Genomic DNA, 72,089 nt, shown 5'->3' with positions numbered 1-72,089 from the left:
TATTTGACATTTCTCTATTTCAGATTTACTCAATTCGAACCATGGAGAGATACACAATCCAACAACGTGTTAAATGGTTCCAAGAAATGGCAACAGTGGATGATCAATTTTCGAAGAAAATCATCTTCAGTGATGAGGCACATATTCACCTCAGTGGATGAGAATCCAAGAATGATTGTCGAAAAACCAATGCACCCACAAAGAGTGACTGTTTGGTGCGGTTTATGGGCTGGCGGCATCATCGGGCCGTATTTTTTCCAAAATGAGGCCGGTCAGGCAGTTACTGTGATTGGTGTTCGCTATCGTGAGATGATAACGATCTTTTTATGGCCCGAATTGGAAGATATGGATGTAGACGATATGTGGTTTCAGCAGGACGGTGCCAAATTCAATGGCCGTGTTATCTCACGTAATGGCGATGCCAATTGGCCGCCAAGATCATGTGATTTGACACCGTTGGACTTTTTTCTTTGGGGTTATTCGAAAGAAAAGGTGTACGTCGATAAGCCAGCAACAATTCAAGAGCTAAAGGATGAAATAATTCGGCACATTAACGGCATAGAACCTCCATTATGCCTCACCGTCATCGAAAATTTGGACCATAGGATGAAGGTGTGCCACCGAGGTCGGGGCGCCCATTTGGCCGATATTTTGTTCCATACATAATTGAGTAATACCAATATATCATAGTACAATATAATTACAATAATTTCCTAAATAGTTTGTGTTTTATTCAAAATCAACATCGGCCCTTGAAATTTTAACCACCCTTTATATGGGAGCTATATCTAAATCTGAATTAATTTCGACGAAATTTGGCACACTTAAACGGTAGTCAATTGGTTGACTTTGTGACAAATTTCACGCCGTTCGGTTAGTAAATGAGCGCAATCTTACCCCATTTATCGAAATCGGGAGCTATATCTAAATTTGATTCGATTTTTTCCAAATTCAATAGCGTTTATCCTTGTGCCAAACAAGCCCCACATACCAAATTTCATCAAAATCGGTTAATAATTGCGACCGGAATCCTGCGGACAACAAATACAGGGACGGACAGATCGACTCAGGAGGTGACTCTGATTCGTTCGGTATATATTTTATTGAGTCTAAAACCAATATTTCTGGGATGCACATTTTTAGGCAGATCAAAGTTATTATAGCCTGACCACTATGTGGTTTAGGGTATAAATAGACTTTTTGAAAAGGTTGAATTTTAAAGCCAATTTTAGTTGGCATCAAAAGTCAAAAATCTATTTTACAAAAAATTGACTTAAAAACAGGTATATACGGCCGTACGTTCGGCCAGGCCGAAGCTTATGTACCCTCCACCATGGATTGCGTAGAAACTTCTCCTAAACACTGGCATCCACAATCGAATTACTTAAGTTACGGTAACGCTTACCGATGGCAAGGTATCTTAAAACCTCCTAACACCGTCTTCTAAATTGTATGTTAGTCCATACGTGGTATGTATTAAATCAAAAAAGATCGATCAAATACATATATAATTCAGTTTGACAAAATTTTCTATGGGAATAAAATTTTAACAAAATTTTCTTTAGAAATAAAATTTTGACAAAATTTTCTATAGAAATAAAATTTTGACAAAATTTTCTATAGAAATAAAATTTTAACAAAATTTTCTATAGAAATAAAATTTTAACAAAATTTTCTATAGAAATAAAATTTTGACAAAATTTTCTATAGAAATAAAATTTTGGCAAAATTTTCTTTAGAAATAAAATTTTGACAAAATTTTCTGTAGAAATAACATTTTTTTCTATAGAAATAAAATTTTGACAAAATTTTCTATAGAAATAAAATTTTGACAAAATTTTCTATAGAAATAAAATTTTGGTAAATTATTTTTGGCTCGAGCGTCAACCATGATTATGAACCAAATAAAATTTTAACAAAATTTTCTATAGAAATAAAATTTTGACAAAATTTTCTATAGAAATAAAATTTTGACAAAATTTTCTATAGAAATAAAATTTTGACAAAATTTTCTATAGAAATAAAATTTTGACAAAATTTTCTATAGAAATAAAACTTTAACAAAATTTCTATAAAAATAAAATTTTGACAAAATTTTCTATAGAAATAAAATTTTGACAAAATTTTCTATAGAAATAAAATTTTAACAAAATTTTCTATAGAAAAAAATTTTGACAAATTTTTCTTTAGAAATAACATTTTGACAAAATTTTCTACAGAAATAAAATTTTGACAAAATTTTCTATAGAAATAAAATTTTGACAAAATTTTCTATAGAAATAAAATTTTGACAAAATTTTCTATAGAAATAAAATTTTGACAAAATTTTCTATAGAAATAAAATTTTAACAAAATTTTCTATAGAAATAAAATTTTGGTAGATTATTTTTGGATCGAGTGTCAACCATGATTATGAACCAAATAAAATTTTAACAAAATTTTCTATAGAAATAAAATTTTGAAAAATTTTCTATAGAAATGAAATTTTGGTAGATTATTTTTGGCTCGAGTGGCAACCATAATTATGAACCGATATGGACCAATTTTTGTGTGATTGGAGATCGGCTATATAGAACTATATACCTATATGGACCTATTTTGGTATGGTTGTTAGCGGCCATATACTAACACGACGTTCCAAATTTGAACCGGATCGGATGAATTTTGCTCCTCCAAGAGGCTCCGGAGGTCAAATCTGGAGAACGGTTTATATGGGGGCTATATATAATTATGGACCGATGTGGACCAATTTTTGCATGCTTTTTAGAGACCATATACCAACATCATGTACCAAATTTCTGCAAGATCTACTCAGAATTTCACCACGCCCCAGAATATATACACACACACACACACACATATATATATATATATATATATATATATATATATATATATATATATATATATATATATATATATATATATATATATATATATATATATATATATATATTATGGACCGATGTGGACCAATTTTTGCATGGTTGTTAGAGACCATATACCAACACCATGTACCAAATTCCAGCAAGATCGGATGAAATTTGCTTCTCTTTGAGGCTTCGCAAGCCAAATCTGGGGATCGGTTTATATGGGGGCTATATATAATTATGGACCGATGTGGACCAATTTTTGCATGGTTGTTAGAGACCATATACCAACACCATGTACCAAATTTCAGCAAGATCTACTCAGAATTTCACCACGACCCAGAATATATATACTTTATGGGGCCTTAGAGCAATATTTCGATGTGTTACAAACGGAATGACAAAGTATACCCCCCATCCTATGGTGGAGGGTGTAAAAAATTATGAAATCGGACCAAATGTGCTGAGTTCCCTTTGGTCGGACCATCGGACCTAATTTAAAAATTAGAAATCTTTTGGAGCAATTGTGGTCCGATCGGACCAATAGAAACGCTGCTCAACAGACGGACGGACATTGCCATTTAAATTGTCATTAAGGAAATATCAAAACATTTAAATTATCATTAAGGAAATATCAAAAAAATGGAATAAATTTTAGTTAAAGTTTCGCACAAGTTTATGAATTATATTTTGCCGTGTATGCTTTATTCGATTCAACCATGGGCTCTCTCCGACTTAGAACATTGTGAACTGGTTTTATTGGGCGAAATATTTAGTAGCTAAATAAGATTTTTGTGACAACTTGATATTTATTTGGCACTCTGAATATGATAATATCAAACAATTTTCTTTTCTACACGTAGGCTATATTTAAAATATTTGCCATTCTAAACAATTGGGCAAGATTTTATTCGATAATAAATTCATAAATCGATTGTAACGTCTAATTAAAAATATCTGTCATAATTTGTCTACTAGTTCAAACCATTTGATTATAATAGTACAAGAAATATACTACCAGTGGAAAACTTGTACTTGTAACCATATGCATGCGAATTGTGTCATAATCAAAGAGATTGACTTATTTACCTGCCCTCATTTAGCGACAAGAGTGTCTATAATGGACCAGGTGCTCTAAGACTTTTGTAATGATCTAATTTAACTATAAATATATGAAGTCTATCGAGGGAGAAAACAGATCAGAACTTGAGTTCGTTAGTTCCACATCACAATCTTAGAAACATGAAAGTGAGTTTGTGACGGTTTTTATATCATATACAAGATATTTAACATTCTTTTTCTTTTCGCTCTTGTTACAGTTCTTATTCGCTGTTTTGTGCACTTTGGCTTTGGCCTTTGGAGTCCAATCTTCGGTCTTGCCTTGGGGATACCCTCAAGTAGTAGTTGGTGATGGTCATGCTTCATACACTGCTGTTTCATCTCCATACGGCGCATGGGGACCTTGGGCTGGAGCTTGGGGACCATGGGCTCATGGAGCCGCTGTAGATGTTGCTCCTTTTGCTGGTGTTCAAGGTACCTATGTGGCAAAAACTCGTGGTGCTGTTCACACTGCTCCCTTGGAAGGTCATGTCAACTCAGTAGCTAATGTTAATGTTGCTCCTGCTCCAGGAACTTGGTAAACTTTGTTCTTGTAGAGAAATTTAGTTATTTCCTATATCCAAAGAATTAGTCTTGATGCTGATGGGCGTTGAAATGAATTGTGTTTTGTTATTTAGACAATAAATAATTGTTTGCAATAATTTAAAATGTTTTAGTGTTTTTATTGTCTGCTTATGGAAAACATTACAAATGAGGAATTGTTTTTTTTTTTTTTTTTGCAAAATTCGACCTTAAAGATGTCCTATTCTATTTCAAAGAATTTGTAAAAAATTTTGTAATAATCTTGTGGAGGATAGACGTTTAGTACGAAGGCCCAAAGGATAGCCTTAATAAATAAAATACAAAAACTTTCGTCAATCATGGTGGGAACAATATTAGGGTCTGGGGGTGATTTGTCCGGAACAAGTTATTGGATCGATTCGTAGAGTCGAGGGTATTATGCTGTCGGATTTCTATAAAAACAGTTTGCCCCATGTGATATTGCCATAAGCATCCCAGGAAATGCTGTCTGCATGGATTATTCAGGTGCGATTATGACCTCCAGCACATGTCTAAGCTGGTAAAACAATGGATTTCTGATAAAAAAAAGTGCGTCTGCTTGACTGGCCTTCTCAATCCCTTGTTGATGTTTGATTGTAAATCGAAAAATTGATATTAAATTTTTGCAAAAGACTTATGATCTCTATTTAAATCCAAACCATAGGATATCATTGTCCATTTAATGCTCACCAATGGCTATCATGGCTATAGTGTCCACTATTAACATTCATCGTTAAAATTTACAAAAACTTAATTTATTTTTTATACCCTCCACCATAGGATGGGGGTATATTAACTTTGTCATTCCGTTTGTAACACATCGAAATATTGTTCTAAGACCCCATAAAGTATATATATTCTGGGTCGTGGTGAAATTCTGAGTCGATCTAAGCATGTCCGTCCGTCTGTTGAAATCATGCTAACTTCCTAACGAAAAAAGCTATCGACTTGAAACTTGGAACAAGTAGTTGTTATTGATGTAGGTCGGATGGTATTGCAAATGGGCCATATCGGTCCACTTTTATGTATAGCCCCCATATAAACCGATTCCCCGATTTGAAATTTGCTTCTCTTAGAGGCTCTGCAACCTCTAAGAGAAGCAAATTTCATCCGATCCGGCTGAAATTTGGTACATGGTGTAAGTATGTGGTCTCTAACAACTATGCAAAAATTGGTCCACATTGATCAATAATTATATATACCCCCATTAGAGGTGTGCACGTGACACGAAATTGTCGTGACTCATGGCAATGGCGTGAGTGTGCGTGATTAACAAACCAAAATGTGGTGCGTGAGCGTGAGTCACGAAAATATTGTCTTCGTGAGTGTGCGTGAGTAAAGATTTACGCTCACGAAAATAATCCCGCTCATCGACATAAAACGCTTAAGAGTTAAATTCATTCACAATTTTAGTGACACCTGGGATGTTAAGAGTGTAATAACGCTCTCGATTTTAATAATACTCATATTTTCAGACACGTCGCTAAAGTAAATTACTCAAAAAATTGTTCGTGAGTCACGACATTTTTCGTGAGTCACGATATTTTTCGTGAGCCACGGTATTTTTCGTGAGTCACGACATGTTCGTCCGTTAGTGTGCGTGAGCGTGAGTCCTACCAAACAATATCGTGCGTGAGTGTGCGTGAGTAAGATTTTTCCGTCGTGAGTGTGCGTGAGCAAAATATTACTAAGGTGCACACCTCTAACCCCCATATAAACCGATCCCCCGATTTGGCTTGCGGAGCCTCTGAGAGAAGCAAATTTCATACGATCCGGCTGAAATTTGGTACATGGTGTTAGTATATGGTCTCTAACAACCATGCAAAAATTGGTCCACATAGGTCCATAATTATATATAGCCCCCATATAAACCGATCACCAGATTTGACCTCCGGAGCTTCTTGGAAGACCAAAATTAATCTGATTCAGTTGAAATTTGGTACATGGTGTTAATATATGGCCTTAGACACCCATGCAAAAATTGGTCCACATCGGTCTATAATTATATATAGCCCCCATATAAACCGATCCCCATATTTGACCTCCGGAGCCCCTTGGAAGAGCAAAATTTATCCGATTCTGTTGAAATTGTGATGTTAGTATATGGTATCCAACAACCATGCAAGAATTGGTTCATATCAGTCCATAATTATATATAGCCCCCATATAAACCAATCCCCAGATTTGACCTCCGGTGCCTTTTGGAGAAGCAAAATTCATCCGATCTGGTTGAAATTTGGTACGTGATGTTAGTATATGGTATCCAACAACCATGCAGGAATTGGTTCATATCAGTCCATAATTATATATAGCCCCCATATAACCCGATCCCCAGATTTGACCTCCGGTGCCTTTTGCAGAAGCAAAATTCATCCGATCTGGTTGAAATTTGGTAGTGATGGTAGTATATGATATTTAACAACCATGCCAAAAGTGGTCCATATCAGTCCATAATCATATGTAGCCCCCATATAAACCGATACCGAGATTTGGAGCCTCTTGGAGGAGCAAATTTCACCCGAGTCAGTTCAAATTTGGTACATTGTGCTAGTATATGGCCGCTAACAACCATGCCTAACTAGATCCATATTGGTCTATAGTTATATATAGCCCTCAGATAAATCGATTCCCAATCACACATAAATTGGTCCATATCAAGTTAATAATTGTATATAGCCCCCATATAAGCGACCCCCATATTTCAATTCTGGCTCTCGACCACGTATGGACTAACTCACAATTTAGAAAACGATGTTAAGAAGTTTTAAGATACCACAACCCAAGTAATTCGATTGTAGATGACAGTCTTTCGTGGAAATTTCAACGCATTCCATGGTGGAGAGTAAATAAGATTCGGCCTGGCCGAACTTACGGTCGTATATACCTAATTTTGGGACACTTAGTATTAGTTGCAAATGTTTTAAACAGGTGAAAACACTTAACAGGTTGACTGATAGGTCCCCGATCTGACACATAGATAGCGTCGCTAGTTTTTATATAGTACCAATCCTCAAATGATTCGTGTCAAAATTTGACGTCTGTACACACAAAAAAATTTCACGAAAAATGTTCCAATTAAAATTTTAATTGAGTTTTAAAAAATATTCAATTAAAAATTTAATTGATTCAACAAATTTTTTAATTGAAACAAAAATCAATCACAAAAATAATAGAATCAATTAATTTTTTAATTGGATCAATTAACTTTTTAATTGACCTTCAATAAATTTTTTAATTGATACTATCACTTCTGTGATTGAAAACATTTCAATTAAAAATTAATTTGATCAATTAATTTCGTGATTGAATCAGAAAAAAAAAGTTTTGTGTAAGTCAATTATTTTGTGAGATAGAGCGTCTTTTGTGAAACAAATTTTGTTATTGTGAAAAAAAATGGAAAAAAGGGAATTTCGTATTTTGATAAAATACTGTTTTCTGAAGGGAAAAAATTCGGCGGAAGCAAAAACTTGGCTTGATAATGAGTTTCCGGACTCTGCTCCAGGGAAATCAACAATAGTTGATTGGTATGCAAAATTTAAGCGTGGAGAAATGAGCACGGAGGACGGTGAACGCAGTGGACGCCCGAAAGAGGTGGTTACCGACGAAAACATCAAAAAAATCCACAAAATGATTTTGAATGACCGTAAAATGAAGTTGATCGAAATAGCAGAGGCCTTAAAGATATCAAAAGAACGTGTTGATCATATCATTCATTAATATTTGGATATGCGGAAGCTCTGTGCAAAATGGGTGCCGCGCGAGCTCACATTTGATCAAGCGGGTGTTTGCAGCTGTTAACTCGTGATACAACCGAATTTTTCCGTCGATATGTGACAATGGATGAAACATGGTTCCATCACTAGACTCCTGAGTCCAATCGACAGTCGGTTGAGTGGACAGTGACCGGTGAACCGTCTCCGAAGCGTGGAAAGACTCAAAAGTTCGCTGGCAAAGTAATGGCCTCTGTTTTTTAGGATGCGCAAGGAATAATTTTTATCGATTATCTTGAGAAGGGAAAAACCATCAACAGTGACTATTATATGGCGTTATTGGAGCGTTTGAAGGTCGAAATCGCGGCAAAACGGCCCCATTGAAGAAGAAAAAAGTGTTGTTCCACCAAGACAACGCACCGTGCAACAAGTCATTGAGAACGATGGCAAAAATTAATGAATTCGGCTTCGAATTGCTTCCCCACCCACCGTATTCTCCAGATCTGGCCCCCAGCGACTTTTTCTTGTTCTCAGACCTCAAAAGGATGCTCGCAGGGACAAAATTTGGCTGCAATGAAGCGGTGATCGCCGAAACTGAGGCCTATTTTGAGGCTAAACCGAAGGAGTATTACCAAAATGGTATCAAAAAATTGGAAGGTCGTTATAATCATTGTATCGCTCTTGAAGGGAACTATGTTGAATAATAAAAACGAATTTTGACAAAAGTGTGTTTTTCTTTGTTAAACCGGGGATTTATCCGCCAACCTGTTATATATATGGAAGCTATATATAAATCTTAACCGAATTCTTCCAAAATCAATATGGTTCTATTCTGAGCCAAAACACATACTTGTGCCAAACTTGAAGTCGATTGGACTAAAACTGCGACCTAGACTTTGATTACAAAAATGTGTTCATGTACAGACGGACATGGCTATATCGACTCAGGAGCCCACCCTGAGTTTTTGTGCCAAAGACACCATGTGTCTATCTTGTCTCCTTCTGGGTGTTGCAAACATATGCACTAACTTATAATATCCTGTTCCACAGTGTGGCGAAGGGTATAATGAAAACTCGTTTAACAATTAACTTTAGCTCTTAAAGCTGAGACCAAGTTCGTAATATCGATCGAAAATAATAATTTTTTCATGGTTTCTTTTCCTTAATAATTAATTTAAAGAAACCAAACTTTTTGAATTAGGACTTTGAATCAATCCCTTTCCATTTTATAATAAAATGAGCCGAAAATGTATAATTTCATTCTGCAAAAATGTCTCATGTTTCCCATCCAACACTTTGCTAACATTTTTCTCTTGAAACATATTTGAGGTGATCATATTTCTTCTTCTTGGCGTGTAGGAGTCGACTTTCTTTGAAATCAACTCAGACTGATGTGAGACTATATTAGTATGTATTACATTGTGACTAAGTGGATTATTTGCGGTCATAATTTAGGGGTTTTACATGGGCTATTGAGCAGCGTAGTTTATATTCAAATTATTCACATTCTCTCCATCTCGGAGGGTATAAGTAAATTGTAAAGAATGCCTCTTAAGCTATACCTACTACAACATTTAATTAGATAATAAATTCATAAATCGATTATAATGTCTAATTAAAAGTATTTGTCATAATATGTCTGCTATTTCAATCGAATGGATTATAATATTACAAGAAATTTTAAGAACTATATCACCGTAGAACATGTAAGTGTAACCATATGCATTGTGAAATATGTCATAATTAAATAGTTTGACTTATTTACCTGCCCCCATTCTAAGACAGCAGTGACTACAACAGAGGTCCATTACTCTACATTCACTTTAAGTCTTTTGCAGTGCTCTAATTTCTCTATAAAACTATGGGGAGAGCTGAGAAAGAAATCAGATCAGAACTCAAGTTCGTTGGTTCCACATCACAATCTTAAAAAAATGAAAGTAAGTTGGAAACTAAGTCCATGCTAAAGTTACATATATATTTTTTAATTTCCTCTTTAATCTTGCTTGTTGTAGTTCTTGTTCGCTGTCTTGTGCACTTTGGCTTTGGCCTTTGGAGTCCAATCTTCAGTCTTACCTTGGGGATACCCTCAAGTGGTAGTTGGTGATGGTCATACTTCTTACACAGCCGTTTCTTCACCCTACGTTGCCGGAGCTTGGGGACCCTGGGGAGGTGCTTGGGGTGGAGCTTGGAGTGGAGCTTGGGGACCATGGGCTCATGGAGCCGCTGTGGATGTTGCTCCTTTTGCTGGTGTTCAAGGCACCTATGTGGCTAAAACGCGTGGTGCTGTTCACACTGCTCCCTTGGATGGTCATGTCAAATCTGTAGCAAATGTCAATGTTGCTCCTGCCCCTGGAACTTTGTAAATTCGTTTTTATGGTGAAGTTTAGTCATTTTTTTGTGTTTCCAAAGATGATAAAAACAAATGTTCATTATTTCATAAATAAATAATAATTTGCAATTTTTTAAATGGCTGTACACAATTTTTTGACTCAGAGAAAACTATATGGAATAAGGCAAGGAAGGATTTTTTTTGCAATTTTTTACAACAAAAAAAAAAAAATAACTGAATACTTTCGTAAATTATGTATAAACATACGGAATGTTAACAGAGCCTCGAAATATGAGATACTCAACGATATCCAGATTTATATTTAAAATTGGTCCCAAATTACATCTCATACAGCAAAATTCTTAATTCGTCAGTTTTGCTAGTGCAGACCATTGCAAACGAGCTATGTGAAGGCTATATCAGAATATGGATCGACATAAACCACTCTTGGCACATACATTTTTCGGTTCAAAGCAGGGATCCGGAGCGGAGCGTGGAGCGGAGCAAGCCCTTTTTTTGCCGGAGCGGGAGCGGCATTTCTAAAATCCGGAGCGGAGCGGGAGCGGAGCGCTTTCCAAATGAAAAACCGCTCCGCTCCGAATAAAATATTACTTGAATGAAATGTGTAACTTTGAAATTACACTGTGTAGGTAATTTCAAATATGGCTAGTACTTAGCGTAGTGTGAGTAAACGTTTAAAATGTACGATATGTATTTTTGTACGTACGTACATTGGGGAAAACACAACGTGTTGTTTAGTAATTGTTTTCAAAAATGGCAAATGTCAAAATATATCTCTAGTATGTGTTGTAAAAGTAACAACAGTACTTTCGATCAATTTCATCCCGTATTACTACAAAGATGTTTGGAATGAAGGTCAAATAAATGCAATTAAACGATCTTATTTATATTTAATTTTTTAGTTTTCTACACTGAAAAAAATATTGTCGTGAAGTCAAAGATTTCATGTCTTTAGAATAAGAATGCAAATTTTGCTTTACATGGAAGACGCATTTCTCTAAAATAAAGTTTTTTCCTTGTCCAAAAGTCAATAAACTTTTGAATGAAGTTGTAATGTCCTTATAATTAAGTGATTTTACTTAAAAATGTGTATCATAACATGAAAGATAAAATTTTTGAGGTAAGGTCAACTTGACTTTAATAATTAAGAAAAATTGTTTAAAATTAATAAAATTGTCTTTAAATTTGTTTCCTTTTTGCATCTTGCCTACAAAGCAAAAAATTGTTAAAAAATAAGACATGGTTTTCAACACTTTTATTTAAAGACGCTTTTTACTTGAAATATAGCATAATTTCTACTGGAAGTCGAGTCTTAATATGGAAAATAAAATTGTCGTTAACTCGTTTTTAAAGGATTTTGATAACAACTGACAAAAAAATCTAAAAAAAATGAAAAATTAACATTTGCTTCCTAGAAGCAAGTACATAACCCCCAAATTTAAGAGATAATTGCGTCTTTAAAGTATCCTTACTTGTATTCTCCGCTTCTTTGGCTCGGAATCAATACCCAAACTGTTAAAGTAAAGACAAAATCTTTGGAACCGGGCATACTTTTTTTCAGAGTAAGGACATTCATATTTGCTTTACTATTGTACTGTATCCTAGCATTCTCTTATTTCTGATATTAGTTCCCGAAAATTTAATTAAAATTATGGATAGTTTCAATTTTGGTTGAAAAATGTGCGCATATACATTTATTTTAATTTTTTCTAACATTGAAAACTAATGACTTCATTTGTATTATTGCATGTTATTTACTTTTTTTGAGAACGAACATTTCTTAAAAACGCTGTTCGAAAATGTATTTTTAAAATAAAGGGGAAAAAAGCGAAATTAGGTAACACTAGATCAGAGTAAGAATATTCGTAGGTATACCATGGACTGATTTCGATGGAGGTTGTTGCAAACATAAATATACACACACATTACATATATAACAAAACCTTTTCTCTACGTCTGTTGCAAAACAAAAAAAAAAAACTTTCGGAGAGTAGTTACTTCTACTCTGTGTATAGACTTTCAATTCCAATCAGCGTCCCGCAAAGAATATTGTCGGGAGACCAAATATTTCACATGCTTAAAATACGAATACGAATTTTGCTTAGAATAGAAGACGTATTTCTCTGAAATAAAGTTTTTTCCTTGTCTAAAAGTCTCTAAACTTTTCTAATAAGGCTGTTTGTCCTTATAGCTAAATGATTCGACATAAAAATGTGTATCCTAACATGAATGAAAATTTCGTTTTAATGAAGTCAAAATGGATTTAATATTTCTGAAAAAATCTTCAAAATTAATAAAATGTATCAACACATTGTTTTAAAGTCATTATACCCTAAACCACATAGTGGTTAGGGTATAATAAGTTTGATCTGCCAAAAAATGTGCCTACCAGAACCGATCGACTCTGAATCACCTCCTGAGTCGATCTAGCGCTTGGTGTCCGTCCGTCCATCCGTCTGTCCATGTATTTGTTGTTCACAGGATTCCGGTCGCAATTATTAACCGATTTTGATGAAATTTGGTACAGGGAGTTTTTTGGGCACAAGGACGAACGATATTGAATTTGGAAGAAATCGGATCAAATTTAGATATAGCTCCCATATATATGTATCGCCCGATTTCGACAAATGGGGTCACGCTGTGCCCCCATAACATAAAACTCAATCGAACAAATAATACAATGTTTGTACTATAATTTTCTCGGAGAGGAGCGGAGCGACTTTTTTTCTCGGAGCGGAGCGGTTTATTTTTCTCCGGAGCGGGAGCGGAGCGAAAAAATTGACCGCTCCGGATCCCTGGTTCAAAGTAATCGAACAGCGTAAAGGGTGATACGGTCAAAATTTGGTCAAGGGAAAACGCGTGTAAATCGGTGAAATCGTTTATTTAAAAAATCAAATTAAATTTCTTTTTCAAGTTCAATTAGTATAAAATTCCAAATCCGAATTGCCGGGCCTCACGCTTGACACCTGCCATCAGATTTTGTACATCCACCTTGTCCACCTTCTTCGCCGCAGAAAGCCAGTTTGCCTTGAACTGCTGCTCGTCCTTAGCAGTTTTTTTGGTCTTCTTTAGGTTCCGCTTGACAATAGCCCAGTATTTCTCAATTGGGCGGAGCTCTGGCGTGTTGGGAGGGTTCTTGTCCTTGGGAACCACCTGCACGTTGTTGGCGGCGTACCACTCCATGGCCTTTTTACCGTAATGCCAAGATGCCAAATCCGGCCAAAACAGTACGGAACAACCGTGTTTCTTCAGGAAAGGCAGCAGACGTTTATTCAAACACTCTTTCACGTAAATTTCTTGGTTGACAGTCCCGGAAGCTATGAAAATGCTGCTTTTCAAGCCACAGGTACAGATGGCTTGCCAAACCAGATATTTCTTTGCGAACTTTGACAGTTTTATGTGCTTGAAAATATCTGCTAACTTTCCCCTTCCTTTTGCCGTATAAAACTGCTGTCCCGGAAGCTGCTTGTAGTCGGCTTTGACGTAGGTTTCGTCGTCCATTACCACGCAGTCAAACTTCGTCAGCATCGTCGTGTACAGCCTCCGGGATCGCGCTTTGGCCGTCGTATTTTGTTTATCATCACGATTTGGAGTCACTACCTTCTTGTGAGTCGATAGTCCAGCTCGTTTTTTGGCTCGATGCACGGTTGTAGACGATACACCCAGCTTATTTGCGGCATCTCGGAGAGAGAGGTTAGGATTTCGCTTGAAACTACCGGCAACTCTCTTTGTCGTCTCAGCGGCTTCCGCTTTTCGATTTCCCCCGATCCAGACTTCCTGGCTGTCGACAAACGTTCACCAAACACTTTAATTACATTTGTAACGGTTTATTTGGCAACTTTTAGCGATTTTGCCAGCTTTGCGTGCGAATAGCTCGGATTTTCGTGATGCGCGAGCAAAATTTTGATAGGCTGCTCTTTTTGCTTGGACGGCAAGAAGAGTGAATTCCAAAATCAAAAAAAGAGCAACATTCTACATACACACACCTTCAAAATGAGGGATCTTCAGGTTTTTTATATGCAAAATTGAAAGAAATACGTCAAGTTTATATTGACCAAATTTTGACCGTATCACCCTTTATAGAATAAAATTGGCGATTGTAATCCCTAAAGAAGGAAAACCGAGAATCGGTGATCGCAGGGGTATATGACCAAAACATTGATAAATATGAACCAATCCCAGCAAAAAATACTTCAGCAGTAAGAGTTTAGTTGCCCTCTTTGGTATACAATAAAGTAGGCAGTGCATCCACACTGTATGAATCGATGGCAATAACGTAAAAGAGTAATCAAACTAGTTTATGATCGTTTGTTTACATTATTGCAACCAATTCATGCAGTATAGATGCATGAAAGGTAGTGCTGTTTTCCTTCACGCCAACAATGCTATACTCAAGATTATACATCACTTCTGAGCAACATTTCTATTAAAATGAGCAATTATATACGCGCTATGTAGAAGCTGCTCTAAATCGGGACATCGCCCACAAAAATCAGCGCTGATTCGGTTGTTTTGTAAGCAGTTGGTACTGCCTCTCTTCCTTACAATCCTGTTGAAATAGAGCTCCTTTTTTTGCTGGGACGTTACAAATTCACCGTCCAAAAATACTCGTACTGATATAATTGCTCATTTTAATAGAAATATTGCTCAGAAGTGATATATAATCATGAGTATAGCATTGTTGGCGTGAAGGAAAACAGCACTAACTTTCATGCATTTATACTGCATGAATTGGTTGCAATAACGTAAACGAATGATCATAAACTAGTTTGATTACTCGTTTATGTTATTGCCACCGATTCATTCAGTGTGGATGCACTGCCTACTTTTTTGTATACCAAAAAGCGCAACTAAACTCTTACTGCTGAAGAATTTTTTTCTGGGGTGTTCATCGCAACCATGTTGTTTTCTCGGTCATTATGTATCTTATTTCAAAAAAAAAAAAAATATGTTTGGTGTGAAAATAACATTCTTGCTGCACTAATGTTCCATGTTCGCAGCTTAACCCGATCAACTGCTCAATTTCGAATGTCTTTACATCGGAAAAAAGCAAATTCGGTAATTGGCCACAGTAGTGGAAGTGAAGTACCTCCCTGGCTTTAACCTTTTTTAGTGCATTGTTGAGTTTATGCACGATTTGGAATTTCAATTGGTTTAGCAAGAATTTGCTTCGCGTGCATGAAAGTGGCCATTTACCGAATTTGGATTTCTCCGATCAGAAACCATTCACTTGTAATTTGATCAATTTTTATGTTATGAGTTTTGGTATTTCAGTTTGTATTCAAATTAATGAAATTTGCAACTAAAATGGGATGTATCCAGTGTGATCTGGTGGTGAGTCGGGAAGGTTTAGCTGAACAAGCGAAAATATGGCGCATGTCAGTGACCCCTGGTTGCAAATGAGACACACGTCACCTACGCTGCTATCAATCATTGATAGACAGGAATTGAGGCAGCTGAAATTTACCTGATCTTAGTTGGGCGAAAAATATAATAAATAGTCTGCCGTGAGAGATCTCTTTCTTCCGCTACTATGGGCGGTGGTCGGACTCAGATAACAGGTTTAGCTTTGTAGCTTCTCACCGCTTTGGATACAGTATTCTCATGAATCCTGTTCAGACATGCCTGGTATGCCGTCTGATCTAGAGGCTCTCCTTTGTAGCGCTGGATCTCGTGCTCTAGATGATGTATATCAACCTTCATTTAATGCTTTCATTCCTGATTGGTAGTTGTTTATCCATAAGATGATGGTTTGGATGAATACTGTGAGAACAATCCAGGAGATGCTGCTGTGACAACATGTAATTATGTCTACGCCCTGGGATGATCTTTGTCTCCACATAAATGTGCGATGCAATTCTATGTGTAGCTTTCTGGCAAGTATATATGTTATTCCTCTTCGTCTGGCACTGCATAATTTTCCACAGATCGGCCAATTGTCTTATAAGAAGTTGACAAGATTTTTTGTCCGCACCCCAAGTTCTGCCGGCAAGTACCTTGTGACCCCGAAAATAGTGGGGTCAATTATGGTCGGAATTGTTTCGCTATCGTCATTAATATTCAACTGCCTGTGTACCCTGCTTGCCATGATTGTACAGTCGTCTGCGTACGATACAATCTCGACACTGCCTGGAGGGGTGGAATAGAACTAGAGTTAAACTCCCTGTTTCAATCTACGGGTCTTGACTTTCAATCCCCATATTCTACATACAACAGGCGCCCACACACATAATTAGTAACCCAACACTTGGTTCCTGTCGGTAGGATCGTATTCTCGATGTCCTCTAATAATCGGGCATGGTTGACTTTATCGAATGTCTTCGACATGTCAAGCGCCACGAGGACCGTCTTTTGACACGGATTGGGCCGACTGAGTCCCCCTATTTATGTATGCTGAAATGGCAGTGGTTGTACTATGAACTTTGTGGAATCCATGTTGATGATTGGCAGCTGGAAAATTCTCCACAATGGTGGGGAGGAGTAGTGCCACAAGTCTTGGCTACTGGCAAGAGAAAGGAAATCGGTATGTACGATACACCCTTACCCGAGACTTTGTCTGGCTTCAGTAATGGAATTAGCCTACACATTTCCAGACATCGGGTATAATGAGCGACTCCAAGAACAAAGTAAGGAACAAAGTAAGTACTCAACTCCCAGTATTATCAGATGCTTCAGCATTATCATAGAAATTTCTTAGCTGATGGCCTTAGCAGCCAATGCTACTTTTCACTTTTCTTTTTTATCATACATTTACTGTATGATTAAAATAAACAATAAATAAATAAATAAATAATAGAAATTCCGTCGTGACCCAGCGCCTTGGGTGGTTCCACATTGTTGATGACATCGGTATCTTCGGCTGTGGTAAATTGTGGTGTATTGTCGGCTCGGAGGACATTCTCTAACACTCTAGGGATACTCGACAAACTTTCGGTTGAAAAATCTAGAGCACCTCTTCGGATCAGTCACTATCACGTCGCCATAGGTGACTGAATTCCCATCATCCCCAGTAGCTCTCACTGTTGACGTGTGCTATGTGTTCAACTTGTGCTCGTCGACTATCTTATTAGCCTCTAGATTCTTATTAGCCTCCTGATTCTAGGGTAGTGTTAGCACAGCGGTGTTCATCGCGCTCGTCTGCTGGATAGATGGGCCTCACTTGGGCAATTCAACCAGCGGGTGTTTCGCGGGTGTGTGCTGCCGTAACGACCGTTGATCACTCTTCGCTCGTACGTATCGGCCATGGGATCAAAATAAGTCCCGCATATTATCGGGAAGTCTTGGCAGACATTTCAGCCGTAGACCACGGATATTTCAACAGGACTGAGCACCATCGCCCTCTCCATCCGTCAATAATGAACGGCTTTAAAAGGAGGTTTCTAGCTTCATTTCTAGCGCACAAAAGCTACCAAAGTCTCCGAATCTCAATCCGTTGAACCTTTGCATTGTGGAGAGTAAGATTGGCACTAAAAAATACCAAAGTGTCGATCATCTCAAGACGACACTTCTCCGGTAATAGACCGAAATATCGCTGAGTCACTTTCATGGACCATGTGATGGCTTTGTCGGCCGTTTGAAAGCCATAATTCATGCCAAAGGTACCCAACTCGAATAAATCTAAGTTGATTCTAAAATTTTATTATATTTCTGTCATTTTTGCGTTTGAAAAATTAAACATATTAAATGCGCTTTACTTTATTGCATTACATATTATTACCCCTGTACAATAACTCCCCCATATCCGATAAATTGTTTCTTCTTCAAAATTTAGTGAAATTCTTTTTTGTTTCAACTCGATTGTATATTAATATTTAGAATGCCCCGCCCCACAATAGTTGTTACATTATGAATTTTATACCAAGTTCAGACATTTCATAATGTTTTGATTGTAGCAATCAACTTTCGTTAGAGCTAAGTCATCAAATTTTGTCGTATTTGATATTGCCATTTTTATGATCTCTTTGAACCAATTGTAATTTAATATTTACATATAAATTTATAACAGGCGGCCAATTATCGCAGTAAAAGAATGTCCATTCTAATACGGGGTGATCGTATTTAGAACCATTTCTTGTCTGGTAGCTTGACGTACCAATTACATTAATTTGACATGATTCCTCTGTAGATCAATTGACCAGTTTAGGTTTTTTCTCTTTATTGACCATATGGGCTATTAGAGTAATGGTAAATTTAGTTGCTACCACACCTTAGCTCAATGGTAATTTGTCATTAAACTTTATATGATAATTTGAGTAATAATTACACGAGAATATAATTGCGGATTAGATATGAAATATGCAGTAAGAGTAAATTCTAAGGTGTGGGATGGCTTCAATTATGATAAGAGCGATGATAGAAGTATGTGAGTTACAGAAGCTCATTCAATTGCTTTCATCTGGGAGTCTTTTTGAGGTAAAAGTCAGAGAAATCACACCAACTAATAGTTTTGAAGTATGATTGACGATTTTAGATTATTAAAACAGATCATCTAATATTGATGTTGAATGTGAAGGCACCTCGCCAATTTTTTTTTTACCAAAATAAACTTTACTCTGTGACATATTCGTATCTTTGACATCGCGCCTATTACAAAGCAAAAGTAGACTTACATTTTAGACTGAATTATATGTCCTTATCACACCTTACATTTACCATTAGTCCGGTAGTTTTACTACACTCAAAGAAATGTTTCAGTAGACACAGAAAAAATATATGGTGATGAATGACATGGATAATTAGTTTGAAGGATTTTGGTATTGACTCCGAGACAATGGTGACGCTTCCTTAAAATAAAGACATTGTTTAGCGAACTATATGGCTTTAAATCTACAAGAGAGAGGTTCACCACTGTAGTATCATAATGAACTAAATAGTCTAAGTGTGCCTGAAATATGTGGCTGCCACCTAACCTAACCTAAATCGACGGTACATATCTCATTTATTGATTTTTATATTAACTTTGTCATTCAATTTGTAACACATCAAAATATTACTATAACAGGTTGGCTGATAAGTCCCCGGTCTGACACATAGATGGCGTCGCTAGTATTAAATGCATATTATTTTTATATAGTACCAACCTTCAAATGATTCGTGTCAAAATTTGACGTCTGTAAGTCAATTAGTTTGTGAGATAAAGCGTCTTTTGTGAAGCAACTTTTGTTATTGTGAAAAAATGGAAAAAAAAGGAATTTCGTGTTTTGGTAAAATACTGTTTTCTGAAGGGAAAAAATACGGTGGAAGCAAAACCTTGGCTTGATAATGAGTTTCCGGACTCTGCCCCAGGGAAATCAACAATAATTGATTGGTATGCAAAATTCAAGCGTGTGAAATGAGCACGGAGGACGGTGAATGCAGTGGACGCCCGAAAGAGGTGGTTACCGACGAAAACATCCAAAAAATCCACAAAATGATTTGGAATGACCGTAAAAGGAAGTTGATCGAGATAGCAGAGGCCTTAAAGATATCAAAGGAATGTGTTGGTCATATCATTCATCAATATTTGGATATGCGGAATCTCTGTGCAAAATGGGTGACGCGCGAGCTCACATTTGACCAAAAACAACAACGTGTGGATGATTCTGAGCGGTGTTTGCAGCTGTTAACTCGTAATACACCCGAGTTTTTCCATCGATATGTGACAATGGATGAAACATGGCTCCATCACTACACTCCTGAGTCCAATCGACAGTCGGCTGAGTGGACAGCGACCGGTGAACCGTCTCCGAAGCGTGGAAAGACTCAAAAGTCCGCTGGCAAAGTAATGGTCTCTGTTTTTTGGGATTCGCAAGGAATAATTCTTATCGATTATTTTGAGAAGGGAAAAACCATCAACAGTGACTACTATTTGGCGTTATTGGAGCGTTTGAAGGTCGAAATCGCGGCAAAACGGCCCCATATGAAGAAGAAAAATGTGTTGTTCTACCATCGTTCACAAGTCATTGAGAACGATGGAAAAAATTCATGAATTGGGCTTCGAATTGCTTCCCCTTGTCCTCAGACCTCAAAAGGATGCTCGCAGGGAAAAATTTGGCTGCAATGAAGAGGTGATCGCCGAAATTGAGGCCTATTTTGAGGCAAAACAGAAGGAGTACTACCAAAATGGTATCAAAAAAATGGAAGGTCGTTATAATCGTTGTATCGCTCTTGAAGGGAAATATGTTGAATAATAAAAACGAATTTTGACAAAAAAATGTGTTTTTCTTTGTTAGACCGGGGACTTATCAGCCAACATGTTAAGATACCGAACGAAATAAGTTATCGACTTAGGCACAAGTAGTTGCTATTTATGTAGATCGGATGGTATTTCAAATGGGCCATATCGGACCACTTTTACGTATAGCCCCCATATAAACCGACCCCCGATTTGGTTTATGGATCCTCTTTGAGAAGCAAATTTCATCCGATCCGCTTGAAATTTGGTACGTGGCGTGAGTATATGGTGTCTAACAACCATGCAAAAATTGACCAATATCGGTCCATAATTATATATAGCCCCCATATAAACCGATCCCCAGATTTGACCTCCGGAGCCTCTTAGAGGAGCAAAATTCATCCGATCCGTTTGAAATTTGGTACGTGGTGTTAGTATATGGTATCTAACAACCATGCACAAATTGGTCCATAACGGTCTATAATTATATATAGCCCCCATATAATCCGATCCCCATATTTGACATCCAAAGCCTATGGGAAGAACAGATTTATTCCGATACGATTGAAATATGGTACATGCTGTTAGGTTAGGTGGCAGCCCGATGTATCAGGCTCACTTAGACTATTCAGTCCATTGTGCTACCACAGTGGTGAACCAAGGGCAAGTACCACAGTGGCTAAAAACAATCTTTCTGGTAGGCACTTTTTTGGTAGATCAAAGTTATTTGACTCTGACCACTATGTGGTTTAGAGTATAAAAACAGACTCCTGAAAATACTTTGGGCGACATTTTATAACCTAAATAGTTTACGAATTATTGTTCGGTAGACCATGATGTACAACAGCAGTTACTGACTATGGTTTTTAGCAGACTTATTTTTTGAGTGTATGTGTTAACTGTGCAGGTGTTACCAACTACGTTAATCAATGACCTTAGTATAAGAACACATAGCGGCAAATACTCTATGTTTATCTCTACTATTTACATTTAAATATGAATTAATTGTATGCAAAAGATTTGGTTAATTGATTACACCCTACAATCAGAGAAAAAATTATTTGTAGTGCACATAAGTGATGGAAGCGTGAGTGATAAATATTTAGATTTAATTTCCTCGGGAAAAGCATTGACATTTGGAAGATTTGTTAGGTTAAGTTTTCTACATATAGTGACAGTCCTATATATAGAGCTCACTTAGACTAACCGGTTATCGATATCCTTAGAAAATTGTATCTTTCATAGTTTTCCTAGTTCAAATATAAACGCCATATATTCAAACACTTTAATTTGATTTCTTTTGTCTTTACGGTATCATAAATGTCCATATGACCATTAGAATTCAATTAAAAAACGCCTTAGGTTATACCATTTTTCAACGAAAATGTGTTGAACAAGTCTGCGACAACATTGTCGCAAATTTATTAATTACTCTATAAACAAAACAATTTGCATTCACAATTCTTACTCTGACCATTTCATGTTCAAACATCAAATGTGAAAGGGACTTGATGTTGGTGTGATACAACTTTCAATGATTATTGGTTTGAATTTAAATGCAATTTTCTATGACCGTTATTGGTAAGAGTGATTGATAGGTGTTAATGCCCAAATACTTAGTCACTATGAAATATTTTTATGTGATTTTACTCTCGTTATTATTCAATAATAACTTAATTATCATTAGTCAATAATTGACCGTTATTATTTAGAACGTTCGTTTTACTGAGGGAGGTTCGAACGTCAGTTTATTTGCTTACTGTAAATGAAGACATAAAAGCAGATATTTTACAATGGGATGCTGTTATATGTAGGCGATTGATTAAAATAGGGTACGAGGCATGCTGTCAAACAAACATCAAATTCTAGCTTTCAAGAGAATCAAAATAAAAATTACGACGTTTAGATGATCAAGAAGTAAATATGTTTCTCCAAGAGGCTCCAGAAGTCATATGTGGGGATTGGTTAATTTGGGTGCAATATGTACACCGAAAAAAGTAAAATGTTGTATAGGAAGAATGAACTACCTCGCACGAAAATTGAACTAAATTTTACTCCACATTTTGAGATTTCCACAAACCGTTGATAAAAACGAGGAAATTGTAGTGCCCTGTTGTACTTTTTAACTGCAGTTCACGAAATTACAACCTCTTATAGAATTAAAACTTAACTAAATCAATCATTTGCGCCAAAGCATGACCATTTTGACTAAAGGGTGATACGGTCAAAATTTGGTCAATATAAACTTGACGTATTTCTTTCAATTTTGCATTTAAAAAACCTGAACACCCCTCATTTTGAAGGTGTGTGTGTGTGTAGAATGTTGCTCCTATTTTGATTTTGGAATTCACTCTTCAGTTGTCAAAATGCCGTCCAAGCAAGAAGAGCAGCGTATCAAAATTTTGCTCGCGCATCGCGAAAATCCGAGCTACTCGCACGCAAAGCTGGCAAAATCGCTAAAAGTTGCCAAATCAACCGTTACAAATGTAATTAAAGTGTTTGGGGAACGTTTGTCGACAGCCAGGAAGTCTGGATCGGGGGGAAATCGAAAACCGGAAGCCGCTGAGACGGCAAAGAGAGTTGCCGGTAGTTTCAAGCGAAACCTAACCTCTCTCTCCGAGATGCCCCAAATAAGCTGGGTTATCGTCTACAACCGTGCATCGAGCCAAAAAACGAGCCGAACTATCGACTTACAAGAAGGTAGTGACTCCAAATCGCGATGATAAACAAAATACGACGGCCAAAGCGCGATCCCGAGGGCTGTACACGACGATGCTGACGAAGTTTGACTGCGTGGTAATGGACGATGAAACCTACGTCAAAGCCGACTACAAGCAGCTTCCGGGACAGGAGTTTTATACGGCAAAAGGAAGGGGAAAGGTAGCAGATATTTTCAAGCACATAAAACTGTCAAAGTTCGCAAAGAAACATCTGGTTTGGCAAGCCATCTGTACCTGTGGCTTGAAAAGCAGCATTGTCAAAGCTTCCGGGACTGTCAACCAAGAAATTTACGTGAAAGAGTGTTTGAATAAACGTCTGCTGCCTTTCCTGAAGAAATACGGTTGTTCCGTACTGTTTTGGCCGAATTTGGCATCTACGCCGCCAACAACGTGCAGGTGGTTCCCAAGGACAGGTTAGGTTAGGTTAGGTTATGTGGCACCCCGATGTATCAGGCTCACTTAGACTATTCAGTCCATTGTTATACCACAGTGGTGAACTTCTCTCTCTCCCAAGGACAAGAACCCTCCCAACACGCCAAAGCTCCACCCAATTGAGAAATACTGGGCTATTGTCAAGCGGAACCTAAAGAAGACCAAAAAAAAAAACTGCTAAGGACGAGCAGCAGTTCAAGGCAAACTGGCTTTCTGCGGCGAAGAAGGTGGCTGTACAAAATCTGATGGCAGGTGTCAAGCGTGAGGCCCGGCAAATCGGATTTGGAAAAGCAAAAGCCTAACTGAATATTTTTTTCTGAATTTTATACTAATTGAACTTGAAAAAGAAATTTAATTTGATTTTTTAAATAAACGATTTCACCGATTTACACGCGTTTTCCCTTGACCAAATTTTGACCGTATCACCCTTTATACATTCTTACTATTCATTCTTACTATTTTTGGGAATCGTATGAAAATCTTCTTTTTCTTTAGTTCATATTGACCTTAAGTGTACGGCTATACGAGAGTTGCCTTTTATATTTCGGGGTAAGAGAACAAAACAAACATTAATCATCGAAAATCGCTTTACTATTTTTCAAAATATTCCTCATTAAGATCTATACGGTTTTACATGCGCTGAAACCAATTGCCGCTCCGATTCAGATATCTCCAAAACATGCATTCTGAATGCATCAACCATTTCATCATGTGTCGAAAAATGTTCACTTCTTCATTTAGTTTTAAGTACGGGAATGTAAAGAAGTCATTCGGAGCCAATCCGGGCTATACGGCGGCTGACCTATGTTATATGTTTTGAGTACTCAACAAATAAATTCAGCCGAATGGCCAAATCGAATCTTATATACCCTCCATCATGGAATGATCACAAAGTTCCCCTAAAGACTTTCTTCCACAATCGAATTACTTGGTTTGTGCACAGAGAATACAGATTGGTTGTGATAATCGAATTTATTGCCAACCTCATTTTGGACGTTGCAGCAACTATTTGTTGGCAGTTGTGTCACCTAACTAATTCGGTCGACACAATCGAATGATGGGAGATGCAACTAATACCACTTCTTGTGCTGGTTGTGTCAACCGATGAAATAGGTTATGGGTGACTTCTTTATTCGATTGTACCACCCAACCATATTAATACCCCCAATCGAATTGAAAAGTAGATACATATATTTTATTAAATTACAAATTATAGGTTTATTATAATTTAAATATTATTTAGAGCATAATACAGAAGCACAAAAAATGATTATATACGGCATACCCGGCCCAAGGGAAGTACATATGCCACAAGAGATTGAAATTTGCGAAAATCTTAGACTATTCATCATTACCCATGACACAAACACATCCTCAATGAAAAATTTGATGAACAGTTCAACGAATGAATCAACTGACAATGTTATCGCCCACAACCAATCGTAGTATGCTTTACGGTCCAAAAACTAAACTTGATTTCCTCAGGCCGCATTTGATGATTCCATTGATCCCTGAAATTCGAAATTTTATTTTGTGTCCTTAAGTATAAACAGTTCAGCTACAAACCATTGTGTTTTATTCGGTTTCAGTCCATTGCGAGTTTTTGAAGATAATACCTTGCATGCGGCCCATGAAGGTTTTACATCTTGGTAGTATTTTCCACCATATGTACTCGTTTTGAATTGAAATCCATGTTCACATGTTATGGATTTAATAATACAAAATATAATGAATTTAACAATGATGACATTGACATTTGAAAAATTATTCAAATCGAATTCGGCTGTGGTTACCAAATGTGAGTGATGATTACTAAATAACAGTTGATAAATTTCTTTACGGTAGGTCGTATGTACCGATGTCAGGAAATATTTTTCATAGAAGAAACATTTGGTTGCCACAACTATTTATCTTGCAACACACAAGAAAACTAATTGGAATTTTCACCAAATGGTTGTAGGGGACAAAAAATATTCAACAATACTGGAAAACTATTGAGACAACTTATATTATGTTCTGAGTGTCGAATATTTATTACTGCAAACGTTTTCCAACCAATCTGTTTTCTGTGTGTGGTTAGATTTGCCGATGACAAGGTATCTTAAGCCTTGACTATTAAAATGCAACAGTTATATCGCCTTTATACCTCTCAGAAGTGGACATCCACGTTCGCCTAAATTCGATCAACGTTAAGTAGGTGTTCAGAAGTTCATTTTAATGTGTAAATATAGCGAGGTCTGAGCCCAATACTTTGATACGTTGGAAACGGAATATCAAAGTTAGAATACCCCCAGTCTATGGTAATTGGTAAAAAAAAGTGATGGCTACCGAAAAGTTTCGGAGACGTCCCTGATATGTTTTAAGGATAAATTCCTAAATTGCGGTTTCGAAGAATCTCCGTTTATTCATAATTCTCACAGAAGACACTCACATTGCAAGTGTCTACCATAAATGTCCTCAATTTTTATCAGATTAGCAAAAATTCTTTAGTGGCACTGCTTCGGTGTTGAGTTAACTAAATGGTAACAAGTATTGCAAATATTTAACTTGAACACAAATGAATAAATTTATACGTTAATTCTGTAATAACCCAAGCCACAAATCTACAAAAATCTGACTTTTTATATCCTATAAAATCTCAACCAAACTTATTGTTGGACATATATTCTGGTTATATCCTATTATTAGAGAAAAAACCTTTGTCAACTTAGTCCATTATTGCGCTCAACAATGCAATTCTGTATGGCATAGGAAACCCATGACAATTCCATTGATAAGCTTAACCACTTTTTGTGTAAGTTTTCTTAGATTGATTTTAATTTTTTTTTGCAGGAAAATTCCCAAGACTTGGCGTAGGAAGTATGAAAACATTTGTTACATTTGTTTGTTTGGTGGGCAAGTTTTTTTTTTTTTTTGCTTTAATAGAGGCTAGTTCTTGTGACGCATTTTGGAATGGTCTTACGGAGACGGATTTGCAATTCGTCATTGGAATTTTGAAGTACTCAATTGTCAGTTCCATAACTCGGAGCTAATGCGATTATGTAAAAGATAAGAAGCGATTAACCAGTGCAGTAACTATGGACATTAATTAATCAGGATTAAAGAATATTAGAAAGATTATTATCTCAATGCCATTCTATACAAATGAATTTGGTACCGATATCGAAAATTTATTTGCAAAGGTTCAAGGCTAGTGAAGGTCTCAAAAACCATTCACTTCATGTTTTCTAAGAAATTAGAAGAACATTGGATATCGTTTAGTTGGAATACCTTAAAGAAACATTTAAACATATATTTTCCTTGAAATTTTCTTTAAATTTGAGAAGTGAGCTTTTCGATTTAACTTCACTGTGCAAAATGTAAAATTAATTGCATATATTGTTTATTTTAGGAACACCCTCTTGGACTGCAAAGAGGATAGATGGACGAGCGTTTTATTTTTAGTTGTTGTTGTTGCAACACGTTTTAATGTAGTCTCCTCCATTTTGTTCTATGCTTGTGTAGTTCAACTAGTAGCCAGGTCAAGGAACTCTGCGACAAGGATGGGGTGTGTTCAGAGTGGAGGTAGGCTTACTACCCGTCTCACCACCAGATCACTGGGCAAGCGAAAAGGTGACGAGTGTCATGTGGCCCTTGATTACAGATGGGACACCCGTCAACTACTCTGTTATCAATAACTGATAATAGGAATTGAGGCGGCTGCACTTGCCTGATCTTAGTTGGGCCAAAACTACCCTGGTCTGCCGTGGGAGGTCTCGCTCCTCCGGTGTTATGGGCGGCGGTCGGACTACGACAACAGGATTAACCTTGTAGCTTCTCACCGCTTCAACTACAGTATTCCCATGAATCCTGTTCAGACGTGTCTGGTATGCTGCCTTATCTAGAGGCTCTCTTTTATAACGATGGATTTCGGGCTCTAGAAGGTGAAGATCCACCCTTACATTCCTGGGTGGAGGTTGTCTATCCGCAATATGGATGACAACTACGATAGCGACCCAAGAGGTACTGCTTTGACAACATGTAATTGTGTCGACGCACTGGGATGATCTTGGTCTCCGCATAAAGGTGATCCAGGGGTGTACTGCGGAGACATCCTGTTGCAGTTCTAAGGGCAGAGTTCTGACAAGTCTGTATGTTATTCCACTGCGTGTCGCTCGTTTGAGGTGTCCACACTGGCGCTGCATAGTTTACCACTGACCGGCCAATTGCCTTATATGTAGTCAACAAGGTTTCTTTGTCCACACCCTAAGTGCTGCCGGCAAGCGACTTGAGGACCTTGTTTCTACCGCGGAGCTAATCACAAATTGCAGTGGCATGGCCGGACGACTTAAAAAGGCTGTCGAATGTGACCCCGAGAATCTTGGGGTAATTTGTGGCCAGAATTGTTTCGCCGTCGACTCTGACATTCAACTGCCTGCTTACTTCCGCCGTCCATGTAGTGAATAGTGTGGCTGAGGATTTGGTGGGAGATATCCTCAACTTTCTTGCAGTGAAATAACTGGTAAGATCAGCGATGTAGACGTTCAATCGATCGCATATGTCATCAACAATGGGCCAGGATTTTACAATCGTCCGCATATGATACAATCTCGACGCCGTCAGGAGGGGGTGGAATCGAGGACAGGTAGAGATAAAACAGTGCCGGAGATATCACCCCACCCTGGGGAACTCTCTGTTTAACCCTACGGGGTTTTGACTTCCTGTCCCTGAATTCCACATACGATGATTCTCGATGTCCTAGAATAGTGTGGCATGGTTGACCGTATCGAATGCCTTCGATAGGTCAAGCGCCACGAGGACCGTCCTGTGACACGGCTTGGGCTGATTGAGTCCCATATTGATGTGTGCTGAAATGGCATGCTGGGCTGTCGTCGTGCTATGTACCTTACGGAATCCATGTTGATGGTGGGCAGCTGGAAAATTCTCCACAAGGCTGGGGAGGAGTAGTGCCTCAAGTGTCTTGGCTACTGGCGAGAGAAGGGATATCGGTCTGTACGATTCGCCTTTACTCGAGTATTTGCCTGGCTTCAGGGAATCACCCTACCCATCTTCCAAACATCGGGTATAATGAATGATTCTAAGGACAAATTGAGGAGTCTGGTCAGGTACTCAACTCCCAGTATTCCTATTAGCATTGAAAATCCGTCGGGGCCCAGCGCCTTGGATGGTTTCGCACTGTTGATGACATTAGTAACTTCGGGTGTGGTAAATTGTGGTGTGTCATCGGCTCGGATACCACGTATGCGACGAGTGGCTCTCCTTTTCTCTATCACTCTCGGGATGCTCGACAAACCGTTGGTTGAAAAATCTGGCGCATCTCTTCGAATCCGTCACCGTCACGTCGCCAAAGGTGACTGCGATCCCATCATCCCTTGTGGTGGGGTTCGAGAGGTATCTCACTACTAACCACAATTTACCAGATCCTGTTCCTAAGTTACATTGCTTCAGGTGCTCTAACCAAGTGTTCCGCTTGTGCTCGTCAACTATCTTACTAATCTATAGATTCAGTTCCCTGATTCTAGGATCAGCAGGGTTAGCACGACGGCGTTCATCACGCTCGTCTGCGAGTCCTCCCTCCCTTGGGCAAGTCGACCATCGGGTATGAAGCGAGCGGCTGCTGCGTTGATGATGTCCCGGAACACCCTCTGGGCAACATGAACATGAGAGGGGGACGGGAGCTCCCTGAAGCGGCTATCTGTGTATTCTCTGAAGTCTTCCCAGTTGGTTTTCTTTTGATTTATAAACGTCCGGTGTTCAGAAGTTATGAAATCGGAGGGTCGGTTAATGGTGAGAATTATGGGGAGGTGGTCTGAACCAAATGAAATGACGAATTGCACGAAACGTCATTTATCAGACCAGGCGATGCTAAGGATACATTTTTCACAAACGGACGTGCGGACGGACAGACATCGCTAGATTGACTCAGAATTCTATCACGAATCAGAATACACTTCAAGGAATCCAAAAATCCTTCTCTAGAGATTTTAGGTGATATATCAAAATTCGCTGTTTTATATTTAAATTTTCTACACTTTATGTTACTGTGTATAAAATACAGTAAGGAATAGTAATATAATGGATATTTGCAAAAAATATGTGAACAGTGTGACGATAAATTTCTTGGAAGACGTGGAAGAAATATTTTATATTTCTCTATGTATAGATAGAAATCGAAAAAAATTTAAAGAAATACTTTTTCCAATTTTTCTAAAAAATTTTTAACGAAATATTTTTCCAGTTTTTCCGAAATGCTGATATAGAATCCCATCTGAAGAATTAATGCGAAAGCAATGCAGCCGATGCTTAAAACGATGACTTTTACCCTATGACAAGCTCAAGTAAAATTCATTGCTTCTGAGCCAAATTTGCACTACTTTCGCATCCAGAAAGAAAATTTTAATTGCATTTGTGGCTACCCTTTTTTTGCTGGGATATTCTAAGACGATATAACGATGTCTGTCTGTTTGTATGTCTGTTGTAATCATGCTACAGTCTCCAGGCCAGGCCAAGTTCGAAGATGTGTCATATCGATCCAGATTTTAATATAGCCCCCATACAAACCGACTGTACGATTTGGGATCTTGAGCATTTAGACACTACAATTTTAATCCTATTTGCCTTCAAAATGTTGAGGTATTTAAAGTCCTTAAATATGTGTGCAGAATATGGTGTGATTTGGTTTATGTCTTGGTATAGACCGATTTTGTTTTATCTGCAAAATTGATCCCAGTTTTTATCCGGTTTGCCTGAAATTAAAAGTGAAGACGTATTTTGGGTGCATAAATAAGTGTGTCGTATATGGTGTGATTTGGTCCATTTTTTGGTATAGCCTCCATAATGCCTGATTAGACTTCTTGGGTTTCTGGAGCACAGTTGCCACAGTTGGTAGACATTTTTAATTTTTTTTTTATACTGTTGGTAGATTGGTAGAATTCTACATATTTTGGTAGATTTCCATCTAAAGGGTACTTCAATTTTCTACAGAAAAAAAATTAAAATTTTGACAAGATTTCCTGTAGAAATAAAATTTTGACAAGATTTCCTATAGAAATAAAATTTTGATAAAAATTCCTATAGAAATAAAATTTTGAGAAAATTTTCTATAGAAATAAAATGTTGACCAAATTTTCTTCAGAAATAAAATTTTGACAATTTTTTTCTAAAGAAATAAAATTTTGACAAAATTTTCAATAGAAATAAAATGTTGACAAACTTTTCCATAGAAATAAAATTTTGACAGAATTTTCTATACAAATAAAACTTTAACAAAATTTCTATAAAAATACAATTTTTACAAAATATTCTATAGAAATAAAATTTTTATAAAATTTTCGATAGCAATAAAATTTTGACAAAATTTTCTAAAGAAATAACATTTTTTACAAAATTTTCTTTAGAAATAAAATTTTGACAAAATTTCCTACAGAAATGCATTTTTAACAAGATATTCCAATGAAATAAAATTTGGTCAATTATACCCTACGCCACACTGTGGAACAGGGTGTAATAAGTTAGTGCATATGTTTGCAACACCCAGAAGGAGACGAGATGGACACATGGTGTCTTTTTGGCAAAAATGCACAGGGTGGGCTCTTGAGTCGATATAGCGATGTCCGTCTGTCCGTCTGTCCATGAGCACATTTTTGTAACCAAAGTCTAGGTCGCAGTTTTAGTCCCATTGACTTCAAATTTGGTACAAGTATGTGTTTTGGCTCAGAATAGAACCCTATTGATTTTGGGAGAAATCGGTTCAGATTTAGATATAGCTCCCATATATATATATATATATATATATATATATATATATATATATATATATATATATATATATATATATATATATATATATATATATATATATATATATATATATATATATATATATATATATATATATATATATATATATATATATATATATATATATGTTTTGGCTCAGAATAGAACCCTATTGATTTTGGGAGAAATCGGTTCAGATTTAGATATAGCTCCCATATATATATATATATATATATATATATATATATATATATATATATATATATATATATATATATATATATATATATATATATATATATATATATATATATATATATATATATATATATATATATATATATATATATATATATATATATATATATATATATATATATATATATATATATATATATATATATATATATATATATATATATATATATATATATATATATATCTAATTAGTACTAGAGTCAAATGCGCCAAATTTTATTGAAATCGGTTCAGATTTAGATATAGCTCCCATATATATCTTTCGCCCGATATGGACTAATACGGTCCCAGAAGCTAGAGTTTTATCCCAATTTGTATGAAATTTTGCACTAGAAGTACAATTAGTAGTGTAGGCAAGTATGCCAAATTTTATTGAAATCGGTTCAGATTTAGATATAGCTCCTATATGTAGCTTTCGCCCGATTTACACTCATACGACCATAGAGGCCAATTTTTTGAACCGATTTAGTTGAAATTTTGCAAAGAGAGTAGAATTAGCATTGTTGCTATGCGTGCCAAATTTGGTTGAAATCGGTTCAGATTTAGATATAGCTCCTATATGTAGCTTTCGCCCGATTTACACTCATACGACCACAGAGGCCAATTTTTTGAACCGATTTAGTTGAAATTTTGCAAAGAGAGTAGAATTAGCATTGTTGCTATGCGTGCCAAATTTGGTTGAAATCGGTTCAGATTTAGATATAGCTCCCATATATAGCTTTCGCCCGATTTACACTCATACGACCACAGAGGCCAATTTTTTGAACCGATTTAGTTGAAATTTTGCAAAGGGAGTAGAATTACCATTGTAGCTATGCGTGCCAAATTTGAACTCGGTTCAAATTTAGATATAGCTCCCATAAATATGTTTTCCTGATTTTGATAAAAATGGTCAAAAAACCAACATTTTCCTTGTAAATTCGCCACTGCTTAGTCGAAAAATGACTATAATTTTCCTAACCTTCTAATACAAATATATCGAGCGATAAATCATAAATAAACTTTTGCGAAGTTTCCTTAAAATTGCTTTGACAAAATTTCTATGGAAAAAAAATTTGAAAAAATTTTCTATAGAAGTAAAGTTTTGAGAAAATTTTCTATGTAGATTTGACTGTTTGCGCCTGTAATGTCATAAATACATTAAAATAACTCTAATATTTAAAAAAATGTGTGTTCAGTTTATTTAAAACTTTATTTTATTTTTTTTAACATAAAATAAAGTGACTTATAACAGAGCAAAGACAGATTCATGAAATTGTGGAAATATCCTTTTTCGTTTTTTTTTTCATTTTTTTTCTTTTTGCAATTACTCTCTAAATTCTTTAACTTATTTCTAAATAGATAGAGAAGAAAGAAAGACTGAAAGATGCAGGGGTAGGAGAAGAGTGTCGGAGTATGTTGCGATTGTTGTTGCAGAAATCCCTATTTACAGGGGTCATCAGATATGGAGGTGATATAGAATTTTACAACTAGCTTATGTCCTGTGTCAGTGAGAAATGTTTGTTTGTTGTTTATTAATGGGTACCGGGGGCTGGAGCCACATTCACAGAAGTGGCGGAATTCAAATGACCAGCTAAAGGAGCAGTATGGACAGCACCACGAGTCTTAGCAACATAAACACCGGGTCCGTGAGCACCATGAGCATGGCCTGGTCCTTGACTCAAGGAAATGCCAGGATAACCTCCCCATGCACCATGACCGGGTAGTCCCCAAGGAGCATGAGCACTTAGATCAACAGCAGCATGACCTCCCCATGGTCCAGCCCATGGACCAGCCCAAGCACCATGAGCTCCCCAGGCACCAGCCCATGGGCCTCCCCAGGGACCACCCCAACCGGAGGATTGGACACCAACAGCAAGGGCCAACAAGACTACGGCAAAAGCGAACTGTAAGAAGGAAATGAAGAGAGAAAATGAAAATTTTTGGAATAAAAAAAATATTGGAAAATAAAATATTATATTTATTTATTTTAAATTAGAAAATTTGTTAATTATATTTAATAGTTTTTTACAATGGCGGAGATATAAAACTAATAAAGTTTTATTTTTTTATTTAATAACTGAAATAATTAAATAAAAATCTATTAATGTTGACGACAAACTATAATAAATAAATTATGCTGAATTTATTTATTTTTATTTTTATTATAACAAAATTATTTTGTTTTATATTTAGTATTAATTATTTTTATTTTATTTTATTTATTTTTTATTTTATTTTATTTTTTGTCAAATTTATTTATAATATTAATTTAATTATTTCAGTTATTAATTTGTTATTTAATATAATTAACAAATATAATTAACAAATTTTTAATTTTTTTTTCATTTTTATTTGAATTAATTATTTAATCAATTTAAACAAAATCTTTCTAGTTGATTTTGGCTAAATCTTGTCTCCAAAAATACGGTATGCCTTCGAAACCATAGCTAGGAGTCTCAAAAACTCAATATTCAATATTTTTCATTAAAAAAATAAAGTTTGAATTTTTAATTTTGAAATATTGCCAGGATTATGTATATACCTTCATGTTGTCAGAGAGGATGTGATAGAGAATAGATGGAAATTGTGTTTAATGAACGACTTTAGATTCGATTCTGATTTTCTTAAGAAAATGATAGTAACTTTTATACCAAATTATGTTACAATTGGGGCGTGTTTTTCATATTGGCAATTAAATGTATATTTAGAATGCCATACCAAAACAAACAAACAAAAAATCGATATACTGCATAAACGGCACACTTCCACAAACAACAATAGAATTTCTAAGCCATGAAAGTGAGCGGTTTGATTTGATTTTTTTTTCTTCTTAATTCGAGCATAAGAGCACCTGATAATTGTAGTACCACCTCCACTTGTATCGCTGCTGCTATGTACCGCCAACGGCCTTATGAATGGCCTCAGCCGCAGTGGACTACCTTCAGCAACATATACCAATGTTGCTGAAAAAAAACGACTGCAACATTACTTGCAATTAACTGCATTGTGGTTACCTTTGAGTGGTATAGGTCAATTTGAGCACTGGAATTTGCTCTGAATTTCAAGATGTTTTTTCAAAGATTATTTGTAATAGCCTTCATTATAGGATATGGATTTATTTTTCTGATTGTATGATTGCCTTTCAAAATTATATTCAATAAAATGTATCTACCTTGCACGATGGATATGATATCTAAGGATCTGTTGAAATCTAAAATCTTTTATTTTAACATAAGCTTTTGTGGGCTATCATTGAAATAGGTTTGGGATATAAACCGTATTTCCTTATTAAAAAAAATATGGCATACATGTCTAAGGAAACTTTATCTCAATCTGAATGTCTGATGTTAAAAGAAATACTTGAGCTTGCATCTACAGAGGTAGTGTGCCAGTAATATTGAGTCCATTATTAAACATGTAAGGAAAGTCCAAAAGATCTACATTTTCGATACCATCTCAAATCTTTCAAATTTGTTAGGTGCAATATGTAAAGGTTTATGTGCACATATACATATATTTAAATCTGACCCGATCTGGATACAATTTGCAAAAGTTCTACAAAATCTATAGACTTAAATTTATGTTGGTTAACTCCCCAAGGTGGAACACAATGCTAGTAAAAAAACAAGTATATACAGCAGTAAGTTCGGCCGGGCCGAATCTTAAATACCCACCACCATGAACCAAATGTTAGGGGTTCCTTTGAAATTTCAGAAGGACTTGAGGACTTGAGGACACTTCCCGAAGATAAATTTAATGATTGCACCTATGAGGACTATATCATATTCTGGATTTATAAGAACCATTTTTGTTTGAGTTTTAGAGGAATCATTAACATCTCTTGTAAGTGTGCAAGAAAATTATAAAATAACGTTTTGATTTGAAATTTTAAATCTGTAGAAGTAAAATCTGGAAATTTTACATTGAGTTTCAAGCAATTTTCATGATAAGTGCGCTTTCTACACCCTCAAGAAGTGAAGTCGGTCTATATGGAGGCATTACCAAATGGACCGATAAAAACTTAATCCGATACACGTTTTTGTGAGCCTAAAATACCAGAATATTTACAATTTAAAGCAAATCAGATAAAAACTACGGTTTCTAGAAACCCAAGGAGTTAAATCGGGAGATCGTTCTTATGGGGGCTATACTAAAATATGGACCGATACTCACCGTTTTCGGCATACCTCTTTATGACCTGAAAATACCTCTATATTTCCATTTTCAGGTAAATTGGATAAAAACTGCGGTTTCTATAAGCCCAAGAAGTAAAATCGGGAGATCGGTCTATATGGAGGCTATACGAAAATATGGACCGATACTCACCATTTTTGGCACACCTCTTTATGGTCCTAAAATACCTCTAGATTTCCAATTTCAGGTAAATTGGATAAAATCTACGGTTTCTATAAGCCCAAACCCCAAATCGGGAGGCTGTTTAATATGGGGACCATACCAAAACATGGACCGATACTCACAATTTTTGGCACATGTATTTGTGGTCCTACAATACCTCTAGATTTCCAATTTCAGGTAAATTGAATAAAAACTGCGGTTCTATAAGCCCAAGAGTAAAATCGGGAGATCGGTCTATATGGGGGCTATACCAAAATATGGACCGATACTCACAATTTTTGGCACACATAATTGTGGTCCTACAATACCTCTAGATTTCCAATTTCAGGCAAATAAGATAAAAACTTCGGATTCTAGAAGCCTAAGAAGTAAAATCGGGAAATCGGTCTATATGGGGGCTGTACCAAAATATGGACCGATACTCACCATTTTCGGCGCACCTCTTTATGGTCCTAAAATACCTCTAGATTTCCAATTTCAGACAAATTGGATAAAAACTACGGTTTCTATAAGCCCAAACCCCAAATCGGGAGGTCGTTTTATACGGGGACCATACCAAAACATGGACCGATACTCACAATTTTTGGCACACGTATTTATGGTCCTACAATACCTCTAGATTTCCAATTTCAGGTAGATTGAATAAAAACTGCGGTTTCTATAAGCCCAAGAAGTAAAATCGGGAGATATGCCTATATGGGGGCTATACCAAAATATGGATCGATACTCACAATTTTTGGCACACGTATTTGTGGTCCTACAATACCTCTAGATTTCCAATTTCAAGTAAATTGAATAAAAACTGCGGTTTCTATAAGCCCAAGAAGTAAAATCGGGAGATCGGTCTATATGGGGGCTATACCAAAACATGGACCGATACTCACCATTTTTGGCACACCTCTTTATGGTCATAAAATACCTCTAGATTTCAAATTTCAGGCAAATTGGATAAAAACTACGATTTCTATAAGCCCAAGACCCCAAATCAGGAGGTCGGTTTATATGGGGACTATATCAAAACCTGGACCGATATAGCCCATCTTCGAACTTGACCTGCCTGCAGACAAAAGACGAGTTTGTGCAAAATTTCAGCACGATTGCTTCATTATTGAAGACTGTAGCGTGATTACAACAGACAGACAGACAGACAGACAGACGGACAGACGGACATCGTTATATCGTCTTAGAATTTCTCCCTGATCAAGAATATATATACTTTATATAGTCGGAAATCGATATTTCGATGCATTACAAACGGAATGACAAACTTATTATACCCCCGTCACCATTCTATGGTGGTGGGTATAACAAGTATATACGGCCGTTAGTTCGGCCAGTCCGAAGCTTATGTACCCTCCATCATGGATTGCGTAGAAACTTCTTCTAAACACTGCCATCCAGAATCGAATTACATAAGTTGCGGTAACGCTTGCCGATAGCAAGGTATATTAAAACCTCCTAACACCATCTTCTAAATTGTATGTAAGTCCATACGTGGTATATATTAAATAAAAAAGATCGATCCAATACGTATATAATTCAGTATGACAAAGTAGACATAAAATTTTGACAAAATTTTCTACAGAAATAAAATTTTAACAAAATTTTTTATAGAAATAACATTTTCACAAAATTTTGTATAGAAATAAAAATGTTGACAAAATTTCCTATAGAAAGAAAAATTTGACAAAAATTTCTACAGAAATAAAATTTTAACAAAATTTTCTATAGAAATAAACTTTTGACAAAATTTTCTATAGAAATAAAATCTTGGTAGATTATTTTTGGCTCGAGTGGCAACCATGATTATGAACCGAATAAAATTTGAACAAAACTTTCTATAGAAATAAAATTTTGACAAAATTTTCTATAGAAATAAAATTTTGACAATGATGAAAATTTTATTATGAACCGAATAAAATTTTAAAAAAATTTTCTCTAGAAATAAAATTTTGACAAAATTTTCTATAGAAATAAAATTTTGGTAGATTATTTTGGGCTCTAGTGGCAACCATGATTATGAACCGATATGGACCAATTTTTGTGTGATAGGACCAATATTGGTATGGTTGTTAGCGAACATATACTAACACCACGTTCCTAATTTGAACCGGATCGGATGAATTTTGCTCCTCCAAGAGGCTCCGGAGGTCAAATCTGGAGAACGTTTTATATGGGGGCTATATATACTTATAGACCGATATGGACCAATTCTGGCACGGTTGTTAAAGATCATATACTAACACCATGTTCCAAATTACAACCGGATTGGATGAAATTTGCTTTATAATTATGAACCGATGTGGACCAATTTTTGCATGGTTGTTAGAGACCATATACCAATATCATGTACCAAATTTCAGGCGGATCGGATGAAATTTGCTTCTCTTTGAGGCTCCGCAACCCAAATCTGGGGATGGGTTTATATGGACGCTATATATAATTATGGACCGATGTGGACCAATTTTTGAACGGTTGTTAGAGACCATATACCAATACCATGTACCAAATTTCAGCCGGATCGGATGCAATTTGCTTCTCTTTGAGGCTTCGCAAGCCAAATCTGGAGATCGGTTTATATGGGGTCTATATATAATTATGGACCGATGAGGACCAATTTTTGCAGGGTTGTTAGAGACCATATACCAACATCATGTACCAAATTTCAGCCGGATCGGATAAAATTTTCTTCTCTGTGAGGCTCCGCAAGCCTAATCTGGGGATCGGTTTATATGGGGGCTGTATATAATTAAAGACCGATATGGACCAATTTTTGCATGGTTGTTAGAGACCATATACCAACATCATGTACCAAATTTCAGCCGGATCGGATGAAATTTTCTTCTCTTTGAGGCTCCGCAAGCCAAATCTGGAGATCGGTTTATATGGGGTCTATATATAAGTATTCACCGATGTGGACCAATTTTTGCAGGGTTGTTAGAGACCATATACCAACATCATGTACCAAATTTCAGCCGGATCGGATAAAATTTTCTTCTCTTTGAGGCTCCGCAAGCCAAATCTGGGGATCGGTTTATATGGGGGTTATATATAATTAAGGACCGATATGGACCAAGATAGCGTGATTTCAACAGACGGACGGACATGCTTAGATCGGCTCAGAATTTCACCACGACCCAGAATATACATATATACTTTATGGGGTCTTAGAGTAATATTTCGATGTGTTACAAACGGAATGACAAAGTTAATATACCCCCATCCTATGATGGAGGGTATAACAAGTATATACGGCCGTAAGTTCGCCCAGGCCGTATCTTATGTATTTACCCTCCACCATGGATTGCGCAGAAACTTATACTAAACACTGTCATCAACAATCGAATTACTTGGGTTGCGGTAACACTTGCCGATGGCAAGGTATCTTAAAAAATTCTTAACACCATTTTCTAAATTGTAAGTTAGTCCATACGGGGGATATAACATATTAAACAAAACAAGTAAGTAAAGTAGAAAGTCGAGCGGGGCCGACTATATCATACCCTAAACCACCATTACAGAATTAGTAATCATAAGCATTTGTGTGGTAACATATAGGACTGGGAGATAAACCGCCGTTGCATATTTAAGAAAATTAAGGGTACATGTCTATGGGTACTTTGTGTCAATCTGGCTATAGCTCATAGTCAATGTTGCCACGGACAATGTTCGGTTTACCCTACAAGGACAAAAAAAGTTCCCTACTTTCCCATACATTCCCAAACAATTTTCCCTACTATATTTTTCGTTAAATAAAATTCGTTAAAATTTTGAGAAAATTTTTTATGGAAATAATACTTTGGAAAATTTTTTATGGAAATAATATTTTGGAAAAATTTTCTATAGAAATACAATTTTGACAAAATGTTCTATAGAAATAAAAAATGTTGACAAAATTTTCTACTGAAATAAAGTTTACCACACATTGTTAAAAATCAAGCCTTGCCGGCTTCTAATTTCCTCCTCTAGAGCCACCAAAATGTAAAAATTATTACAAATTGTGTTGAGTGAAAATGTCCTACATTGTGGTCCTATGTCTCTACAAGACGCTAAATATTAGAAAACCCCTACATATGGGGAATTTCCCCTACTTCTAGCAACACTGGATGTGTTGATATTGCACCTACGGAGTTAGTATGCCACTAATATTGAGCCCATTATTAAAAAAAGAGAAAATCGTTAAATTAGTGTGGGTAATAAATACAAATTTGTAAAAATCGAGCAATATTCTTATGTAAGAGCTACAAGTACGTATAAGTACGATCGGCTAGTACATCAAAATTAGAAATTTGAGTAACATTGGTTAATAAATAAGAGTACTATGGCCAAATTTGGGAAAATCGAGCGATGCATATATATGGAAGCTATATCTAAATCTGAACCAATTTGCATAATATTTTGCGGGTTTAATTAATACCACAAAAGGTTACCTTGTGCAAGATTTGAGTAAGATCAGTTAAGAAATGAGGCCTGTATGGTCAAACATAAGGTTATTAGGGGCAAATTTTTCAAAATCGGGTGATACATATATGGGAGCTATATCTACATCTGAACCGATTTCGATGAAATTTTGCAGATATAGTTAGTACTATAGAGGACTGGATCTAGCCAACTTTTAGTAAGATCGGTTGATAAATAAGGGTTCTATGGCCAAATTTGGGAAAATCGGGCTATACATATATATGGGAGCTATATCTAAATCTGAACCGATTTCGATGATTTTTTGCACATATAATTAGTGCTATAGAAGATTATACTTAGCCAACTTTGAGTAAGATCGGTTGATAAATAAAGGTTTTGTGGCCAAATTTGGGAAAATCGGGCGATACATATAAAGGGTGGTTAAATTGTAAGGGCCGATGTTGAATGTGAACCACACCTAGGTTAGGTTAGGTTAGGTGGCAGCCCGATGTATCAGGCTCACTTAGACTATTCAGTCCATTGTGATACCACATTGGTGAACTTCTCTCTTATCACTGAGTGCTGCCCGATTCCATGTAAAGCTCAATGACAAGGGACCTCCTTTTTATAGCCGAGTCCGAACGGCGTTCCACATTGCAGTGAAACCACTTAGAGAAGCTTCGAAACCCTCAGAAATGTCACCAGCATTACTGAGGTGGGATAATCCACCGCTGAAAAACTTTTTGGTGTTCGGTCGTAGCAGGAATCGAACCCACGACCTTGTGTATGCAAGGCGGGCATGCTAACCATTGCACCACGGTGGCTCCCAAACGCCAAGTTTTTTTCCGAATTTTATTTGACATTTCTCTATTTCAGACTTACTCAATTTGAACCATGGAGAGATGCACAATCCAACAACGTGTTAAACGATTCCAAGAAATGGCAACAGTGGATGATCAATTTTCGAAGAAAATCATTTTCAATGATGAGGCACATTTTCACCTCAGTGGATTCGTCAATAAACAGAATTGACGCATTTGGGCGAATGAGAATCCAAGAGTGATTGTCGAAAAACCAATGCACCCACAAAGAGTGACTGTTTGGTGCGGTTTATGGGCTGGCGGCATTATCTGGCTGTATTTTTTCCAAAATGAGGTCGGTCAGGCAGTTACTGTAAATGGTTTTCGCTGTCGTGAGATGATAACGAACTTTTTATGGCCCGAGTTGGAAGATATGGATGTGGACGACATGTGGTTTCAGCAGGCACTTGCCACACAGCTAACGAAACAATGGCTCTTTTGCGCAACAAATTCAATGGCCGTGTTATCTAACGTAATGGCGATGTCAATTGGCCGCCAAGATCATGTGATTTGACACCGTTGGACTTTTTTCTTTGGGGTTATTTGAAAGAAAAGGTGTACGTGGATAAGCCAGCAACAATTCAAGAGCTAAAGGATGAGATAATTCGGCACATTAATGGCATAGAACCTCCATTATGCCTCAGCGTCATCGAAAGTTTGGACCATCGGATGGAGGTGTGCCACCGAGGTCGCGGCGCCCATTTGGCCGATATTTTGTTCCATACATAATTGGGTAACTCCAATATATCATAATAAAATAAAATTACAATAATTTCCTAAATAGTTTGTTTTTTATTCAAAATCAACATCGGCCCTTGAAATTTTAACCACCCTTTATATGAGAGCTATATCTAAATCTGAACCGATTTGGATGAAATTTTGCAGACTTGAAGGGCGATAAAAATGATTACCTTTTGCCAAATTTGGTGACGATCCGTTTGAAAAAACGCGCAACGTGACCCCATTTGTCGAAATCGGGCGATACTTATATATGGGAGCTATATCTAAATTTGATCCGATTTCTTCCAAATTCAATAGCGTTCGTCCTTGTGTCCAAAATACTCCCTGTACCAAATTTCATCAAAATCGGTTAATAATTGCGACCGGAATCCTGTGAACAACAAATACATGGACAGACGGACGGACGGACACCAAGCGCTAGATCGACTCAGGAGGTGATTCTGAGTCGATCGGTATATATTTTATGGGGTCTAAAATCAATATTTCTGGTAGGCACATTTTTTGGCCGATCAAACTTATTATACCCTGACCACTATGTGTGGGTAATAAATCCAAATTTGTAAAAATCGAGCAATATTCTTATGTAAGAGCTACAAGTACGTATAAATACGATCGGCTGATACATCAAAATTTAAAATTTAAGTAACCTTGGTTAATAAATAAAGTACTATGGCCAAATTTGGGAAAATAGAGCGATGCATATATATGAGAGCTATATCTAAATCTGAACCGAATTGGATGAAATTTTGCAGACTTGAAGGGCGGCGAGAAATATTATCTTTTGCCAAATTTGGTGACGATCCATTCGAAAAAAAAGCTCAACGTGACCCCATTTGTCGAAATCGGGCGATACATATATATGGGAGCTATATCTAAATTTGATCCAATTTCTTCCAAATTCAAAAGCTTTCGTCCTTGTGCTCAAAAAACTTCCTGTCCCAAATTTCATCAAAATCGGTTTATAATTGCGACCGGAAACCTGTGAAGAACAAATACATGGACAGACGGACGGACACCAAGCGCTAGATAGACTCAGGAGGTGATTCTGAGTTGATTGGTATATATTTTATGGCAACCGATTTTTTCAAATTCCGTACATCCGAATATTTTATGAGTCTCGAAAAACTTGCAAAATATCAGCCATATCGGTTCAGATTTAGATATAGCTCCCATATATATCTTTCTTCCGATTTAGACTCATATGACCACAGAGTCCAAAGTTTACTACCGATTTCCGTGAAATTTTGCATAGGGAGCAATATTGATATTCTACCAATGCTTGGTAAATTTGATTTAAATCGGTTCAGATTTAGATATAGCGCCCATATATATCCTTCGTCCGATTTTGACTTATATGGCGTCAAAAGGCAGAGTTTTGCCCTGACTTGCTTCAAATTTTGCTCCTGGTGCAAATATGTTCAATAGTATCGGTAAATGTACCAAATTTGGTTGAAATCGGTTCAGGCTTAGATGTAGCTCCAATTTGAACTTATATGAATTCAAAAGCCGAGATTTGCCCTGACATGCTTCAAATTTTGCACATGGAGTACGTTTAATAGTGTCGGTAAGTGTACCAAATTTGGTCGAAATCGGTTCAGATTTAGATATAGCTCTCATATACATCTTTCACCCGATTTGGAATTATATGGCCTTAAAAGCCAGAGTTTTGCTGTGATTTGCTTCAAATTGTGCACGAGAGGTAAGTATGATGGTATCGTTATGTGTGCCAAATTCATCTTTCTGTCCAATAAAGCTCCGAATTATTTTCTGCAAACACCAAATAAGATGACCTTAGCTGCGGTATTTTACGTCCCTAGTTCAGTCTTAGGTCATTCTGCCTCATCCATATTCCTGTCATCCGTTTAGTTCTTTTTAGTAGATATTTCTCCATGCCCTTGTAGCCCTTGTACAAAACTTTAAGTTGACATTGTATTTATTATTGAACTCATGGTTCCCCATTCAAACACTTGATGTATCTTTTGTTGAGATTTATTTCGTTGCATTACTTAAAAAATATTTACAGTTATAGAGTGGAAAAATATTGAATGGATAGATAGAAGGTGTAACAAAAATTGTGGACCAATAATAAGATCTTAATTCACTGATCGCAATTTTTTGAAAAATCCCATGGTCGCTTTCAGTATTTCAGGCGATGACGGATGTTATGATTGGTGTACAGGACTCCGAAAAACTGAAACGAATTTACTTTAAAGTGAGTGTGTGAGTGTGTGCTAAAGGTAATTCCAATAGGACTTTACAAAGGCAAACGGTCGAAACCTTCAAGATGTATAGCGAAACGCAAGGTGGTGAAGAAGAACTTTAAAACTAGTTTGGTGTCATATATCAGTTCTGGAATTTGTATTCGAGGGTCTTTGCATTTAATGAGTACCAGGAGCTGGGGCAACATTTACAGCGGTGGCAGAGTTTACATGGCCAGCTAAAGGAGCAGTATGGACGGCACCACGGGTTTTGGCAACATAAACACCGGGTCCATGAGCAGCATGAGCATGTCCAGGTCCTTGGCTTAGAGAAATACCAGGATGACCACCCCAGGCTCCATGACCATCCCAAGCACCAGCATGACCATTCCAAGCGTCATCATGCCAAGCACCAGCCCAAGAGCCATCCCAGGCCCCACCATGGGCACCCCATGCTCCAGCCCAAGGACCTCCCCATGGACCACCCCAGGCTCCATGATGTAAAGCTGGTGTAACATATGACACACCAGGAGATACCTGAGCGGTTAATAAAGAGGATTGAACTCCAACGGCAAGAGCCAACATGACTACGGCAAAGACGAACTGAAAAGAGATGGAAAAGGGGAACAAAGAGAGGAGTTTATTTAAATATTCACATAATCAGGATATACTATAATTAGCTAAAATTATCTAATCTAAGATCGTTAAATTGATTCGTGAGCCATTTAAATGGCTAACAACACTCAAAAAAAAAATTTTGGGCCTTCGAAAATATTTTTTGAGTGTTAATTTCTTATCCTTAGTGAATCTGACTGCCATTTTTCCATTGCTCTGACGTCCAATTGATTTCAATAAATCTGATCACTTCGATTTGTTCTTGTGTCATTTTCGTTTTTTCCTCACCTTCATGTTGATGACGAGAATGGACTCCTTTGTGACTTCAAATCAATATAATGTGCAAGGTAAGCTTTTTGAATTGATTCTGATTTGCTTAATAGAATTATAGCACCTTTTATAGAGAAAATTTGGCTTATGCTATATGAGGCCATTTTACATAATATTTCGGATAGTTTTTCCTTTTGTTTGTTTTTGTATTCAGCCACACCAAAAATTTACAAACTAATACTATTGCAAACAAATACAAAGCTTAAGTTGCCAACGCTAACGTTAACGTAGATGCTGTTAGGGTTTATTGCACATTACATGGGCGTTATTTTGCAGAGCAGTGACTGCAGTGGATTTGTCTGTAGCTGCGAAATGGTGATGGTGTCTGCTTGAAGAATATAGTACATCTAGGTTAAATTTTCATCGCATGAAGGATTAGTTTCTAATACGAAGGTAGTACGGGTTAGGGATTTTTAAAAAAAGTTTTGGATATAATCCTAAATCTCATATGACATGGTTGTTGATTCTCACTTCTATATTTTATGTCGTATATTAGACAATTAAGAGCTGTATGCACTGACAACATAGTATGCCCGGTTCCAAGGATATTGTTTTTACACTAATGACTTTGGTGATGTTTCCGAGAAAAAAGTGGCGGGACCCACCGTGGTGCAATGGTTAGCATGCCCGCCTTGCATACACAAGGTCGTGGGTTTGATTCCTGCTTCGACCGAACACCAAAAAGTTTTTCAGCGGTGGATTATACCACCTCAGTGACATTTCTGAGGGTTTCAAAGCTTCTCTAAGTAGTTTCATTGCAATGTGGAACGCCGTTCGGACTCGGCTATAAAAAGGAGGTCCCTTGTCATTGAGCTTAACATGGAATCGGGCAGCACTCATGGAATCGGGCAGCACTCAGTGATAAGAGTTCACCAATGTGGTATCACAATGGACTGAATAGTCTAAGTGAGCCTGATACATCGGGCTGCCACCTGACCTAACCTAACCAAGACTCGTATGACCACCGGAAGTCATAATTTCACTTCGATTAATTTGAATATTTTCACATTACCATTTTAGCTATGCCATAATTTTACTCCGAATAACCTGAATTTTTATACCCTCCACCATAGGATGGGGGGTATATTAACTTTTTCATTCCGTTTATAACACATCGAAATATTGCTCTCAGATCCCATAAAATATATATATTCTGGGTCGTGGTAAAATTCGTCGATCTATGTATGCCCTGTCTTCCGGCTGTCCGTCCGTCTAATGTTCGAACGAAACAGGCTATCGACTTGAAACTTTGCACAAGTAGTTGTTATTGATCTAGGTCGGATGGTATTCTAAATGGGCTATATCGGACCAGATTTACGTATAGCCCCCATATAAACCGTCCCCCAAATTTGGCTTGCGGATCCTCTTGGAGGAGCAAATTTCATGCGATTAGGTTGAAATTTTCTATGTTGTGTAAGTATTAGAGGTGTGCAAGTTTCGTGAGGCATAATCCCGCTCATCAACATAAAACGCTTAAGAGTTAAATTCATTTACAATTGTAGTGACACCTGGGATGTTAAGAGTGTAATAACGCTCTCGATTTTAATAATGCTCATGTTTTCAGACACGTCGCTAAGGTAAAGTACTCAAAAAATTGTTCGTGAACCACGACATTTTTCGTGAGTCACGGTATTTTTCGTGAGTGACGGTATTTTTCGTGAGTCACGACATTTTCGTGCGTGAGTGTGCGTGAGTACAAATTTTATTTTCGTGAGTGTGCGTGAGTCATAGCAAACAATATCGTGCGTGAGTGTGCGTGAGTAAGATTTTTCCGTCGTGAGTGTGCGTGAGCGTGAGTAAAATATTACTCACGTGCACACCTCTAGTAAGTATATGACCATTAACAACTACGCAAAAATTTGTTCGGTCTATAATTATATATAGCCCCCATAAACCAATCCCCAGATTTGACCTCAGGAGCCTCTTGGAAGAGCAAATTTCTTGGGGGCGCAAATTTCATCCAATTTCTATGGTCGCTAACAATCATAACAAAAAGTGGTCCATATCGGTCCATTGTTATATATAGCCCCAATATAAACCCGTCCCTAGATTTTACTACATCCTGGATAAGCAACTTTCATTTGATCTTGCTTAAACTTGGTACTTCTCGCACAAAATTGGACCATATAGGTTCATAATTGTATATAGCACCCATATAAACTGATATTTCACTTCTGTCTCTTTTTTACCGCGCAAAAACTCATACCGGTCAAGGACAGAACTACATAGGTTTTTAATCTGTTTTTTATACCCTTCACCACTACTGTGGTACAGGGTATAATAAATTTGTGCATTAGTATGTAACGCCAAGAAATAATTGTCATAGACCCATCTTTTAGTATACCGATCGGCTTAGAATTAAATTCTGAGTCGATTTAGCGATGTCCGTCTGTCTGTCTGTTTGTCTGTCCGTCTGTCTATATATGTAATTTTGTGCACAAAGTACAGGTCGCAGTTTAAGTTCGATCGTCCTCAAATTTTACATAACGCCTTTCTTAGGGTAGACGACAATCGATATTGATTTTGGAAAAAATCGGTTCAGATTTAGATATAGCTGCTATATATAGTTATCACCGATTTGATCATAATTCGCGTATTTATGAACCGACGTTCATAAAATTTTGTACATCTGAATGTTTTGTCAGTCCCGTAAAAACTGCCAAATATCAGCTAAATCGGTTCAGATTTATATATAGCTCCCATATATATCTTTCGTCCGATTTTGACTTATATGGCTTCAAAAGCCAGAGTTTTGCCCTGATTTGATTAAAATTTTGTACAAGGAGTACGTTTAATAGTATCGGTAATTGTGCCAAATTTAGTTGAAATCGGTTCAGATTTAGATATAGCTCCCATATATATCTTTCGACCGATTTGGACTTATATGGCCCCAAAAGCCAGAGTTTTGCCCTGACTTGCTTCAAATTTTGCACAACAAGTACGTTTAATAGTATCGTTAGGTGTGCTTAATTTGGTTAAAATCGGTTCCGATTTAGATATAGCTCCCATATATATCTTTTGTCCGATTTGGATTTATATGGCCTCAAAAGCCAGAGTTTTGCCCTGAGTTGATTGAAATTTTGCACAAGGAGTACGTTTTATATTATTGTTAATTGTGCAAAATTTAGTTGAAGTCGGTTCAGATTTAGATATAGCTCCCATATATATCATTCGCCCGATTTGGACTAATATGCCCACAGAGGCGAAAGTGCTACTCTGATTTACGTGAAATTTTGCAGAGGGAATAGAATTGAACTTGAAAGTTTGCACAGGCAGTAGAATTAAGGTTCTGCATATGCGTGTTTATTTTGGTTGAAATCGGTTCAGATTTTGATATAGCTCCCATATATATCTTTCGCCCGATTTTCCGTCATATGACCACAGAGGTCAAAGTTGTTATCCGATTTACGTGAAATTTTGCACAGGGAGTAGATTCAACATAGTAACTATGCATGTGAAATTTGATTGCAATCGGTTCAGATTTCGATATAGATTAAATATATATGTTTTTCCTATTTAGGCAAAACTGGACGAAATACCTACATTTTCCTTATCAAATCGCCACTGCTAAGTCGAAAACTTATCGAAATGACTCAAATTTTCCTATTACTCTATTAAAGGGTGATACGGTCAAAATTTGGTCAATATAAACTTGACGTATTTCTTTCAATTTTGCATTTAGAAAACCTGAACACCCCTCATTTTGAAGGCGTGTGTGTGTAGAATGTTGCTCCTATTTTGATTTTGGAATTCACTCTTCAGTTGTCAAAATGCCGTCCAAGCAAGAAGAGCAGCGTATCAAAATTTTGCTCGCGCATCGCGAAAATCCGAGCTACTCGCACGCAAAGCTGGCAAAATCGCTAAAAGTTGCCAAATCAACCGTTACAAATGTAATTAAAGTGTTTGGGGAACGTTTGTCGACAGCCAGGAAGTCTGGATCGGGGGGAAATCGAAAACCGGAAGCCGCTGAGACGACAAAGAGAGTTGCCGGTAGTTTCAAGCGAAACCCTAACCTCTCTCTCCGAGATGCCGCAAATAAGCTGGGTGTATCGTCTACAACCGTGCATCGAGCCAAAAAATGAGCCGGACTATCGACTTACAAGAAGGTAGTGATAAACAAAATACGACGGCCAAAGCGCGATCCCGGAGGCTGTACACGACGATGCTGACGAAGTTTGACTGCGTGGTAATGGACGACGAAACATACGCCAAAGCCGACTACAAGCTGCTTCCGGGACAGGAGTTTTATACGGCAAAAGGAAGGGGAAAGGTAGCAGATATTTTCAAGCACATAAAACTGTCAAAGTTCGCAAAGAAATATCTGGTTTGGCAAGCCATCTGTACCTGTGGCTTGAAAAGCAGCATTTTCATAGCTTCCGGGACTGTCAACCAAGAAATTTACGTGAAAGAGTGTTTGAATAAACGTCTGCTGCCTTTCCTGAAGAAACACGGTTGTTCCGTACTGTTTTGGCCGGATTTGGCATCTTGCCATTACGGTAAAAAGGCCATGGAGTGGTACGCCGCCTACAACGCGCAGGTGGTTCCCAAGGACAAGAACTCTCCCAACACGCCAGAGCTCCGGCCAATTGAGAAATACTGGGCTATTGTCAAGCGGAACCTATAGAAGACCAAAAAACTGCTAAGGACGAGCAGCAGTTCAAGGCAAACTGGCTTTCTGCGGTGAAGAAGGTGGACAAGGTGGCTGTACAAAATCTGATGGCAGGTGTCAAGCGTGAGGCCCGGCAATTCGGATTTGGAAAAGCGAAAGCCTAACTGAATATTTTTCCTGAATTTTATACTAATTGAACTTGAAAAAGAAATTTAATTTGATTTTTTAAATAAACGATTTCACCGATTTACACGCGTTTTCCCTTGACCAAATTTTGACCGTATTACCCTTTACACATCTATCGACCGATAAATTATAAATACACTTTTGCGAAGTTGCCTCAAAATTGGTTCATATTTAAATGTTTCCCCTATTTATACCCTTCACCACTACTGTGGTACAGGGTATAATAAGTTTGTGCATTTGTATGTAACGCCAAGAAATAGTGGTCATAGACCCATCTTTTCGTATACCGATCGGCTTAGAATTAAATTCTGAGTCGATTTAGCGATGTCCGTCTGTCTGTCTGTCCGTCCGTCTGTCTGTATATGTAATTTTGTGCACAAAGTACAGCTCGCAATTTAAGTCCGATCGTCCTCAAATTTTGCATAGGGCAGTTTCTTGGGACAGAGACATTCGCTATTGGTTTTGGAAAAAATCGGTTAAGATTTAGATATAGCTGCCATATATATTTATCCCCGATGTGGTCGTAGTTAGCGTGTTTATAAACAGATTTTCTTGAAATACCGTACATCCAAATATTTTATGAATCTCGAAAATCTTGCAAAATATCAGCCAAATTGGTTCAGATTTAGATATAGCTCCCATATATATCTTTCGTCCGATTTGAACTTATATGGCCACAAAAGCCAGAGTTTTGCCATGATTTGCTTCAAATTTTGCACAGGGGTACGATTGATAGTATCGTTAAATGTGTCAAATTTTGTTAAAATCGGCTCAGATTTAGATATAGCTCACATATATATCTTTCGCCCGATATGGACTTATATGGTCTCAAAAGCCAGAGTTTTACCCTGACTTAATTCAAATTTTGCACAAACGGTACCTTTAACGATACTATTGTATGTGCCAAATATGGTCAAAATCGATTCAGATTTAGATATAGCTCCCATATATGTCTTTCGTCCGATTTGAACTTATATGGCCTCAAAATCCAGGGTTTTGCCGTGATTTGCTTGAAATTTCGCACAAGGAGTACGTTTAGTAGTATCGGTAATTGTGCCAAATTGGTTGAAATCGGTTCAGATTTAGATATGGCTCCCATATATATCTTCCATCCGATTTGGACTCATATGACCAGGGGGCCAAAGTTATACTCCCATTTACGTGAATTTTCGCATAGATAGCAGAATTATTATTCTAACCATACATGTCAAATTTAGTCAAAATTGGTTCAGATTATATATAGCTCCCATATATACGTACACCAGAGTTGGGGAAATATGGTAAACTGTTACACATTTTAGACCCATTTTCAATGGAAGTGTCTTCCAATTAACTGGATAGCGTTAGCCGATTTAAATTTTAATTCTAGAGATTTTGTAGAAGTAAAAGATTGTCTCCTTTATGTTATATAGCTTCCAGCAAATGTGAAGTAGTTGGGATGGTAACACAAATTTTGGTCTACATAGGGGTGAAGGGTATAATATAGTCGGCACCGCCCGACTTTAGACTTTACTTACTTGTTTTTTTGGGAGCCACCGTGGTGCAATGGTTAGCATGCCCGCCTTGCATACACAAGGTCGTGGGTTCGATTCCTGCTACGACCGAACACCAAAAAGTTTTTCAGCGGTGGATTATCCCACCTCAGTAATGCAGGTGACATTTCTGAGGGTTTCAAAGCTTCACTAAGTGGTTTCACTGGAATGTGGAACGCCGTTCGGACTCGGCTATAAAAAGGAGGTCCCTTGTCATTGAGCTTAACATGGAATCGGGCAGCACTCAGTGATAAGAGAGAAGTTCACCACTGTGGTATCACAATGGACTGAATAGTCTAAGTGAGCCTGATACATCGGGCTACCACATAACCTAACCTAACCTAACCTACTTGTTTTTTACTAACATTGTGTTCCACCTCAGCGCATTAGCCGACTTAAATGTAAAATCTATAAGTATTGCAGAACTCTGTACAGATCTGCTCAGATATACAGAATATATGTGTATGAATTCATATAGCATCCAACACATTGGACGGATTTGATATGGTATCGAAAATGTGGACTTACAAAGTGGTGAAGGGTATAATATAGTCGGCCCCGCCCGACTTTAGACTTTCCTTACTTGTTTTTTATTTTTTGTCTAATATATACCCCTTATGGACTAACTTCCAATTTAGAAGACGATGTTAAGTAGATTTAAGATACCTTGGCGGCGGCAAGTATTACTACAACCCAAGTAATTCGATTTTGGATGACAGTCTTTAGTAGAATTTTCTACGCAATCCATGGTGGAGGGTGATACGGTCAAAATTTGGTCAAGAGAAAACGCGTGTGAATCGGTGAAATCGTTTATTTAAAAAATCAAATTAAATTTCTTTTTCAAGTTTAATTAGTATAAAATTCAGGAAAAATATTCAGTTAGGTCAAGAGAAAACGCGTGTGAATCGGTGAAATCGTTTATTTAACAAAATCAAATTAAATTTCTTTTTCAAGTTTAATTAGTATAAAATTCAGGAAAAATATTTCCAAATCCGAATTGCCGGGCCTCACGCTTGACACCTGCCATAAGATTTTGTACAACCACCTTGTCCACCTTCTTCGCCGCAGAAAGCCAGTTTGCCTTGAACTGCTGCTCGCCCTTAGCAGTTTTTTTTGTCTTCTTTAGGTTCCGCTTGACAATAGCCCAGTATTTCTCAATTGGGCGGAGCTCTGGCCTGTTGGGAGGGTTCTTGTCCTTGGGAACCACCTGCACGTTGTTGGCGGCGTACCACTCCATGGCCTTTTTACCGTAATGGCAAGATGCCAAATCCGGCCAAAACAGTACGGAACAAACGTGTTTCTTCAGGAAAGGCAGCAGACGTTTATTCAAACACTCTTTCACGTAAATTTCTTGGTTGACAGTCCCGGAAGCTATGAAAATGCTGATTTTCAAGCCACAGGTACAGATGGCTTGCCAAACCAGATATTTCTTTGCGAACTTTGACAGTTTTATGTGCTTGAAAATATCTGCTACCTTTCCCCTTCCTTTTGCCGTATAAAACTCCTGTCCCGGAAGCTGCTTGTAGTCGGCTTTGACGTAGGTTTCGTCGTCCATTACCACGCAGTCAAACTTCGTCAGCATCGTCGTGTACAGCCTCCGGGATCGCGCTTTGGCCGTCGTATTTTGGTTATCATCGCGATTTGGAGTCACTACCTTCTTGTAAGTCGATAGTCCGGCTCGTTTTTTGGCTGGATGCACGGTTGTAGACGATACACCCAACTTATTTGCGGCATCTCGGAGAGAGAGGTTAGGGTTTCGCTTGAAACTACCGGCAACTCTCTTTGTCGTCTCAGCGGCTTCCGGTTTGCGATTTTCCCCCTATCCAGACTTCCTGACTGTCGACAAACGTTCCACAAACATTTTAATTACATTTGTAACGGTTGATTTGGCAACTTTTAGCGATTTTGCCAGCTTTGCGTGCGAGTAGCTCGGATTTTCGCGATATGCGAGCAAAATTTTGATACGCTGCTCTTCTTGCTTGGACGGCATTTTAACAACTGAAGAGTGAATTCCAAAATCAAAATAGGAGCAACATTCTACACACACACCTTCAAAATGAGGGGTGTTCTCTTAGATTTTTAAAATGGGCCAAGATACAACAGAGTAACTTTTGTGTAGCCGGCCGTTTGTAAGACATAATTTATTCCAAAAGTAACCAAACCCAAAAAAATAAAAGCTGATTCTAAAATTTGATGTTATTTCCGACATTTTTTTTTTGCTTCTTATAGAATGTAAAAAATAAAATAAAAATATAGAATTTTACTTTGTTGCACTAAATATAAGCTACCGTGTATACTTCTTAATAATTTGATTGAAAAAGGTTTTGCCATTATACACCCCAAAAGAAGAAGAAGACAGTTTTTATTTTAATTTTTTTTTTGAGTTTTTTTATTTCGCATCACATTAAAGAGCAAAACATTTGCAAAACAAAAATTCTTAGACAGGAAAATAACAGAAGTGAGTAACATATGGTAGATATTTGCCTTACAAAAGATCGTAGATGAAAATTAAACAATTGCTTTTTGAGCTTTGTAGCATTTCTGCAAATACATTAAAATTATGTACAGATATTTACACTTACGAAAAAGAAAAAAGAAAAGAGATAGACTATAGAAGTGAGTATAAGAAAAAGAATTGAAGATAGTTCATTGAGGAATGAGTTGAAGAGAACTCTATAGGAAATTGAAAAAGAAAGAAGTGTCCATGTCCATATTCTCGAAATTGTGGGATATATGGTCTGGTTGTATTGCTGGTAAGACGTTTCGTGGTATTCAGAATAGAAGTCGATAGAAGCTCCTTGGAGATGAAGTAGAAAGGTCAGAGTTCAAAGAAGTATTTTATTTAAACTAGTTTGGCATCAGGTGGCATCCGTTGTATGTGTGTGTGTGTGTGTGTGAGCGCTATTTCATCTGCTTAATGAGTACCAGGAGCTGCAGCAACATTTACGGCAGTAGCTGAAGCGGTATGACCAGCTAAAGGAGCAGTATGGACAGCACCACGAGTCTTAGCTACATAAACACCATGACCATGAGCATGTCCGGGTCCTTGGCTTAAAGAAATACCGGGATGGCCACCCCATGCTCCATGTGGTCCCCAGGCACCATCCCAAGCACCATGACCGTCCCAAGCACCATGACCATCCCAAGCTCCATGACCGGCATGACCCCAAGCACTGACATCAACGGCAGCAGCGGGTCCATGCCAAGCTCCACCATATCCTCCCCATGGACCACCCCAGCCGCCGGCCCAGTGAGCACCCCATGGGCCAGCTGGATGCACGGCAGAGGTAACATAAGATACACCAGGAGCATGAGCAGCTAATAGAGATGATTGGACACCGACAGCAAGGGCCAACATGACTACGGCAAAAACGAACTGAAAAGAAACGAGAGAAATGTGGAATTTTTGTTTTTCATAGGGTGATAGCGGTAATTGATATGTATTAAAATTGCAAATTTGCCTACTTTCTGCAATCTACACTGGAAAAAATACTGTCGCAAATATTTCATGTACTTAAAATACGAATGCCATTTTTGCGTAGCATAGAAGACGTATTTCTCTGATGCAAAAATTTTTTACTTAATAAAATTTCCATTGAAGGCATTTTGTCGTTAGATTTACGCAATTTGACTTTAAAATGAGTATGTTTAAATAAGAGACACTTGATGCTTTGAGCTGAGGCCAGCTTGGCTTTAATGAATATGGAACAAAAATATAAATGAAATCGCTACTTTGGCTTAGAAACTGCACTAAAAAAAAAGTTTACTTGGATCCAAAGATTTTGACCTTCCCTTAAAAATTTTGGTATTGATTCCGAGCCAAAGATGCGGGTTATTTAAAATAATGAAATTTTTTTGCGAACTATCTGGCTGTAAATCTATGATCTATAAAATTAAAATTAGGATTCAGATCCCATTTATGCCTGTTTAAAAATCCAAATTATGACGGAAACTTCGAAGTAACAAATATTTTCTTAATTCCAAAAAAACTTTAAACCAAAGATGCTAAATCCTCAAAATAAGTCTTAGCCTATATTTGAAGCGTTTTTATCTTAAATCTAAAGATTCAATATTTCAGTTATCTTAAATCTATATTAAATCTAAAGATTCAATATTTCAGTTAATTCAACGACGATTTCTTTAAATCAAAAATGTGTTTCTTTGATTTAAGGAAAATTTGCCTTAATTTAAAGACATGCAATTTTAACGAAGGGACGAAAATTTTCAAACTGTATGTCCTAAATATTATGAAAAAAATTTTCGAATTTTGTGAAAAAATTTTCTTTTTATTAAAATGTCATTATTTTATAGAAATTTGTCCTTAATATTGTGTAAATTGCACAACTTAAAATTGAGGTTGCGCAATCTTTAATATCACGTAAATATTTTTTTAGTGTGGCTTATTTTCCTGACGTGAAAAATAATATTCACACCACTTTCTTCATATGAAGAAATATTTTAATCGATAAGAAAATAAAATACTTAAAAAACGGACATTTATTCAATTCCATAGAACAGGTTAGTACTGATAAGATGTACTTAAAGTAATTTATGTGAAATTTCGGGTCTGAGATATGAAAATTTTCATTGTCTATAATAGCTTTATTCTAGGTCTTTGGTTCACTGCCCACATAATAATGTATTAATGACAATTTTTAGACTTTCGAGATGTGGAATGAGACTGCGAAGAATCAGCGTCAAGAAATCCACTATATTATTCTTTAAAATTTTAGAAAACTGATTTTAATTTTTTTTATGAAAATTCTAAAACTATAGACGATTCCGTTTATGTTAATCGAACTAATGGTTTTGATGTTTCGCAGTAAAATTATAAAATAATTTAGAAATGCCACACATCTTAAATTTGCAACATGTACACATCCTAAAATAGATGTTTTTTTTTTTTTTTTTTTTAATGGAGTTTCTTTAAATACGCCTTGTGTATGCACACTATAAATAGATCTTCTTGGCTGTATGGGTTACATGTGTGCTTATGACTATAGCGATACTTGTGGTTGGTGACAGCCCGATGTATCAGGCTCACTTAGACTACTCAGTCCCTTATGATACCACATTGCTGAACTTCTCTCTTATCACTGAGTGCTGCCCGAATTCATGTTAAGCTCATTGAGTCCGAACGGCGGAGAAATGTCACCAGCATTACTGAGGTGGGATAATCCAACGCTGAAAAACCTTTTGGTGTTCGGTCGAAGCAAGAATCGAACCCACGACCTTGTGTATGCTAGGCGGGTATGCTAACCATTGCACCACGGTGGCTCCCGTGGTCCCGTAGATAGCGTGTTGAAAACGATTTGTCCTTGCTTCCATTCTCCGTATGGCCGAATCTTATGTACCCTCTACCATGGATTGCGTACAAAGTTCTACTAAAGACTTCATCTAACAATCGAATTACTTGGTTTGTGGTTACCGATGGCAAGGTGTATTAAACCCTCGTAATATTTTCTTCAAAATTGTACGTTAGTACATATGGAGTCTATGTTAGATAAAAAAAGGCAGAATAAATACCCATAAAAGCCTCTTTAGCTCTTGATCGGTTTATATATAGACCCCTCCATATGAAAAAATATGAACCCAATTATCGCATGGTTGTGAACAAGGATATTTTAACACAACGTAGCGAATTTCAACAGAATCAGATGAAAATAATTCACCAATATGTTCCGGTGGTCAAATCTGAAGATCGGTTTATATGGGGGCTAATTATGGACCGATATGGACCAATTGTTGCATGACTATACCTAAAAGTAGACAGATATGGCTCATTTGCAATATCAGCCGACCTAAATCAATAACAACTTCCAGTTCCAAGTTTCAAGTCGATAGCTTATTCCTTTCGGAAGATAGGGTGGTTTCCACAGACGGACGGACAACCGGACCGACGGACGGACATCGCTTAGAATTTCACCACGACCCAGATTATATACATGCTTTATGGGATCTAAGACCAATGTTTCGATGTGTTACAAACGGAATAACAAAGTTAGTACACCCTCCATCCTTTTTGTTAGTGACAGAGTATAGGACGGTGAAATTATGTATGAAATTATGAGATGAAATTTTTTGTAATCTTCATTACAATACTTATTCAGTAGAGTCCATTGTTCACTCACTGAAAAAAGTTTGTGCACATCATCTGAAAATTCGACCACATAGTGCACCTAATACTGGAATGGTGACAGCCAACTCGTAGAACCCTAGGATCAGGTTTTCATTTATAACATAGTCAATGCCACTAAAATCGTATATCTGTTGTTTTATAACAACAGGTTGGATGATAAGTCCCCGGTCCGACACATAGATGGCGTCGCTAGTATTAAATGCATATTATTTTTATATAGTACCAACCTTCAAATGATTCGAGAAAAAATTTGACGTCTGTAAGTCAAGTAGTTTGTGAGATAGATCGTCTTTTCTGAACTTTTGTTATTGTGAAAAAATGGAAAAAAGGAATTTCGTGTTTTGATAAAATACTGTTTTCTGAAGGGAAAAAATACGGTGGAAGCAAAAACTTGGCTTGATAATGAGTTTCCGGACTCAGCCCCAGGGAAATCAACAACAATTGATTGTTATGCAAAATTCAAGCGTGGTGAAATGAGCACGGAAACGGAAAACATCAAAAAAATCCACAAAATGATTTTGAATGACCGTAAAATGAAGTTGATCGAAATAGCGGAGGTCTTAAAGATATCAAAGGAACGTGTTGGTCATATCATTCATCAATATTTGGATATGCGGAAGCTCTGTGCAAAATGGGTGGCGAGCGAGCTCACATTTGACCAAAAACAATAACGTGTTGATGATTCTGAGCGGTGTTTGCAACTGTTAACTTGTAACACACCTGAGTTTTTCCGTCGATATGTGACAATGGATGAAACATGGCTCCATCACTACACTCCTGAGCCCAATCGATAGTCGGCTGAGTGGACAGCGACCGGTGAACCGTCTCCGAAGCGTGGACTCAAAAGTCCGTTGGCAAAGTAATGGCCTCTGTTTTATGGATGCGCATGGAATAATTTTTATCGATTATCTTGAGGAGGGAAAAACCATCAGCAGTGACTATTATATGCCGTTATTGGAGCGTTTGGAGGTCGAAATCGCGGCAAAAGGGCCCCTTATGAAGAAGAAAAAAGTGTTATTCCACCAAGACAACGCACCGTGCCACAAGTCATTGAGAACGATGGCAAAAATTCATGAATTGGGCTTCGAATTGCTTACCCCACCCACCGTATTCTCCAGATCTGGCCCCCAGCGACCTTTTCTTGTCCGCAGACCTCAGAAGGATGCTCGCAGGAAAAAAATTTGCCTGCAATGAAGAGGTGATCGCCGAAACTGAGGCCTATTTTGAGGCAAAACCAAAGGAGTACTACCAAAATGGTATCAAAAAATTGGAAGGTCGTTATAATCGTTGTATCGCTCTTGAAGGGAACTATGTTGAATAATAAAAACGAATTGTGACAAAAAAATGTGTTTTTCTTTGTTAGTTCGGGGACTTATCAGCCAACCTGTTACTAAAACTGGGATTGAACTCATACACCTTTGTACACAAGGCAGATATGCTAACCATTGCAATACGGTGGCTTCCCGATGTGGGTTTATCGACACTCTTAATGTGGACCCCACAGTCTAGGATTTCATTGTCAAACGCAAGCCGTAATGTTTCCTCCGTCATGATTTATTCGATACTGTCTGGAGGGTCAGAAAAAATGCTTGACTTGTTTTTCAATGAAAGGTCCTAGAATGACATTTCAAATCATGAGTGCTTCCTGTCCTGGAAGCAGTTCCTGGAGGGAAGTTCACCAATGTGGTACCACAATGGACTGAATAGTCTAAGTGAGTCTGATACATCGGCCTGCCACCTAACCTACGTTCCCTTCCTGTCCTGGAATATGGCATTACTCAGCATTCGCTTAGCCCACTTGATGCAAAATTTTTGGCAGCCGGACGATGGTCCGCGGTATTCAGCTCTGAGAATTATTAGGTTAGGCAAGGTTAGGTGGCAGCCCGATGTATCAGGCTCACTTAGACTATTCAGTTCATTGCGATACCACAGTGGTGAACTTCTCTCTTACCACTAAGTGCTGCCCGATTCCATGTTAAGCTCAATGACAAGGGACCTCCTTCTTATAGCCGAGTCCGAATGGTGTTCCACATTGTGTGGCGTTCCACAGTGAAACCACTCAGATAAGATTTGAAACACTCAGAACCATTTTTTATGACCCCGTAAGGAACTCATTACGACCCCATTTTACCTCAAACACTGTAAGACTTTAAACAATTATCACCTCTCATTAATGCTGGTGACATTCCACACACAGTGTGAGATGCCGTTCTTAGTCGGTTATAATAAGGTGGTCTGGCTTTACCGTAGAATCGGGTGTCACTAATTGATATGAGAGAAGTTCGCCACAAGTGGTATAGTCATGGATTTGCTTTTTTCATCTTCTGCCAAGGAAAGTCAGGAACCTTTTTTGTGACCTCTTCAAGATTTGAAGTCCAGCTTGCTCTATTATTGTGTGTTTGTGATAATAAATAAAGAGGCCACAAAAATATCGTGTCCTTAAAAGACGAAGGCGAAGTTTGGTTACCATAGAAGATGTATTTCTCTTATAATTTTTTCTTGCCCAAAAAATGGATATCTTTGTATAAAAGAAAATTCTCTTGAAATTGTGACATCATTCGAAATAGTTCATCAATATTAGTTAAATCGTCCTTAAATTTTGATTTTTTTTACATTATTTTTAGGTGATGTTATCCAGAATTTTTTGTTAAAGACACTCTTCATTTGTAACAAAATTGAAATTTAGTTTTCCAATATCAAAAAAGTTAAAACATAATAGCATCTTATTTTCTTCCTTGTGCAATCCTCGCTTCTGTAGCTCGGAATCAATACCAAAGTCATTCGAGTAAAGACAACTAGAACTGGGACAGTTTCTTCTTTTTCAGCGTAAGTCGGAGTTGACTAAAGGCAGTGTAAATTTGTTGCTCCCTGATTGGATATAGTGGCAGCCCATTATTTTTGGCTCACTTTGACTATATTCAGTCCATTGTGTTACCACAAATGGAGAACTTCTGTCCTATCAATGACTGCTGCCGATCCTTGATGTCTAGCACTATGACAAGGGACCTCCTTTTTATTGACGACTCAGAACGGTATTTCACAATTAGAGAAGCTTTAAACTTGCTAACCATTACACCACGATGGCTCCCAGTAAGATCCTTAGGTCTGTCGTACTAATATTCATAACATTTCTTGTAGGTTTGACTATTTGGAAGCTTAATTTTTCGAACGAGGTTTGGTGAAAATTTTAAGGTAATATTGGAACCATATCCTAATCGAACAAAAAATAAACTTGGACCGATAGGGTACAATTCCATAAGTTCATTACAAAGTAATGTGTGCCGACGGACGGACATACCAAAAGCCTGGGGTCCTTATATTAAATCAAGGATCTGACTCGAATAGTTGTAGCTTTCGAGAATAGTAAGAAAATTATGCTACAATAATCATACAATTTTTCTCTTGACGATGTCTCACAATATTATTTATATATTCAATAAACATTTTTGAAATTTTATTTTGTACTCGATGAGCATGGACAGGATATAAGGATTTAAATTCTAAAATTCTTCTTCTAATGTAAAATTTTAACAGATCACTTCAAATTCGAATTTCAATTCTAGCTTATAACCACTTTTATTTAGTATTTTTTTTTTTTAATTTTTAAGAATTTTCCACAAGGATACGTCACTGTTTTTATTTTTTTTTTTTTGGAATCACTCTTCTTATAACGATTTGTATTTAATTTAAAATTACCTTCATGTTGATGGAAGGGTTGAGGATTTGAAACAAAGAAAAAGGATTGACTGGTTTTTTGACTGAACTCAAAAATGTGTTCAATGAACGCTTTTCAATTCGATTCTGATTTGCTTAACAAAATTAAAGCAACTTATATACTAAAAAACTTCAATCGTTTTTTTTTCATGCCTTAGGTGTCTGCCTGACTTTTCTTATGTTTGTTTGCCACACCAAAAGGAAAACTAATAAAAAACAACAACAACAATAAAATAATATCAAACTTTAGACATTACAAGTGCACGCCGGAAAATATCATAATAACCGGAGCATAAGCAAAGCAGTTTACAATGGTAACACCAACGCCAACACCAGCACCAGCAGGGCAATGTTAACCCCCAACGCAGAGAGTTGATGGTCGCAGCATGAGTTGTTGCAGTTCCACCAAAAGGTGGAGCAATGACTATAGCAACATGTGGCGTGTGTTTACAAAGCTGCAACATTAACAACTTAGCAGCTAAGTTACACATTGGGAGACAAAAATTTTTAAATTTCATGTTTTAAATTACGACAAGGGACATTTTCCTTCATTATGGCTTTAAAGACACTCATATATGGACAAAATTTAGACCAAAAGATCTGCCGGACCGAATCTTAAATATTCATCATCATGGAACGCATATAATAATTCTCTTTAATCCTTTGACTACCGATATCCACTTAGGAGGACATTCAAACACGACAACAAACTCTATATCCCCACTAAGTTTCGATTTATTTCTCGATGTTATTTTAAAGTAGAGCCTTCAATCTAAATAAGCTATAAATATTTTCCATATTAGTGAGCTCTAAAATGCATTTTTATATACTTCTTTAACAATAAACGAAATGTAATAAATTTTGGGACCATTTTTTTACTGTATGTTTCTAGTAAATGGACATTCATAGAAAAACTATAGATGATATTTTTTCGGGTTCTTTTTTGTATTATTTCTCACACTTTGAAAAATATTATAGGCTAAGTAGTGCTTATTTTCGTTAGGTCATTTGGTCACAATTCAAGAATCAAGTTTCCAGAACAAACTCATATAGTTCTTGAAGTAATTGAGGTAGGTCCTCACAATTACAATTTTTGTTCTACATGATGTACAAGTAAAAACAGAAAAAATTAAAAGTTTTACCATTGGGTTTATTTTAGAGGTGTGCACGTGACACGAAATTATCGTGACTCACGAAAATCTTCGTGATTCGTGCGAGAGTAGTGAGTCACGCTCATGACAACAGCGTGAGTGTGCGTGATTAACAAACCAAAATGTCGTGCGTGAGCGTGAGTCACGAAAATAATATTTTCGTGTGTGTGCGTGAGTAACGAATTACACTCACGAAAATATTCATGCTCACCAACATAAAACGCTTAAGAGTTAAATTTAACTACTATTCTAGTGACACCTGGGATGTTAAGAGTTTTCGTGCGTGAGTAAAAATTTTCTTTTCGTGAGTGTGCGTGAGTTCTACCAAAAATATGGTGCGTGAGTATGATTTTTCAGTCGTGAGTGTGCGTGAGTAAACTTTTACTCACGTCCACACCTCTAGTTTATTTCGGTAGTGAAAGGGATAAAAACATTTCTTCTATGACACCTAAGCAATAAACAATTTACCCAATATTAACATAGTTTTGGCGATATGTACCAATTTTTGTGTGATTGGCCATTGGCAATATATAACTATATACCGATATGGACCAATTTTTGCATGGCTGTTAGCGGCGATAAACTAGCGCAATGTACCAAATTTCAACCAAATCGGATAAATTTTGCTCCTCCAAGAAGTTCCGGAGCTCAAATCTGGGGATCGATTTATATGGGGGCTATATATAATTATGGACCGATATGGACCAATTTGCATGCATGGTTGTTAGATACCATATACTAACACCACGTACCAAATTTAAACCGGATCGGATTAAATTTGCTCTTCCAAGAGGCTCCGGAGTTCAAATCTGGGGATCGGTTTACATGGGGTCTATACATAATTATGGACCGATATGAACCAATTTTTGCATGGTTATTATAGACCATATTCTAACACCACATACCAAATTTCAACCGGATCGGATGAATTTTGCTCCTCCAAGAGGCTTTACAGGCCAAATCTGGGGGTCGGTTTATATGGAGGCTATACGTAAAAGTGGTCCGATATGGCCCATTTGCAATACCATCCGACCTACATCAATAAAAACTACTTGTGCCAAGTTTCAAGTCGATAGCTTGTTTCGTTCGGAAGTTAACGTGATTTCAACAGACAGACGGACGGACATGTTCAAATCGACTCAGAATTTCACCACGACCCAGAATATATATACTTTATAGGATCTTAGAGCAATATTTCGATGTGTTACAAACGGAGGGTATAAAAAAACAAAATCGATTTATCTGAGGGATATATATAACTATAGACCGATATGGACCTAGTTAGGCATGGTTGTTAACGACCATATACTAACACAATGTACCAAATTTCAACTCACTCGGATGATTTGGCTTGGTACATTGGCTCCTCCAAGAGACTCCAAAACCAGATCTCGGGATCGGTTTATATGGGGCTATATATGATTATGGACTGATATGGACCACTTTTGGCATGGTTGTTAAATATCATATACTATCACCACGTACCAAATTTCAAGCAGATCGGATGAATTTTGCTTCTCCAAAAGGCACCGGAGGTCAAATCTGGGGATCGGTTTATATGGGAACTATATATAATTATGGACTGATAGGAACCAATTCCTGCATGGTTGTTAGATACCATATACTAACATCACGTACCAAATTTCAACCGAATGGGAAGAATTTTGCTCTTCCAACGGGCTCTGGAGGTCAAATCTGGGGATCGGTTTATATGGGCCTATATATAATTATGGACCGATACCGACCAATTTTTGCATGGGAGTTTGAGGTCATATATTAACACCACGTACCAAATTTCTACTGAATCAGATGAATTTTGGTCTTCCAAGAGGCTCCGGAGATCAAATCTGGTGATCGGTTTATATGGGGGCTATATATAATTATGGACCGATGTGGACCAATTTTTGCGTGGTTGTTAGAGAACATATATTAACACCATGTACCAAATTTCACCCGGATCGGATGAAATTTGCTTCTCTTAGAGGCCTCGCAAGCCAAATCGGGGGATCGGTTTATATGGGGGCTATATATAATTATGGACCGATGTAGACCAATTTTTGCGTGGTTGTTAGAGAACATATATTAACACCATGTACCAAATTTCACCCGGATCGGATGAAATTTGCTTCTCTTAGAGGCCTCGCAAGCCAAATTTGGGGGTTTATATGGGGGCTATACGTAAAAGTGGACCGATATGGCCCATTTGCAATACCATCCGACCTACATCAATAACAACTACTTGTGCCAAGTTTCAAGTCGATAGCTTGTTTCGTTCGGAAGTTTGCGTGATTTCAACAGACGGACGGTCGGGCGGACGGACATGCTCAGATCGACTCAGAACTTCACCACGACCCAGAATATATATACTTGATGGGGTCTTAGAGCAATATTTCGATGTGATCCTATGGTGGAGGGTATAACAAAAAAACAATTTGGTGTTCGGTCGAAGCAGTGATCGAACGCACGACCCTTGGCATGCAAGGCAGACGTAGCAACCACTGTTCCAAGGTGCCCAACTAAATGTATGTTTCTGTTAAATAACGTTTGTTTAATCGGCTCGTGGGCGCCGCAAGCTGTGCTATATAATTATAACTAATATGGATAATTGTGTGTAGATGACAATAACAGGTACATAGCTCAGTGGATAGTGTGTTGGCTTACAAATTGCATGGTTCGCGGTTCGATTCTCGGTCCAGGCGAAAGGTAAAATGTAAAAAATGTATAAAATCGAATAATTCTACATTGTTTGTGTTACAGAAAAAGGTGCTAAGAACTAAAAAACCTCGTGGAGGTCAGAAAGATGTGAGGGAAAATGCAATTAGCCAGAAAAGATTGGTTTTTTGAGTTAGTCTTTATGAAATTGCTTTTATGTCCTGGAAAAGAATAAACGTTTATCACAAAAAGTATATACTTTTCTTCCAAATAAACTTCCTTACAGCGAAAAGCAAATGAGAAACGAACTTTGTTTGTCTAAAATGTCGTCTTGGAGGAAAGAATTATTTTTTGCGTGTACTTTTGCGAAAATTAGTGCAAAGAGTAGATTCCCAATCTTTGACCAAATATTAAAAAATGAAATACCCATATTAACTCCTTAACCTGCTCCACGTCTTCTGTACATTTCAAGTTAAAAAACAAAGTGAAAAGTAGGGCAAAGAGGAGATCCCCAATCTTCGACCAAATATTAAAAAATCAAATACCAAATATTAAGTCCTTAACGTCCTCCACGTCTTCTCTATATTTCAAGTTAAAAAACAAAGTGGGACAAAGGAGAGCTCACCCTCCCCGACCAAATATCAGAAAATAAAGTAGGATATCTTTGTTTAGACACCATCCCTAATTTTCATGGACAATTTCAAGAAAATCTGAGAACTTCGGCCTGATTTCCAAAAAGTCGGGCAAGGTGTCCCTCCCCGACCAGATATCAAAAAATGACTTTAGAATTTCCTAACCCGACATTAGACTTTTCTTACGTATTTTGTTATATTTCCATCAACAAACCCCACTGTGCCCATTGTAAACATACGGTATCAATTATAAACAAATATCAATGTTTAAAAAATAGTCACACACATACACTCCAATTGTTATGGGCAAAATATGATTTTAGCAAATTATTTGAAGAAAAAAGTACTTTCACAGACGGTTTGATTTCTTGCACACCTTTTAAGCATATCTGAAATACTTAGAATCGTTGTCGAACTCTTGGACACCATTGAATTAAATTCACCACATTATTGCTTCATTATGAAATGCAAGTATTTATTATCATCCATTGCCACCTCCTTTAGAAATAACCATTGGTCAGTCCATAGGTTGTCTACGGCTATGACCACCAAGCATTGTTCTGTATGGAATGTTAAATACCAGAATTACTTGACCTTTTGGTTAATATAGATTGGGCGCGTACAAATCTAATTCGATTCGAATATTCATTCAATTGCCAAAGTTGAGAGTACACTGCATTTAAAGCATTACAGAAAATAATATTTTATTACAATACAATTCTTTGGTATTTCGTAATTGCTTCAGAGCTATAGTCGAGGGCATATCAAATTGCAGTGTTTATTTGCACTATAAATTTGTAATAACTTTATTAGGGTATGGTTAGGATATAATAGCTTTAATCTGAGTGACAATTTCAGAGATAGTTGTTCTAGAACCAAGATGACGTATATACAAGACGTTTTTGAGATTCATTTATTTGTTGTTGGCAAAGTAAAGGTATCAATGATTAATTTTATAAAATTTATATTTTATAGAAAAAGGAGACAAACTGAATTTAGAAAAAATCGGTATATTTAATTAAGTTTAGGAGACTCATATTTGAAATTTACGACCTTCATTAGAGTACTCGTATTCGGTTCAGATATAGATATAGCTCCCATATATATATCGCCCGATTTTGAAAAATTTGCCCCTAATAACCTTTAGAAATAACCATTGGTCAGTCCATAGGTTGTCTACGGCTATGACCACCAAGCATTGTTCTGTATGGAATGTTAAATACCAGAATTATTTGACCTTTTGGTTAATATAGAGTGGGCGCGTACAAATCTAATTCGATTCGAATATTCATTCAATTGCCAAAGTTGAGAGTACACTGCATTTAAAGCATTACAGAAAATAATATTTTATTACAATACAATTCTTTGGTATGTCGTAATTGCTTCAGAGCTATAGTCGAGGGCATATCAAATTGCAGTGTTTATTTGCACTATAAATTTGTAATAACTTTATTAGGGTATGGTTAGGATATAATAGCTTTAATCTGAGTGACAATTTCAGAGATAGTTGTTCTAGAACCAAGATGACGTATATACAAGACGTTTTTGAGATTCATTTATTTGTTGTTGGCAAAGTAAAGGTATCAATGATTAATTTTATAAAATTTTATAAAATTTATATTTTATAGAAAAAGGAGACAAACTGAATTTAGAAAAAATCGGTATATTTAATAAAGTTTAGGAGACTCATATTTGAAATTTACGACCTTCATTAGGGTACTCGTATTCGGTTCAGATATAGATATAGCTCCCATATATATATCGCCCGATTTTGAAAAATTTGCCCCTAATAACCTTATGTTTGACCATAGAGGCCTCATTTCTTAACTGATCTAACTCAAATTTTGCACAAGGTAACCTTTTGAGGTATTAATCAAACCCGCAAAATGTTATCCAAATTGGTTCAGATTTACATATAGCTTCCATATATATGCATCGCTCGATTTTCCCAAATTTGGCCATCATACTTTCATTTATAAACCAATGTTACTCAAATTTCAAATTTTGATGCACTTGTAGCTCTTACATAAGAAAGCGCTCGATTTTTACAAATTTGGATTTATTACCCACACTAATTGAGCGATTTTCTCTTTTTATACCCTAAACCACATAGTGGTCAGGGTATAATAAGTTTGATCGGCCAAAAAATGTGCCTACCAGAAATATTGATTTTAGACCCCATAAAATATATAGCGATCGACTCAGAATCACCTCCTGAGTCGATCTAGCGCTTGGTGTCCGTCCATCCGTCTGTCCATGTATTTGTTGACGGATCGTCACCAAATTTGGCAAAAGGTAATCTTTTCCATCGCCCTTCAAGTCTGCAAAATTTCATCCAAATCGGTTCAGATTTAGCTATAGCTCCCATATATATGTACCGCCCGATTTTTCTAAATTTGGCCATAAAACCCTTATTTATCAACCGATCTTACCCAAATTTGGCTACATGTAGGCTTCTATAGCACTAACTATATTTGCAAAAAAACATCGAAATCGCTTCAGATTTAGCTATAGCTCCCATATATATGTATAGCCCGATTTTCCCAAATTTGGCCATAGAACCCTTATTTATTAACCGATCTTACTAAAAATTGGCTAGATCCAGTCCTCTATAGTACTAACTATATGTGCAAAATTTCATCGAAATCGGTTGAGATGTAGATTCGCCCCTAATAACTTTATGTTTGACCATACAGGCTTCATTTCTTAACTGATCTTACTCAAATCTTACACAAGGTAACCTTTTATGGAATTAATCAAACCCGCAAAATATTATACAAATGGGTTCAGATTTAGATATAGCTTCCATATATATGCATCGCTCGATTTTCTCAAATTTGGCCATAGTACTTTTATTTATTAACCAATGTTACTCAAATTTCAAATTTTGATGTACTAGCCGATCGTACTTATACGTACTTGTACCTCTTACATAACAATATTGCTCGATTTTTACAAATTTGTATTTATTACCCACACTAATTTAACGATTTTCTCTTTTTATACCCTAAACCACATAGTGGTTTGGGTATAATAAGTTTGATCGGCCAAAAGATGTGCCTACCAGAAATATTGATTTTAGACCCCATAAAATATATACCGATCGACTCAGAATCACCTCCTGAGTCGATCTAGCGCTTGGTGTCCGTCCGTCCGTCCGTCTATCCATGTATTTGTTGTTCACAGGATTCCGGTCGCAATTATTAACCGATTTTGATGAAATTTGGTACAGGGAGTTTTTTGGGCACAAGGACGAACGCTATTGAATTTGGAAGAAATCGGATCAAATTTAGATATAGCTCCCATATATATGTATCGCCCGATTTCGACAAATGGGGTCACGTTGCACGTTTTTGCAGACGCATCGTCACCAAATTTGGCAAATGGTAATCTTTTCCATCGCCCTTCATGTCTGCAAAATTTCATCCAAATCGGTTCAGATTTAGATATAGCTTCCATATATATGTATCGCCAGATTTTCCCAAATTTGGCCACAAAACCCTTATTTATCAACCGATCTTACTCAAATTTGGCTAAATGTAGTCTTCTATAGCACTAACTATATGTGCAAAAAATCATCGAAATCGGTTCAGATTTAGCTATAGCTCCCATATATATGTACCGCCCGATTTTTCTAAATTTGGCCATAAAACCCTTATTTTTCAACCGATCTTACCCAAGTTTGGCTAAATGTAGTCTTCTATATCACTAACTATATGTGCAAAAAATCATCGAAATCGGTTCAGATTTAGATATAGCTCTCATATATATGTATAGCCCGATTTTCCCAAATTTGACCATAGAACCCTTATTTATTAACCGATCTTACTAAAAGTTGACTGGATCCAGTCATCTATAGTACTAACTATATGTGCAAAATTTCATTGAAATCGGTTCAGATGTAGATATAGCTCCCATATATGTATCACCCGATTTTGAAAAATTCGCCCCTAATAACCTTATGTTTGACCATACAAGCCTCATTTCTTAACTGATCTTACTCAAATCGTGCACAAGGTAACCTTTTGTGGTATTAATCAAATCGGCAAAATATTATGCAATTTGGTTCAGATTTAGATATAGCTTCCATATATATGCATCGCTCTATTTTCCCAAATTTGGCCATAATACTCTTATTTATTAACCAATGTTACTCAAATTTTGATGTACTAGCCGATCGTATTTATACGTACTTGTAGCTCTTACATAAGAATATTGCTCGATTTTTACAAATTTGTATTTATTACCCACACTAATTTAACGATTTTCTCTTTTTTAATAATGGGCTCAATATTAGTGGCATACTAACTCCGAAGGCGCAATATCAACACTGCCAGTGTTGCTAGAAGTAGGGGAAATTCCCAATATGTAGGGTTTTTCTAATATTTAGCGTCTTGTAGGGACATAGGGTCGCAATGTAGGACATTTTCACTCAACACAATTTGTAATAATTTTTACATTTTGGTGGCTCTAGAGGAGGAAACTACACGCAAAAAAAAAACGTTTGGAAAACGTGTACCGAAAACGTTTTTCTTCTGTTAGAGTTTTTTGAATTGCTTCGAAAATTTTAAACTTTTATCAACAAAAAAATTCGTTTGTTACAAAATTTTTATTTTTTCAATAAATAAATTATTTTTGAAACAACAACACAGTCCATTTCGTTTATATCAAACACTGTTCTTTTGTGACTTTAGGTCTTTAATAAGACACATTTTACAGTTCAAAATTTAATATAGTACAATGTAATGTTCAACATTTTTTAGGAATCTTCCGAACATATCTAGAATATACATATATACTAGATATGTTCGGAAGAAAAAAAAAAAAAACAAACAAGTATATACGGCCAGGCCGAATCTTATGTACCCTCCACCATGGATTGCGTAGAAACTTCTACGAAAGACTGTCATCCACAATCGAAATACTTGGGTTGTGGACCACTTTTGACATGGTTGTTAAATATCATATACGATCACCACGTACCAAATTTCAAGCAGATCGGATGAATTTTGCTTCTCCAAAAGGCACCGGAGGTCAAAGCTGGGCTGATAGGAACCAATTCCTGCATGGTTGTTGGATACCATATACTAACATCACGTACCAAATTTCAACCGAATGGGAAGAATTTTGCTTTTCCAAGGGGCTCTGGAGGTCAAATCTGGGGACCGATGTGGACCAATTTTTGTATGGTTGTTAGAGACCATATACTAACACCATGTACCAAATTTCAGCCGGATCGGATGAAATATGCTTCTCTTAGAGGCCTCGCAAGCCAAATCGTGGGATCGGTTTATATGGGGGCTATATATAATTATGCACCGATGTGGACCAATTTTTGCAAGGTTGTTAGAGACCATATACTAACACCGTGTACCAAATTTCAGCCGGATCGGATAAAATTTGCTTCTCTTAGAGGCCTCGCAAGCCAAATTTGGGGGTCCATTTATATGGGGGCTATACGTAAAAGTGGACCGATATGGCCCATTTTCAATACTATCCGACCTACATCAATAACAACTGCTTGTGCCAAGTTTCAAGTCGATAGCTTGTTTCGTTCGGAAGTTAGCGTGATTTCAACAGACGGACGGACATGCTCAGATCGACTCAGAATTTCACCACGACCCAGAATATATACTTTATGGGGTCTTAGAGCAGTATTTCGATGTGTTACAAACGGAATGACAAAGTTAATATACCCCCCATCCTATGGTGGAGGGTATAAAAAACAAAAAAAAAACTTTGGTCGGGGCAGGGATCGAACCCACGACCCTTGGCATGCAAGTCAGACGTAGCAACCACTGCTCCACGGTGCCAAACTAACTGTTTGTTTCTGTTAAATAAACTTTGTTTATTCGGCTCGTGGGCGCCGCAAGCTATGCTATATAAATATAACTTATATGGGTAATTATCTATTAATGACCATAACAGGTACATAGCTCAGTGGTTAGTGTGTTGGCTCACAAAGTGCATGGTCCGCGGTTCGATTCTCCGTCCAGGCGAAAGGTAAAAAAAAATTAAAATTAATTTATAAAATCGTATAATTTCTTCTACATTGTTGGT

The 72,089-nt window shown here is 36.9% G+C and overlaps 5 protein-coding genes across 5 annotated transcripts; 2 read left to right on the top strand and 3 right to left on the bottom strand.

Annotated features, from left to right (window-relative positions):
* Positions 1-3,960: 3,960 nt before the first annotated feature.
* Positions 3,961-4,637, top strand: LOC142226558 (adult cuticle protein 1-like). The gene is made up of 2 exons (XM_075296631.1): positions 3,961-4,118; positions 4,190-4,637. The coding sequence occupies exons 1-2, from the start codon at positions 4,113-4,115 to the stop codon at positions 4,508-4,510; spliced, it is 327 nt and encodes a 108-aa protein (XP_075152746.1). The 5' UTR covers positions 3,961-4,112; the 3' UTR covers positions 4,511-4,637.
* A 5,242-nt stretch (positions 4,638-9,879) lies between these two features.
* Positions 9,880-10,706, top strand: LOC142226556 (adult cuticle protein 1-like). Its single transcript, XM_075296630.1, has 3 exons — positions 9,880-9,945; positions 10,021-10,176; positions 10,252-10,706. Exons 1-3 carry the CDS (start codon positions 9,895-9,897, stop codon positions 10,600-10,602), a joined length of 558 nt encoding a protein of 185 aa, XP_075152745.1. The 5' UTR covers positions 9,880-9,894; the 3' UTR covers positions 10,603-10,706.
* A 22,398-nt stretch (positions 10,707-33,104) lies between these two features.
* LOC142226551 (uncharacterized) lies at positions 33,105-34,576 on the bottom strand. The gene is made up of 2 exons (XM_075296622.1): positions 34,456-34,576; positions 33,105-33,817 (listed from the first exon to the last, which is right to left on the bottom strand). The coding sequence occupies exons 1-2, from the start codon at positions 34,459-34,461 to the stop codon at positions 33,446-33,448; spliced, it is 378 nt and encodes a 125-aa protein (XP_075152737.1). The 5' UTR covers positions 34,462-34,576; the 3' UTR covers positions 33,105-33,445.
* A 9,668-nt stretch (positions 34,577-44,244) lies between these two features.
* LOC142226550 (uncharacterized) lies at positions 44,245-45,505 on the bottom strand. Its single transcript, XM_075296621.1, has 2 exons — positions 45,373-45,505; positions 44,245-45,072 (listed from the first exon to the last, which is right to left on the bottom strand). Exons 1-2 carry the CDS (start codon positions 45,376-45,378, stop codon positions 44,650-44,652), a joined length of 429 nt encoding a protein of 142 aa, XP_075152736.1. The 5' UTR covers positions 45,379-45,505; the 3' UTR covers positions 44,245-44,649.
* Positions 45,506-54,100: 8,595 nt separating this feature from the next.
* Positions 54,101-61,719, bottom strand: LOC142226549 (uncharacterized). Its single transcript, XM_075296620.1, has 2 exons — positions 61,577-61,719; positions 54,101-55,117 (listed from the first exon to the last, which is right to left on the bottom strand). The coding sequence occupies exons 1-2, from the start codon at positions 61,580-61,582 to the stop codon at positions 54,656-54,658; spliced, it is 468 nt and encodes a 155-aa protein (XP_075152735.1). The 5' UTR covers positions 61,583-61,719; the 3' UTR covers positions 54,101-54,655.
* Between the last annotated feature and the right edge of the window lie 10,370 nt (positions 61,720-72,089).

Source organism: Haematobia irritans, chromosome 2, assembly GCF_050003625.1.
Source record: "Haematobia irritans isolate KBUSLIRL chromosome 2, ASM5000362v1, whole genome shotgun sequence".
Lineage (NCBI taxonomy): Eukaryota > Metazoa > Arthropoda > Insecta > Diptera > Muscidae > Haematobia > Haematobia irritans.
Note: the sequence above shows the minus strand (reverse complement) of the source record. Positions and strands in the feature narration are given on the sequence as shown.

Coding starts and splice junctions, on each gene's coding strand:
- LOC142226556 (XM_075296630.1), top strand. CDS start 9,895: ATGGATTATAATATTACAAGAAATTTTAAGAACTATATCACCGTAGAA. Junction 9,946..10,020: donor ACTATATCACCGTAGAACAT/GTAAGTGTAACC, acceptor CCCCATTCTAAG/ACAGCAGTGACTACAACAGA. Junction 10,177..10,251: donor ACAATCTTAAAAAAATGAAA/GTAAGTTGGAAA, acceptor TGCTTGTTGTAG/TTCTTGTTCGCTGTCTTGTG.